The sequence below is a fragment of the Equus caballus genome, chromosome 12, assembly GCF_041296265.1.
Source record: "Equus caballus isolate H_3958 breed thoroughbred chromosome 12, TB-T2T, whole genome shotgun sequence".
Lineage (NCBI taxonomy): Eukaryota > Metazoa > Chordata > Mammalia > Perissodactyla > Equidae > Equus > Equus caballus.
Genome location: NC_091695.1, coordinates 38,188,875 through 38,258,570, shown reverse-complemented (window position 1 = coordinate 38,258,570; position 69,696 = coordinate 38,188,875). Strand labels below are relative to the sequence as shown.

At 45.0% G+C, this 69,696-nt stretch overlaps 1 protein-coding gene and 1 pseudogene across 1 annotated transcript in view; one reads left to right on the top strand and one right to left on the bottom strand.

Annotated features, from left to right (window-relative positions):
* Positions 1-31,119: 31,119 nt before the first annotated feature.
* LOC100059495 (pepsin A-like) lies at positions 31,120-40,181 on the top strand (annotated as a pseudogene).
* A 20,754-nt stretch (positions 40,182-60,935) lies between these two features.
* Positions 60,936-69,696, bottom strand: part of LOC100059452 (pepsin II-4-like) — a 9,527-nt gene continuing 766 nt past the window's right edge. The window contains exons 3-9 of the mRNA XM_001501936.5: positions 67,622-67,739; positions 66,621-66,739; positions 65,707-65,906; positions 63,777-63,893; positions 62,497-62,641; positions 62,305-62,403; positions 60,936-61,243 (exon numbers count right to left, since the gene is read on the bottom strand). Coding sequence (XP_001501986.2) covers positions 61,094-61,243; positions 62,305-62,403; positions 62,497-62,641; positions 63,777-63,893; positions 65,707-65,906; positions 66,621-66,739; positions 67,622-67,739 — 948 coding nt within the window. The 3' untranslated portion in view covers positions 60,936-61,093. The remainder of the gene's footprint in view (positions 61,244-62,304; positions 62,404-62,496; positions 62,642-63,776; positions 63,894-65,706; positions 65,907-66,620; positions 66,740-67,621; positions 67,740-69,696) is intronic.

The window sequence follows — 69,696 nt, the reverse complement described above, 5'->3', positions numbered from 1 at the left end:
TTTTATCCCTCACCCTATATATGTGCCCCCTATACCTCTTTTACCCACAGCCAACCTCCTTCCTCTCTGGCAACCACTAACCTGTTCTCTTTGTGTGTTTGTTTATCTTCCACATACAAGCGAAATCATGTGGTGTTTGTCTTTGTCTGCCTTATTTGGCTTAACATCATCCTGTCAAGGTCCACCCACATTGTTCCCAACGATAAGATTTTGCCTTTTTTATGACTGAGTAGTATTCCATTGTATATAGACCACACCTCTTTGCCCATTCATCAGTAGATGGACACTTGGGTTACTTCCACGTCTTGGCTATTGTGAATAATGCTGCAATGAACGTAGGGGTGCATAAGTCTCTTTGAACTGTGGATTTCAAGTTATTTGGATAAATACTCTGTAGTGGAACAGCTGGATCATATGGTATTACTCTTTTTAATTTTTTGAGAAATCTCCATGGTGTTTTCCATAGTGGCTGCACCAGTTTGCACTCCCACCAGCAGCGTAAGAGGGTTCCCTTTGCTTCACACCCTCTCCAACATTTCTTATCTTTTGTCTTGATAATTATAGCCATTCTAACAGATTTAAGGTGATCTCTTATTGTAGTTTGATTTGCATTTCCCTAATGATTAGTGATGTTCAATATCTTTTCATGTGCCTGTTAGCCATCTGTATATCTTCTTTGGAAAAATGTCTGTTCGTATCCTCTGCCCATTTTTTGATCAGATTGTCTTTTTGTTGTTAAGTTCTATGAGTTCTTTTGGAAATTAAGCCCTTGTCGGATGTATAATTTGCAAATATTTTCTCCCAGTTGATTGGTTGTCTTTCGTTTTGTTCCTGGTTTCCCTTGCCTTGTAGAAGCTTTTTAGTCTGATGTAGTCCCATTTGTTTATTTTTTCATTTGTTTCCCATGCCTGAGTAGACATGGTATTCGAAAAGATGCTGCTGAGACTGATGTCAAAGAGTGTACTGCCTATGTTTTCTTCTAGGAGTTTTATGGTTTCAGGCCTTACCTTCAAATCTTTAATACACTTTGGGTTACTTTTTCTGTATGATGTAAGATGATGGTCAACTTGTATTATTTTGCACATGATTCTCCAGTTTTCCCAGGATCATTTATTGAAGACATTTTCCTTTGTCCGTGGTATGTTCTTGGCTCCTTTGTCAAAGATCACTTGTCCATGGATGTGTGGTTTTATTTCTGGGCTTTTTTCTGTTCCATTGATCTGTGTGTCTGTTTTTGTGCCACTACCATGCTCTTTTGATTACTGAAGCTTTGTAGTATATTTTGAAGTCAGGGATTGCGATGCCTCAAGCTTTGTTCTTTTTTCTCAGGATTGCCTTGGCTATCTGGGGTCTTTCGTTGTACCATATAAATTTTAGGAGCCTTTGTTCTATTTCTGTGAAGAATGTCATTAGGATTCTGATTGGGGTTGCATTGAATCTGTAGATTTCTTTAGGAAATATGGATATTTTAACTATGTTTATTCTTCCAATCCATGAGCATGGAATATCTTTCCATTTCTTTATGTCATTGTTGATTTCTTACAATAAAGTCTTATAGTTTTCAGTGTATGGGTCTATCACCTCCTTGCTTAAGTTTATGCCTAAATATTTTATTCTTTTTTTTGAGATTGTAAGTGGGATTGTATTCTTGAGATCTCTTTCTGCTAGTTCATTATTAGAATATAGAAATGCAACTGACTTTTGTAAGTTTATTTTGTATCCTGCAATTTTGCTGTAGTTGATCATTTGTAATAGTTTTCTGATGAATTCTTTAGTGTTTTATGTATAGAGAGTCACATCATCTGCAAATAGCAAGAGTTTCACTTCATTTCCAATTTAGATATTTTATTTAGATATCTTTTTCTTGCCTAATTGCTCATGCCAAAACTTCTAGTACTATGTTGAGCAAGAGTGGCAAGAGTGGGCACCTTTGTCTTGTTCCTATTCTCAGAGGGATGACTCTCAGTTTTTCCACATTGAGTATGATGTTGGCTGTGGGCTTGTCATATATGGCCTTTATTATGTTGAGATACTTTCCTTCCATACTATTTTCTTGAGAGTTTTTTTCATAAATGATTATTTGATCTTGTCAAATGTTTTCTCTTTATCTATTGAGATGATCATATGATTTTTATTCCTTATTTTTTAATGTGGTGTACCACATTGATTGATTTGCGGATGTTGAACCATCCATGCATCTCTGGTATAAATCCCACTTGATGAAGGTATTTGATCCTTTTAACGTATTGCTGTATTCAGATTTCCAGTATTTTGTTGAGGATTTTTGTATCTATGTTTATCAGCAGTGTTAGCCTTTGATTGTACTTTTTGCATGCTGCTTGACTGGTTTTGGGATCAGGGTGATGTTGGCTTCCTAGAATGCTATAGGAAGCATTCCATCTGTCTCAATTTTTTGGAATAGCTTGAGAAGCATAGGTATTAAATCTTCATTGAAAGTTTTGCAGAATTCTCCAGATAAGCCATCTGGTCCTGGACTTTTGTTTTTTGTGAGGTTTTGATTACTGTTTCAATCTCTTTACTTGTCATTGGTCTATTCAGTTTCTCTATTTCCTCTTGATTCAGTTTTGGGAGGTTCTATGAGGCTAAGAATTTATCCGTTCCTTCTAGGTTATCCTATTTGTTGGCATATAGTTTTTCATAGTATTCTCTTATAATCCTCTGTATTTCTGTGGTATCCATTTTGATTTCTCCTCTTTCACTTCTAATTTTATTTATTTGAGACTTCTCTCTTTTTTTCTTAGTGAATTGAGCTAAGGATTTGTCAATTTTGTTTATCCTTTCAAAGAACCAGCTCTTAGTTTCATTGATCCTTTCTACTGTGCTTTTGATGTCCATTTCATTTATTTCTCCTCTAATGTTTATTATTTCCATCCTTCTGCTGACTTTGGGCTTTGTTTGCTCCTCTTTTTCTGGTTCTGTTAGGGGTAGTTTAAAATTACTTATTAGAGATTGTTCTTGCTTGTTGAGGTGGGCTTGTATCGCTATGAATTTCCCTCTTACAACCACTTTTGCTGCATCCCATGAGTTGGTGTGGTGTAGCTTCATTTTCCTTTGTCTCTAGTTATTTTTTGATTTGCCATTTGATTTCTTCATTGATCCAATGGTTGTTCAGTATCATGTTGTTTGGTTTCAACGTACTTGTTGATTTCCCAGCTTTTTTCTTCTACTTGATTTCTAGTTCCATAGCATTATGGTCAGAGAAGAAGCTTGATATGATTTCAATCTTCATAAATTTATTGAGGCTTGCCTTATTTCCCAACATATGGTCTGTCTTTGAGAATGTTCCATGTGCACTTGAGTAGAATGTGTATTCTGCTGGTTTTGGATGGAATGTTCTTTGTATATCTATTAAATCCATAAGATCTAGTTTTTCATGTAATTTAACTATTTCCTTGTTGACTTTCTGTCTGGAAGATCTATCTCTTGATATAAGTGCAGTGCTGAGGTCCTCTATTATTATTGTGTTGCTGTTAATTTCTCCATTTAGGTCTTTTAATAGTTGCTTTATGTACTTTGGTGCTCCTGTGATAGGTGCATATATATTCATAAATATTATGTCCTATTGGTGTAAAATCCCTTTTATCATTATATGCTGCTCCTCTTTGTCTCTCATTGTCTTTTTTATCTTGAAGTCAGCTTTGTCTGATAGGAGTATGGCAATATCTGCTTTCCATGTTTTCCATTAGCTTGGAGTATCACCTTCCATCCCTTCTCTCTGAGCCTGTGTCTGTCTTTAGAGCTGAGATGTGTTTCCTGGAGGCAGTATATTGGTGGGTCGTGTTTTTGAATCCATGAAGCCACACTGTGTCTTTTGATTGGAGAATTCAATCCATTGACATTTAGAGTGGTTATTCATATATCAGGGCTTAATACTGCCATTTTACCTATTGTTTTCTGGTTGTTCTATATTCCCTTGTTTCTCTTCCCATGTATTCCTGACTGCCATTTCACTTTCCTGATTTTCGGTAATGGTTTTCTCAGTTTCTCTTTATTTATCATTCGTGTCTCTCTTCTGATTTTTTGTTTAGTTGTTATCATGAAGTTTTTAAAAAAGGTCTCCTGAGATAGTTCATTTTCTGATAGTCTCTTATCTCCATTAGCCTAAGCAGGTTTCCACCCCTTTTCTCTGCCCTTTCGCAAATTATTCTGTTTTGTGTTGTGAATTTTGATTAAAATGAAGTGTTTATCATTATTTTTGATGCTTTCCTTCCCTTTATCTTTAATGTTTTAATTGAGTGTTTGCTAACTTGTTGTGATAGAGACCTGCTATTTTCTGATATTTGCCAACTTTTCTCCTTGTTCAAGGGTTTGTAAACCTTCTCCTTTTTGTTTCAGGTGTGAGGTCATTCTTGATCATTCCTTGTAGGGTGGTCTTGTGGCAATGAGCTCCTTCAGCTTTTGTTTATCTGGGAAAGTTTTTATTTCTCCATCATATCAGAAGGATAGTTTCACAGCGTAGAGTATTCTTGGATGAAAGTATTTGTCTTTCAGTATTTTGAATATATCATTCCACTCTCTCCTAACCTGTAAAAGTTTCTTCTGAGAAGTGCACCGAAAGTCTTTGTAGATTGTTCTGTTCTGCCTTGCTGCCCTTAATAGTTTTTCTTTGTCATTGACTTTTGCCAGTTTTACTAATATACGCCTTGGAGAAGGTCTTTTTGCACTGATGTGGTTAGGAGTTCTATTGACTTCATGTACTTCTAATTCCAGTTCCTTCCTCAGGTTTGGGAAGTTCTCAGCTATTATTTCTTTAAACAAGCTCTCTGCTCCTTTCTCCCCCTCTTCTCCCGCTGGAATACCTATATTCTTCATGTTGCATTTCCTAATTGAGTTGGATATTTCTTGAAGAATTTCTTCATTTGTTTTACGTCAGTTCTCTCTCCTCCTCCACCTGAAGCATTTCTATATTTCTGTCCTCTAAATTACTAATTCTATCCTCATAATGTCAGCTCTGTTTTTTAAGGCTTCTAGATTGTTTCTTATCTCATTCATTGTGTTCTCCATCTCCAGCATTTCTGTTTGGCTTTTTTTAGAGTTTCATTATCTTCTGTGAAGAATTCTTTCTCTCATTAATTTTATTTCTGAGTTCATTGATCTTTCTTTCTGAGTATTCTTATGACTCATTGAGTTTCTTTACGATAAATATTTTCAATTCTCTGTCATTTAGATTCTAAATTTCTGTGACTTTGGGATTGGTTTCTAGGGACTTGTCACTCTCCATCTGATCTGGAGTGCTGATGTATTTCTTCATGGAGTTTGATGATGTGCACCTTTGCCAGCATGAAGTGGTAGTATGTGGTCACAGATTCCAACTGCCATCACTGCAGTGGTCAGGAGCTGTGCTTTCTGAAAACTCCACGTTGGCTGGAAGTTGTCCCTATCCTCTGGAAGTTGTACCAACAGAGTCCGTCTGCATCTGCCCACCAGCCTCCACTGCTTGGCATGTCATGCATGCAAGTGCTGGTGCTCTGGTGCAGGTCCACTGCCCTGGCTGACCAGCCAAGCTGGTGCACCAGGCGAGAGGGGAGTGGAAGGATGCCCTCATTCACACACACAAGCCCACTCTGCACTCGCTGGTGGCCCCCTTGGGTTTCTGGGCTTTGTAGGGGCACCCAAGCCATGGTTGAACCACCATGCCATGGAGCACCACTGCAGCCTGTGATGCAACCCCAAAAGCAACAGCATTTGTATGGAGTCCCACCTGCTCCCACGCCTCCTCCCAGAGATGCATGCCACACACTGTGTGGACCAGCAACGCAGATCACTGCTGCTGAGGAGGGCATGGAGATCTACTCACATCCTTCCACTGCTCCCTGGGGATCCAGGACTCCCATCTTCAGACACATAGCTGCGGTGGATCTCTCAGATGTCCTATTGTGCTGTGTCTGTATCCTCTGTCGGTTAATTAATGTCCTTTTGGTCGTATCTTACGGGGTGGGGGGGAAGACTAAGGGCACAGCTCACTGCACCATGATGCTGACGTCACTCCAAAATCTATTTTTCTTGTGAGAACTTTTATGATCTACTCTCTTAGCAACTTTCAAATATACAATATTGACCACAATCACCAAGTTTTGCACTACATCCCCATATTCCCATGACTTCTTTATTTTATAATTGGAGATTTGTACCTTTTGACCCTCTTCACTCATTTCGCCCATGCCCAACCCTGCCAACTCTGGCAACCACCAATCTTTAATCTGCATCTATGAGCTCAGGGGTTTTTCCTTTTTCTCAGATTCTACATATAAGTGAGAAGATATGATATTTGTCTTTCTCTGTCTGACTTATTTTACTTTGCATGAGTCCCTCAAGGTCCATCCATGTTATCAAAAATGGCAAGATTGCATTATTTTTTGTGGCTGAGCAATATTCCATTGTGTGTGTACCCACACACGTGTGTGTGTGTGTGTATCACGTTGTCTTTATCCATTCATCCTTCAATGGGCACTTTGGTTGTTTCCATATCTTGGCTATTGTAAATAATGCTGCAATGAACATGGGAGTGCAGATGTCTTTGGAGTCAGTGTTTTCATTTTCTTCACATAAACACCCAGAAGTGGGATTGCTGGATCATGATAGTAACAGAAAAATTTGTAATTTTTTGAGGAAACTCCATAGTGTTTGCCCTAGTGACTGTACCAATTTACAACCCCACCAACAGTGCACAATGGTTCCCTTTTCTCCACCTCCTCACCAACACTTGTTATTTTTTCTCCTCTTGAAAATAGCCATTCTAACGAGTGAAAGGTCATATCTTATGGCTTTGATTTGCATTTCTCTGATGATTAGTGATGTTAAATCGCTTTCCATGTACCTCTCAGGCCTCTGTATGTCTTCATATGTCTTATTTCGTTCCCTTCTCACAGCAACTCTTTGAGATAGGTACTATTATCATCCACAATTTCCAGGTGACAAAACTGAGGCACAGAGAGGCGAAGATGGGTGCTCAAGGTCACACAGCTGATTGTCAGTAGATCCAGGGTTTGAGCCCAGAGTCAATGCTTTTTCCTGCTATGCTGCATTGACTCCTGAAAATTATTCTCAACTGTTGGTCTTTCTCTGTCGTGTTTGTCCATATGAACCTTTTGAAAGAGGTATAACGAGGACACAGACAACCAACTGTAACACGTGGTTTCAAAGTATTGAAGTGGCCAACTACTGGCCATTTGAAAGAGCTCTCAAATATTCTGGTCTGCTTACTCACAGCCTTTTTGGTGATATTTAAGTGGTTTCTTTATTTCTTTTTCTTTTCATAAGCATTGGAGCTACCGTGAAAAATCTTTGGTAAGACAAATTTTTTCAAATTTTGTGACTTGTGTCCAGACCCCGTGGTCAACAGGTGGAGTGAGTGAGTGGCTTGGTACCTCCTACAACATGATGGCACATTCTCAGACGGGGGTCCTGGAGAAAGAGAAAACTACAGTGATGCAGCTGGTCCCTCATATTCCCACCAACTCTACACTATATGTTTTAAATTTAATTTTTTCAATTTAACATGTCCATAAAGTACCTTGAATGGGGCTATTTTTGGTTTTGAAACTTCCAAGAAGGCAATTAATTTTTCCACTGATTTGTGGCCCGGATTTCCTCTTGTGTCAAATATCTGTTTAACTTCTTTGACCCTTTGAAGAGGTTGTTGTCTATTGAGGGCAGCTCCTCAGATCTGTGGATGGATCACTGCTGTCAGGACTGGTGGGCCTGAAACATCTTGAGCCTGTGTGGCCTCTGTCTTGGGAACTGCTGAGAGCTTTGCAGGTCTACTCCACTTTAACCTTCACAAACTCCTCTGCAAGCTGAGAGACAGTATTCCCCCTGCTGTCTCGACTCATCGTCAGCTCAGGTGCCAGGCAATGTCCGGAGCATTTTACCTGTATTACCGCATTTAAATGCTCCCTGGAATCTTCGAGTGTGCCTGCTGTTATCACCTCCATTTTGCAGATGGAGAAATGGAAGGCCACGCTCTAGTCGGTGATGATGGACTGAAGCCCAGGTCTCTCTGGTTCCTTACCCCTTGCTCTTCTCCCTCTGCTCTCCTGACTCCAGATGGGGAAACTGAGGCCCAAAGAGGTGAAGTACAGAGCCAGGCTCTTACTGGAACACACTACCTCAGCTGTGTTCATGCCTGAGTCTTCATAACGAGAGCTCCTTTTAAGGAGAAATCACTTTTTATTGCAATACAGTATGATTTCCTTTGGAGAATTTAACAGCTTTATTAAAATATAATACACATACCGTAGGATTCACACACTCCAAGTACACAATTCAATGGCTTTAGGTATATTCATAGAGTTGTGCAACTGTCCTTTTGCTGATTTTTAAAGTGTATTCATTCCAGTTTCTTTGTGTGTTGATGACATCCATCTCCTGCTGATCACGCCTGTTCTCTTTCCTGCCTTCTGCCTCCCTTTCCTGTTCTCCTCCACCTATTAAGGACTTAGGACATGCCATGCAGGGATTCAGGCTGAGACTTTTTTTAAAAAAAGTCTTATTTCAGTAGACTTTATTTTTTTGGAGCAGTTGTAGGTTCACAGTGAAATTGAATGGAAGATGCAGAGAGTGTCCATATACTTCCTTCCCCCACCAAAAGCACAGTCTCCCCCACTATCACCATCCGGCACTGGAGGATGCATTTGTCACAATTGACGAAACTACACTGACACACCATTATCACCTGAAGTCCACAGTTGACATTTGGGTTTAGGCTGAGGCTTCCCATGCCTGGCTTCATTCCATCCTCAGAGTGTCCCTGGGGGGTCATTATTAATAAGCCCATTTTACGGATGAGGAAACAGAGACCCAGGGGAGTTATGTGCCTCACTCAAGGTCACATAGCCAATGCCCAGCAGAGCCACTTTGCTGACTATCACCCTCTGCTGGTAGCTCCTTTTGGGTCATCTCTCCCTGGAGGCAGGAGCCCGTTGGTCCTCAACAGGTGTGCGAGGCCCCTCAAAGGATGAGCTTGGGCATGTGTCCCCAGTGCAACTCGTCCCAGAACTGCTGAGGCATCGGGGAGAATCACTGTGCATCTTGTTTCCCCCACATCTCTCTAGATTCCCTGGGAGAAAGACAGGGACTCCTCCCTCATGGAGTCGTGGAGTTCAGCAAAGTTGCTCCCAGACCCCATGGAAACACTGAGGCTCCTGTCAACCTTAGCTCCTGCCCAGGGCCCTCAGCAGTGTTGCCTCAGAGGCCAGCGCTCCACCTCCTCCGGCTCCTCTTAAGAAGGAACCTGTCTAACACACAGACTTTACCCATGAGCCCTTTGGGAGCCCAGGCCTCACTCTCCCTCACTTTGGGGCCAGGGGGCACGTTCCCAGGGGAGCCTGGGGGCCTCCCAGCCCCCTCGGCCCTCCCCAGGGCCTTTTATCCCTCCAGGAGCCTCCACTCTACCTCCAGCCTATCCTGGGGCTGCTGAGCCACCTCCTGTTACTCCAGAGCCTTCATCCTCAGCCTCTGGGGCTCACACAGTGTCCAGAGGGCATTCTCTGCAGGCCACTGTCCTGAGTGCAGCTTCAGCCTCTTCCATGATGGCACCAGAGCTCAGAGACCCCCAACACTCTCCTCAGGCCTTGCAGTCTCTCTCCCACCACCTCCAGACTCTCTGTAGCCCTTACAGACTCCACCAGCCCCGGCCCCCAGCAGCCCCAAATGGGGCCTTATAAGGACAAGGAGTCCACTGGGTGAGCAGGCCTCCACTTCAGGGCCATGCCTGAGAGACGGCAGACAGAGGACCCTCTGCCAGTGGCCCTGGGACTTCTATGGAGACTCCAGGGGCCAGTGAGGCTGATGATGCTGGAGGCTCACTCCTGCAGGGCTCCTGGAGGGGATGGAAGACCCCCAGAACCGGATGTAGCCTTGTTCCCAACAGTGATTTGGAATGTGCTGTGAGAATGGAGCAAATGCGTTCTCCGTGGGCAGCATCCTCCCTGGACGGCCTGGCCGACTTGTGTCTGGAGAATCGTGGGGCTGCTGAGCTCCTGCTCTGGAGCAGGAGAACAGGGAGGCCCTGGGATTCCAGCAGGATTGTGCCACCAGGTGTCATGTGTCCTTCCCTGAGCTTTCCTAATTAAAGGCTGTCTCCGTCCCCCAGGCTGCCTGCTCATTCACTCTCACCTTTGGAAAGGTTGGAGAACTTCACTCCTAGGCCACAGGTGGTAAACGGACATCCCACCTCAACACCCCAGCTTGGGAGCAAAGCCTGAACCAACAGGCTGGGTTGGGAGGGGTCTTGTGGAAGCACCTGGTGGCCTTTGATGCTGGGTGACTTCCCAGTGAGAAGGGAAAAAATCGACGGAGCGGGTTCTGCAGGTTGGGTTCTGAGCAGGGACCCTCTGAGCTGGAACAGCAGGCAGCGTCTAGGGATGTGCTCAGCATTAGCACCTGAGGGTGGGAGAGAGGGAAGCAGGAGGAAAAGTCAGGCTACCCTGCAGTCCCAAGGCCTCAGCCAACCCCCCTGTGGGAGCTCTGAGGCTGGGATGGCCTTTCAGAGTTGTCCTGAGTTGGGGCAAGGAGACGGGGCTTTGTGACCAGATGTAGACCAGTAATTCTGTCTGGGCTGCCCCAGGAAAGGGGCGTGACCTTGGGCAAGGGGCTCCCTTCAGCCAAGTCAATTCCTTCTGAGGGATGATGGCCAGGAGCTGTCAGCCAACAACCTTCCCAGCAGCTGGGAGAATACATACATCAGTCCTGAACGGGGATGTGATTGGGGCAGTCAGTTTGCATGACAGATGGAAAGAGCACAGTGCTGTCATTAAAGGGGGAAAGTGAGATGAGGATGGAAGACAGAGCTATGCTGTCACCAGGTCACCAACTTGTTACTACTGAAAACCAGTTCATGCTGCAGCCCCTACTGCACAGAACCCACCAACAATTGCTCAGGCCATGCTCCTCTTGACTCTTCTCTGAAATGCTGCTCACCACATATCCCTGGGTGAAGTGTCTGCAGTGGTTACTTGCTGCAAATGCCATCTGGAGAACCCAGCCCAGAGGTTAGTGCAGTAATGGGGTCCGAATCTGTGTATGGTGGCAGGAATAATGAATGTGGAGTAAGGAGCATGGAAACCAATGACTTCAGAGATCAAAAGGCTTGAACACCACTTTGTCCAGTAAGCCACAAAGTGAGGTGGGTAAATTGTGAGGTCTGGAGTGCTGTGAAACCCAGGTCTGAGCCCTACCCAGCTGTGACAAGCCGTGTGAACTGAGGTCTCAGTGACCTCATCTGAATAATGAGGTCATAAGGGTCCCATCTCAAGGAGTTGTGACAATGGCATGTGGTGATGCCTCCATCTGTCTCGGTGTTTTGTGCCTGTGACCCTGTGCAGCCTGCCCAGCTTCACGATCCACCTGGGATCTAGTTTCAGGATGAAAGTGCAGAACATTGGCTGCCTTCACATTGCAACTTCTCAACAAGCCAGCTGTCAACACGGTAGTGCCTGAAAGTCAGTGCCAATTTTCTCATCATTGTCCCTCTGTGCAGTGAGGACGCAATCCAAGTTGTAGCACTAGTCTCCCCTCTCCCTAGAACTTGAGTAAATGGCATTCGCTGTGAATATTTTAAAAAGCTGAGTGGAGAGAATGGGAGAATGGCTGTACACATTTTCCTCAAGTTGGACCAAGTTTAAAAACAGGCTTATTATCTTGGACCCACCCCACCATTTACAGCTGAGACCACAGAGGACAAAAGAGGTTTGGAGAGTGTCTTAAAGTTGCACAGATTATGAAGGGTGCGCTGGGAGGTGAGCCCCATTCTTCCAGTGGCCTCTCTGGCCTTTCTTCCTTCACAGCCCACCTAGTTGGGTTCTTCTGTTGGAGTTTCAGAGAGAGAGAGTTTTATGCCCACAGTTTATGGTGGACACTATGAACATCTTATCTTAGTTTGAGCTCCCCCAGGAGAAGACCCAGAGATAAACATCTGGGTGAGAGTCAATGACCTGAGAGGTGGTCCCAGGGAGCACAGTGAGGGACAGGGAAGTGAAACAGAGAAAGGAAGAAATTCAATCAAGGTGCATTTAAGAGTGGATGACCGCTGTGGGCTAATGGCACCCAGTTCTTTCGCAGACCCTCCGGGAAACCATGTAGCACATGCCTCAAAATTGTCCCCCCAAGGACCTGAGGATGTCTCTCTTGCTCCTCTCTTGCTCCTGGGCTGTTGGTTTTCCAGGATTAAGGATCTAGCCTATGTCCTGTCTGCTCGCTCCCTGGCACATGAAGGCCCAGGGGAAGAGGCACAGGAACTGTCTACAGAGGACCTCCTGCTGGACCAGGGCTCCCACTGCCTCACACTGTGGCCAACACAGTCCCTTCTCAGGACCCTGGGGGCTCGGAGCTGTCCTCCTTCCCCCTGTGGGCAGGCAAAGACATGTTGGGGGGCCCCAGTGGGATCCAACTTGGTAAGAACATGTTCTCCCCACAATAAGGCACATTGTGCACATCCCCTGCCCAGGGCTGGCTCCTGGAGGCTGGAGGACCACCTTCAAGACCCCAGATAGACACGTAGTGCTTTTAGCAAACAACATAAGCTGGTTTGATTCTAGGCAGCCTGGGCTCCGACAAGCGGTAGGTGTTTGTTCTTGAGTGAATACATCCTGCATTTTCCCAACCTAGGGCTCCACATTTAGGGTCTGAGAAGCAGTGGACGATGGGGAGGGTGTGGGGAAGCCATTCTATGGTGTCAATTTCCCTGGACCTGGGAAGTTGCCCAAGGGCCAAACCATCAGACCCGGCTCCAGAGACCTGATTTTGGGGGGTATTAGATGGACAGGACTGAAGACAAACCACAGTAAGTTTCTAATTAGGACGAACTTTCAGATGTTTAAAAGTACTTTTCAGTAACTTATTTGGAATGTGTAGTACATCTGTCCACATCATTAGAAATAAAAACATGTAAAATTGTATTCAGTGAGACATTTCCCCCATCCCACGTCTATCCAGTCTCCCTTCTTTCTCTACAATCTCTGGTTCTTGGGTGTCCTTTCTTAGCTCCTTTATGCGTATGCAGGCACATCTTATTTTCTTCCTTTCTAATCCAAAGATAGCATAGTATAGGCCCTGTTGTCACTTCTTTTTGTTTTTGTTTTCCTCCCCAAAGCCCAAGTGAATAGTTGTACATTCTAGTTGTAAGTCATTCTAGTTCTTCTATGTGAACCACCACCATGACATGGCAACTGACAGACAGGTGGTGTGGCTCTGGAACCAGGAAGTGAACCCAGACTGTGAAAATGGTGGGAGCCACATTTTAACCACTAGGTCATCAGGTCTGGCTCTTGTCACCTGTTTTTTGGCTTGTTTTTTGTTTTCGATGAACAATATCTTCCCAAGATCTTTCCATCTCAAGCAACTTGCAAGTATACTCATTTTTCCCCTTTTACAGCTCATAGTTCTTCCTCACATGCATGCACCATAAGCTGTTTAACCATTCCCTATGGGTGGACTTTTGGGTCATTTTAAATCTTGCTGTTATAAAAGACACTACAAAGAGTAACCTCATACTTACATCGCTTGCACCTGTCCAAGTGTATCTTTAGGACAAATTCCCAGAGGTGAAGTTATTGGGCCAAAAAGCATACATGTTTCTAATTTTGATAGATATTGCCAAATGGTGCTCCTGAGAGGTTGTACCAGTTTACAATCACACCAACAATGTGCAAGAATCTGCATTTAGGGAGAGTCTGGTTTCCATAGAGTGGAGCAGAGAACTGTGAGATGAAAATAACACTCCTAGACAAGTGTGAATGGAAAGTATAGGGGAGCTGAGCTTAGACCCTGAGGAATGAGGAAATAGAGAAAGATGGATGGAGAGGAGGCCTGAGACTGTAGAAGGGGAAAGTGAACCCATCTTACCTTGTGGAGCAAAGCAGGAAGCATCAGAGCAGATATATTAGCACAGGGTTTTGGAGTCCAAATGACCTGTTGAATGCAGAGCCTTTTTAGATTCTTTCTGGATCCAGGAATCCCAGGATGAGGGAACAGAACAGGGGCTGAGAGAGAGAGTCTGAGCTGCATCTGCAGTCCTGAGAAGGGGGAGGAAGGAAGGGTGTGGCCAGGACCAGGAGGACAAGAAGGGTTCGGGAAGAACTGTCTTCATCCCCAGGGCCTTTACACACTGCCTGGGGCCTAGGGGGTGCTCAGGAAATATCAGAATCACAAACCCAGCAGAGGAGCCAGGACACCATGAAATTCCACCCCAGAAATCTGAGAAGTCCAACTGGTTTTCCCAGGACCAGATATGACAAGAAGAGAATGTTGGTGGGGGTTGGAGTGGACCCATCTCTTGTCTTAAGCATGGCCTTAGTCAAATCAGATCCTCTCTCTCATCTTATCTTTGTTGTTTCATTTCAAAAAACATCTCAGAAGGGTGAAGTCAGCAACATGGTGGAGTAAGCTGTTCCCTTTGTCCCTTCCCCTTTGAACACAACTAAATGGACATTCATTGATCAATGAAGGATACCCACACAGCACATCAGGATGCCTTAGAGACCTGCACAGCTATTCATCTGAAGGTGGATGGAGTAGCCCTGGGGAGGTGGTGGAGATAGGTGAGCACTCTCTGGACCCAAGGCAGCCCGTTACATGCATGAGACTGCTTTCCTGGCCAGAGTGCTCATAGCACCACTGTAGCCCCAAGGGGGGTGCATGACTTGGCACAACTGTGAGAACAAGTGACAGTATCTCTGAATCCCCACATGACTGTTTTACCCTTTGGTAGGAGAGTCCACAGGGTCAGTAGGGAGCCAGCGAGTGGCACAGGCTCACACCAACACAGTTGACAGGGCTCACACCAGGCTCAGAATACAACGCTCCTGTCCCCCTCCAGTGGTGGCAGGTGGAACCTTCGATCAGACACTATCACTATGCAATGGGACAAATCCACTCCATCAAGTAGTATGAAGAAATATGTTAATACTCTAGCCCAGGAGGAAAAGACAAACACACAGAAATCTATCCTGAAGTCACAGAAATCTACAATCTAAATGAAAGAGAATTCAAAATAGCTGTCATGAAAAACCTCAACAGGGGTCCAGCCCCTTGGTGTAGTGGTTAAGTTTGCACACTCTGTGCCTGTGGCATGGAGTTTGCAGGTTCAGAGCCCGGACCTGCAAGAACCACCTGTCAAGTCACTCTATGGCAGCATCCCACATAAAATATAGAAAGATTGGCACAGATGTTAGCTCAGTGACTATCTTCCTCAAGCACAAAGAGGGAGATTAGCAACAGATGTTAGCACAGGGCCAATCAGCCTCACAGAAAAAACAAACTCAATGAGTTACAAAAGAACTCAGGAAGACAGTTCAATGAAATTAGGAACAAAATTAGTGAACAGAGGAAATTCCTCTCCACAAAAGAGATTCACACTATAAAGAAAAACCCATCAGGAATGTTGGAGATGAAAAACACAGTGGATGAGACTAAGAAAAAATACAGTCCTTAAATAACACTGCTGATATTATGGAGGATACAACTAGGAATCTAGAGGATAGGACTATAGAAATGCTTCAGATGTGGAAGGAAAGAGAACTAAGACTAAAAAGAAATGAAGAAATTCTCCAAGAAATATTCCACTCAATTAGGAAATCCAACATAAGGACTATAGGTATTCCATGGGGAGAAGGGAGGGAGAAAGGAGCAGAGTTGGTTCAAAGAAATAAAAGCTGAGAACTCCTCAAACCTTGGGAATGAAATGAAATTACAAGCACAAGAAGTCAGTAGAACTCCTAATTACATCAAAGCAAAAGACCTTCTCCAAGACATGTATTAGTAAAACTGGGAAAAGTCAATGACAAAGAAAAATATTAAGAGCAGCGAGATGGAAGAGAATAATCTACAAAGGAACCCCAACATGCTGCCAGCACACTTCTCAGCAGAAACTTTATAGGCTGGGAGAGAGTGGAATGATATATTCAAAACACTGAAAGACAAAAAACTTTCAGTCAAGAATACTCTGTCTGGTGAAACTACACTTCAGATACAATGGAGAAATAAAAACTTTCTCAGATAAACAAAAGCTGAGGGAGCTCATAGCCACAAGCCCCACCCCCAACAGGAAGTGATCAAGAATTTCCTCAAAACTGAAACAAAAAGGAAAAGGTTTACAAAGCCTTGAGCAAGGAGATAAATAGACAGACAAAATCAGAAAATTACATCTCTCTATCAGAACAAGTTAGCAAACACTCAATTATAACATTCGAGATAAAGGTAAAGAAAGTATCAAAAGTAACTATAAACACTTCATTTTAATCACAAACTCACAATGCAAAATGGAATAGTTTGAGACAGCAATAACATACACAGGGAAGAGAAAAGGGATGGAACCATCTTATGCTGATGGAGGTAAGAGGCTATCAGAAAATGGACTATCTCATCTATGAGATCTCTTATACAAACTTCACAGTAGCTACTATACAAAAAATCAGAGCAGTGACTCAAATGATAAATAAACAGAAAACCAAGAAAAACATAACAGAATATCATAAAACTGAAATGGCAGTCAGAAATGCACAGCGAGAGAAATAAGGGGAAAAAAGAACAACTGAAAATAAAAGATAAAATTTCAGTATTAAACCCTCATATATCAATCATCACACTAAATGTAAATGGATTGAAGTCTCCAGTCAAAAGACAGAGAGTGGCTGGATGGATTAAAAAACAAGGCCTAACAATATGCTGTCTCCAAGAAACACATCTCAGCTCTGAAGACAAACACAAGTTCAGAGTGAAGGGATGGAAGCCGATACTCCAAGCAAACGGAAAACAAAAGAAAGCAGGTGTTGCCATGCTTGTATCAACATATCAGGCTTCAAGATAAAAAAGGCATGAGAGACAAAGAGGGGCAGTATAATGATAAAAGAGACACTCCGTCAAGAAGACATAACAATTATAAATATATATGCACCCAAGAGAGGAGCACTGAAGTATATAAAGCAACTATTAACAGACTTAAGAGGAGAAATTAACAGCAATACATAATAGTAGTGGACCTCAACATCCCACTTACAACACTGATAGATCATCCAGACAGAAAGTCAACAAGGAAATAGTCGAATTAAATGAAAAACCAGACAAGATGGACTGAAGAGATATATATAGAACACGCCATACAAAATCAGCAGAGTACACATTCTTCTCAAGGGCACATGAAACATTCCAAAAGATAGACCATAGGTTGGGAAACAAGGCAAGACTCAATGAATTTAAGAAGATTGAAGTCATATCAAGCATCTTTGCTGATCATAATGCTATGAAACTAGAAAACAATTACAAGAAAAAAGCTGGGAAAACCACAAGTACGTGGAGACTAAACACATGGTACTGAACAATCATTGGATCAATGAAGAAATCAAAGGACAAATCAAAAAATATCTGAAGACAAATGAAAATGAAAATACATCGTACCAATTCATGGGATGCAGCAAAAGTGGTTCTAAGAGGGAAATTCATAGCAATACAGGTCCACCTCAACAAACAAGAACAATCTCAAATAAGTCATCTTAAACTACACCTAACAGAACTTGAGAAAGGAGAATAAGCAAAGCCCAAAGTCAGCAGAAGGAGGAAAATAATAAAAATTAGAGCAGAAATAAATGACATAGACACCAAAAGAGCAGTAGAAAGGATCAATGAAATTAACAGCTGGTTCTTTGAGAGGATAAACAAAATTGAAAAAACTAGACTCACTGAGAAAAAGAGAGAAGGCTCAAATAAATATAAGAAATGGAAGAAGAAATTACGAGGGATAGCACAGAAACACGAGTAGAAGAAAGTATTATGAGAGACTATATGCCAACAAATAGGATAAACTAGAAGAAATGGAAAAATTCTCAGATTCATACAACCTCCCAAAACTGAATCAAGAAGAAAGAGAGAATCAGAATAGATCAATCACAAGTAAAGTGATTGAAACAGTAATCAAAAACCTTCCCAAAAATACAAGTCCAGGACCAGATGGCTTCTCTGGAGAATTCTACCAAACGTTCAAAGAAGATTCAATACCTATCCTTCTCAAATGATTCCAAAAACTTGAGGAAGATGGAAGGCTTCCTAAGTCATTTTATGAGATCAACATCACCTTTACCCCCAAACCAGACAAGGACAACACAAAGAAGGAAAATTACAGCCCCATAGTGCTAATGAACATTGATGCAAAAATCCTCAAAAAACTATTGTCAAACCAAACACAACAATACATTAAAAGGATCATACACCACGATCATTGGGGTTTATACCAGGGACACAGAGATGGTTCAACATTTGAAAATAAATAAATGTGATACACAGCATTAACAAAATGAAGAATAAAATCACACAAACATCTCAATAGTTGCAGAGTAAGCATTTGACAAGATCCAATATCCATTTTTGATATAAAAAACCCTCTCAATAAAATGGGTACAGAAGGAAAGTACCTCAACATAATAAAGACTATTCATGACAAACCCAAAGCTAACATCATACTCAATGGAGAAAACCCAAAAGCCATCCCTCTGAGAACAGAAACAAGACAGGAGTGCCAACTCTTGCCACTCTTATTCAACATAGTACTGGAGGTTTTGGCCAGAGCAATTAGGCAAGAAAAAGAAATAAACAGTATCCAAATGAGAAATGAAGACGTGAAAGTCTTGCAGTTTGCACATGATGTGATTCTATATACAGAAAACCCTAAAGAATCCATCAGAAAAACTATTGTAATCAACAATTACAGCAAAGTTGCAGGGTACAAAATCAACTTACAAAAATCAGCTGCATTTCTAGACAGTAATAATGAACTAGCAGAAAGAGAACTCAAGAATACAACCCTTTTAGCAATCACAACAAAAAGAATAAAATATCTAGGAATAAATTTAACCAAGTAAGTGAAAAACCTATACAATGAAAACTATAAGACATTGTTGAAAGAAATCGAAGACAAGATTTTAAAAATAGAGAGATATTCCATGCATATGGATTGGAAGCATAGATGTAGTTAAAATGTCCATATTAAGTAAAGCAATCTACAGATTCTGTGCTATCGCAATCAGAATCCCGACGACGCTCTTCACGGAAATAGAATAAAGAATCCTAAAATTTATATAGACAAAAGACTCCAAATAACCAAAGCAATCCTGAGAAAAAGAACAAATATGGATGAATCACAATCCCTGTCTTCAAAATATACTGCAAAACTGTAGTAATGAAAACATCATTGTACAGGCACAAAAAGGGACACAAAGATCAATGGAACAGAACTGAGAGCCCAGAAATAAACCTACACGTCTATGGACAGCTCATCTTCAACAAATGAGCCAAGAACACAATGGAGAAAGGAAAGTCTCTTTAATAAATGGTGTTGGGAAAACTAGACAGCCACATGCAAAAGAATGAAAGTAGACCATGATCTTGCACCATACACAAAGATTAACTCCAAATGGATTAAAGACTGAATGTAAGATCAGTCCTTAAAGCTCTTAGAAGAAAATCAGGCAGTACACTCTTTGACATCGGTCTTAGCAGCATCTTTTTGAATGCCATGTCTACTCAGGCATAAGAAACAAAAGAAAAAATAAACTAATGGGAATATGTTAGACTAAAAAGCTTCTGCTAGGCAAAGGAAACCAGGAACAAAACGAAAAGACAACCCATGAACTGAGAGAAAACAGTTGCAAATCATATATCCAACAAAGGGTCAATCTCCAAAATATATAAAGAACTCATACAACTAAACAACAAACAACCCAATCAAACAATGGGCAGAGGATATGAACAGACAATTTTCCAAAGAAGATATACAGATGGCAGACAGGTACATGAAAAGATGTTCAACATCACTGATCATTAGGGAAATATAAATTAAACTACAATGAGATATCACCTTAAATCTGTTAGAATAGCTATAATTACCAAGACAAAAAATAAGAAATATTGTAGGGGATGTGGAAAAAAGGGAACTCTCTCACGCTGCTGGTGGGAGTGCAAACTAGTGCAGCCACAATGGAAAACAGTATGGAGATGTCTCAAAAACTTAAAAATAGAAATACCATATCACCCAGCTATCCCACTACTAGGGATTTATCCAATGAAATATAAACTAACAATTGAAAGAGAGTTGCAAAGCCCTATGTTTAGTGCAGCATTATTCACAGTAGCCAAGACATTGAAGCAACATTGATAGGCACTATCAACTGACAAATGGATAAAGAAGATGTGGTGTGTGTGTGTGCGTGTGTGTGCATGTGTGTGTGTGTGTGTGTGTGTGTGTGTGTGTATACATATATATACACATATACATACATATATATATATAATGGAATATTACTCTGCCATAAAAAGAGACAAAATTGTCCCCTTGGCAACAACATGGATGGACCTGTAGGATATGATGTTAAGCAAAATAAGCCAGACAGAGAAAGACAAACACCACATGATTTCACTCATATGTGGAAGATAGCAAACACACAGACAAAGAGAACAGATTAGTCGTTACCAGAGGGGAAGAAAGTTGCAGGGTAGGCGAAAGGGATAAAGAGGCACATATATATGGTGACAGATAAAAGTTAGACTATTGCTGGTGAGCACAATGCAGTCTATACAGAAACTGATAAATAATAATGTACACCTGAAACTTCACAATGTTATAAACCATTATGACATCACTAAAATAATTTAAAAAGAAAAAACAGGGATCCAGTGTCAAGATGGCGGCATAGGCAGACTCTGAACTCACCTCCTTCCATGGACAAACAAGTTTATTTTGGAACTCTTGGAACAATTACCCTGAGACAGAACTGAAAACTGGATACAAAGAACCCCACAACAAGGGACAGTGCTGACTGAGGTGGAAGAGGCAGAGATTCCTTTCTGAAGAGAAAAAAGCCACTTTCTAGCTACAGCACTTCAGAGCCAGCTGGGAGCAATCCTAAGGTATGAAGCCTTCACTGGAGAGGTCGGGGATCTGAGCGGGGGAGCATTACTGCAATAAGCAGATTTTGGATTCAGCACAACTGAGATAAGTGCCATAATACCTGGCTTTCCTGGCTATTAACAACAACGGGGAATACTCCCAGATAAGCTATTGAACATAAGGGGAAAAAAGCCAGATGCTGGCAGATGCCCTTGCAGTCATTCCCCTGGCTTGTTAGCACTAGAGCACAGATTTAATCCAGCTCAACCAGGGCAAGCAGCCCACCCTTGGGACTGGCCTCACCCAAAAGCAAGCCCTTGGGCAACTTGTAGGCCCACATAAGCGAGTTGCCTGGAACCTCTGCAGCCAGGTGAGTGGGTCCACCTCTGCAGGGCAGGACGTGAATAAGGTGTGGGCCTGCATTGATGGAGTGTATGGAACCTCTGCAGGAGGGTGACTAGGTCTGCTTCAGTGGATTGAGGTACATGCCCGGTGCAGGACTGTGTCAACGGGGTGTGTGTGTGGGGCTTGTCAGTTGAGGCAGACTTGTGTTTCTCAAACAGCTACATAGGAGATCTACCCCACCTTCCATAGCCTGAAATGATTGGGTGCTCCCATGCCAGGGGCGAGCAACAGAGAGCTGAAATACTGAGAGTGCTGACAACAGCCTTGCAGATGAGAGGTCTACAACAATTGTAAGTCCCTGAGCCTATCAACTAGCCACATTGGGGATCTACTCACTTAGAAAAACTGCAAGAGGAATATGCTATTATACCTTGCAGCCAACTGTGCTGGGGCTCCTCGGGCCCAATAAAGTGACTGAAGGGACAGTAGCCACACACAGCTGAGCATTACAACCAGCCGACCAGGGGGACAGCCTAGCCTCCCCGGGCACCTGAAGCAAGAGCAACCCTGCCAGAAGAGAAGTACATGTAGCCCACACAGGGGTCACTCCTGGAACATTTAGACCTGGTGCCCAGAGAGACGCACACTGCTGGGCCTCATGAGGCATCTCTTATACAAGGCCACCTCTCCAAGATCAGGAGACATAGCTGACTTACCTACAACATAGACATAAGCACAGAGAAAGAGGCAAAATGAGGCCACAAAGGAATACATTCCAAGTAAGGGAACAGGACAAAACCCCAAGAATGAAACAAAACAGAGATAAACAATCTACCTGACAAAGAATACAAACTAATAGTCATAAGGATGCTCACTGATCTTGGGAGAAGAATGGATGAACTCAGTGAGAACTTCAACAAAGAAGGGGAAAATATAATAAAGAACCAATCAGAAATGAAGAGTACAATACTGGAAATGAAGAATTCACTAGAGGGACTCAATAGCAGAGTAGATGATATGGAAGAACGGCTCAGTTAGCTGGATGAAAGACTAGAGGAAATCACCCAAGCTGAACAGATAAGAGAAAAAAGAATTAAAAAGAACAAGGACAGTCTAAGGGAACTCTGGGACAATATCAAGCACACTAATATCCATATTATAGGTGTCCTACAAGGAGAAAAGAGAGACAAAATGGCAGAGAATCTATTTGAAGAAATAATAGCTGAAAACTTTCTTAACCTAAAGAAGGAAACAAACATCCAAGTACAGGAAGCACAGAGACCACCAAACAAGATAAACCCAAAGAGGCCTACACCAAGACAGATTATAATTAAAATGTCAAGTATTCAAGATAAAGAGAGAATCCTAAAAACTGCAAAAGAAAGGCAAAAAGTTACATACAAAGGAACCCCATAAGGCTGTCAGCTGCCTTCTCAACAGAAACCTTACAAGCTAGAAGGGAGGGGAACAATATATTTAAAGTACTGAAAGGAAATCTACAGCCAAGAATACTCTACCCAGCAAGGTTGTCATTCAGAATAGAAGGAGAGAAAAAGAGTTTCCCAGACAAGCAAAAACTAAAGTAGTTTATCACCAAGAAACCAGCTTTACAAGAAATGCTAAAGGGACTTATTTAATTGGCAAAAGAGAAGATCACAAATAGGAATAAGGAAATTATCAAAACAAAACAAAACTGCGTGCCAACCCCATCCAAGTGGTTAAAATTCTGCGAACTCTGCAGTTTTAAAAAACCATTCTCCCGGGTTTAGCAGCCCGGGTTCACAGGTTTGGATCCTGAGTGTGGACCTACTCCACTCATTAGCCATACTGTGGAGGTATGCCACAAACAAAATGGAGGAAGGTTGGCACAGATGTTAGCTCAGGGCCAATCTTCCTCACATACACATAAAAAAAACCAATAGAAAAAAATCAATGAAACTAAGAGCTGGTTCTTTGAAAAGATAAATAAAGTTGACAAACCTTTAGCTAGACTCACCAAGAAAAAAAGAGAGAAGGCCCAAATAAATAAAATTATAAAGGAAAGAGGAGTCACAATAGACACTTCAGAAATACGAAAGAGTATACTACAAAAATCTGTACACCAACAAACTGGATAATCTAGGAAAATTGGATAAATTCTTAGAATCACACAGCCTTCCAAAACTCAATCAAGAAGAAATCGAGAATTTGAATAGACCAATCACCACTAAGGAGATTGAAACAGTAACCAAAAATATCCCAGAAAATAAAAGCCCAAGACCAGACAGCTTCCCTGGTGAATTCTAGCAAACATTCAAAGAAGACTTGATACCTACCCTTCTCAAACTCTTCCAAAAACTTGAAGAGGAGAGGAGGCTTCCTAAATCATTCTCTGATGCTAACATTACCCTGATACCAAAACCAGACAAGGACAACACACAAAAAAGAAAATTACAGGCCAATATCACTGATGAACGAATGCAAAAATCCTCAGCAAAAAACTAGCAAATCAAATACAACAATATATTAAAAAGATCATACGCCATGATCAAGTGGGATTTATTCCAGGAATGCAGGGATGGTTCAACATCAGCAAATCAAGCAACGTGATACACCACATTAACAAAATGAAGAATAAAAAACACATGATCACATCAATAGATGCAGAGTAAGCATTTGACAAGATAAGGTATCCCTTTAAGACAAAAACTCTGAATAAAATGGGTAGAGAAGGAAAATTCCTCAACATAATAAAAGCCGTATATGACAAACCCACAGCTAATATCATTCTCAATGGAGAAAAACTGAAAGCTATCCCTCTAAGAACAGGAACCAGACAAAGATGCCCACTGTCACCATTCTTATTAAACATAGTATTGGAAGTCCTAGCCAGAGATGTCAGGCAAGGAAAAGAAATAAAAGGGATCCAAACTGGACAGGAAGAAGTGAAACTGTCACTATTTGCAGTTGACATGGCTTAATATATAGAAAACCCTAAAGAATCCAGGATACAAAACCAACATATAAAAATCATTTGCACTTCTATACACTAACAACGAAGTAGCAGAAAGAGAAATTAAGAATACTATCCCATTTACAATTGCAACAAAAATATGAAAATACCTAGGAATAAATTTAACCAAAGAGGTGAAAGATCTGTACACTGAAAACTATAAATATTGTTTAATGAAATGGAAGAAGACACGAAGAAACGGAAAGATAGTCTGTGCTCTTGGATTGGAAGAATTAACTCAGTTAAAATGTTCATACTTCCTAAAGCAATCTACAGATTCAGTGCAATCCATATCAAAGTTCCAATGACATCTTTCACAGAAACAGAACAAAGAATCCTAAAATTCATATAGAGCAACAAAAGCTCCGAATAGCCAAAGAAATCGTGAGAGAAAAGAACAAAGCTGGAGGTATCACACTCCGTGATTTCAAAATATACTACAAAATTATAGTAATCAAAATAGCAAAGGATGGCACACAAACAACGTGCCAAATACACACAGATCAATGGAACAGAATCGATAGCCAGGAAATAAACCCATAACGTCTATGGACAACTAATTTTCGACAAGGGAGCCAAGAACATACAATGGATAAAGGAGTCTCTTCAATAAATGGTGTTGGGAAAACTGGACAGCCACATGCAAAAGAGTGAAAGTAGACTGTTATCTTATACCGTTTACAAAATTAACTCCACATGGATTAAAGACTTGAATGTAATACCATCAACAAAATGAAAAGACAACCCAACAATTGGGAGAAGATATTTGCAAACCTTACATATGAGAAGGGGTTAATATCCAAAATACACAAAGAACTCATACGTCTCAACAACAAAAAACTAACAATCCAATGAAAAAATGGGCAAAATATCTGAACAGACATTTCTCCAAAGAAGATACACAGAAGGCCAACAGATACAGGAGAAGATGCTCGACATCACTAATTATCAGGGAAAGCAAATCAAAAGTACAATGAGATATCACCTCGCACCCATCAGAATGGCTATAATTAACAACACTGGAAATAACAACCGTTGGAGAGGATCTCGAGAAAAGAGAACGGTCATACACTTCTGGTGGAGTGCAAACTGGTGCAGCCATAGGGAAACAGTATTGAGATTCCTCAAAAATTAACAATAGAACTACCATATGGTCCATCTATTCCACTGCTGAGTTTTTATCCAAAGAACATGAAAACGCAAATGCATAAATATATATGCATCCCTATGTTCATTGCAGCATTATTCACAATAGCCAAGACTTGGAAGCAACCTAAGTGCCCATCAAGGGATGAATGGATAAAGAAGGTATGATATATATACACAATGGAATACTACCCAGCCATAAAAATAGATGAAATCTTGACATTTGTGACAACATGGATGGACCTTGAGGGTATTATGCTAAGTGAAATAAGTCAGAGGGAGAAAGTCAAATACTATATGATCTCACTCATAAGTAGAAGATAAAAACAACAATAAATGAACACATGGAGACAGAGATTGGATTGGTAGTTACCAGAGGGGAAGAGGGAGGGAGGAAGACAAAAGGGGTGATTAGGCACATGTACGTGGTGATGGATTGTAAGTAGTCTTTTTGTGGTGAACATGATGTAACCTACACAGAAATCAAAATCTAGTATGTACACTTAAAATTTGTACAATGTTATAAACAAATATTACCACAATAAGAAAAAAGAAAAATAGATTTTGCAACTATGAATGGTGATGGATGTTAACTAGACATTATGGTGATCCCTTTGCAGTGTATAAATACTGAATCACGTTGTACACCTGAACTCGTATAATGCTATATCCAAATTATACCTTATTAAAAAAAGAAATCAACTATATGATGTTCCTAGGCATACAAGTTCTCAATACATAATAACAATTAGTCTTCTGCAAAGTTAATTCAGATCCTAAATTCCAATTTTTAAAAATGGAATAAAGCAGATGAAGAGATTCAGGAAGGAGGTAACGAACAAGAAAAAAGGAACGGAAAACACTCTCGTCTGATGGCACAGTGCAGTGTGGCATAAGGAGCACTGAGGAGGGTCAGCAAGCCACGCATGGGCTTGAGCTCGCCACATGCTGGCTCTTGAACGTAGGCAGCCATGTTCTTTCCCTCTCAGCCTGGGTTTCTCACATCCTGTCCTTCACGAGTTCTATGTTTCTGGGGAGAAGAGCAAAGTGGAAGAAGATGGTGGTGAAACTCCAGGACCCAGAGGCCGTCCCAAGGTCTCTCAGAACAGCTTGAGAACACTTATCGTGCTGAAGTGTTCTATCTTGATCTTGCCATGATTGGGTTCTTTAGGCTTCATTCCATTGCTTGACTTGATACGTTCATGGAACATTTCAGAACACCTGTGCTCTTGGCAGTGGGTGCCCTGCATTAGCGATTCTTTTCCTAGCGCCCCTCAAAGCCTGATGCCAGGCAAGGGTAATGGCAAAGTAAATGTTGTTGTCTAATCTTTCTGCCAGGCCAGTCAAGCACGATAAGATTACGTGGCTTCCCTGCTGGCAGTCATGGGTCGTCCCTGGCTGACTATCAGACCTCATGGAGAACACGTGGCCCTGGAGTCAGGACACCACTTTCCCTCCCGAGAGGTCCTCTGGGGACAGGGTAGAATGGCTTCTCTGAGTCCCTCTGTGATGGAGGCTGTGGCCATAATGAAATGTCTACCTCACACTCTAATCAATGGAGAGAAACCAGGTGGACATGTGTGAGAAGAGAGCCTGGCCCAGGACAAGAGCCTCCAAACCAGAGCCTTCTGGGACCCAGTTTCTAGTCCTTCCCGTGTCACTATGTAGTTATGTGAACCCGAGCTGACCACTTAACTCTTCTGAACTGTGTTAATGGAGTTAATGCAGGAATAATATGTTTTTAAGAGATCATATATCTCAAAGCACTCAGAAAAGCACGAAGAACCAGGGAAATGCAATCCTTGTGTGGAGGGAGGTTTGCAGAGAAGCAGTGAAGTCAACACCCTCCTTCTCAGATCACTCACATGGCCTGAACAGAAAGCTACCTTCAAGGGAACTGAAACAGGTCCCAAATGGAGGAGAGTGGGAGGCATCTAGGTGGATCTTTGTGGAGTTTTCTAGAAGTTTCTAGCCCTGTATTGGTTTTCTACTGCTGGTGACAAGATAACATACATTTAGCAACTTAAAACAACTCACATGTATTTTTTCAGGGTTTTGTGGGTCCGGACTCCACCTTGGCTGGGTTCTCTGTTTCAGGACCTCTCACAAGGCTGCTGTCGAGGTGTCATCCAGAGACATGGTCTCATCTGAGGCTCGACTGGAGGAGGGTCTGCTTCCAAGTTCACATGGCTGTTGGCAGCATTCAGTTCCTTGCAGATTGTGACGGTGGGGACCTCAGTTCCTTGCTGGCTATTGGTCAGAGATCATTCTCTGTTGCTTGCCATGTGGGCCTCTCTATGGGGTCGCTCGCTTCATCAGAGCCAGCGAGAGCGATAGTCCATACAAGGAGTCTGCTGTTAAGTCAGAAGTAGCAATCTCATGTAATTTAATCACAAAGGTGACATCCCATCTGCTTTGCCATATCCTATTAGTTAGAAACAGGTCGCAGGGAACACCTTCTAAGGCCTTCTGGGGTTAGAATCCTCACTCTGGCTCATAATAAACTCAGCCCAATTCTGAAAAGAGAAAAAAGAAGAAGCAAGTCACAGGTCCCGCACATGTTCAAGGGGAAGAAATTACAAGGGGCATGGATATTAGGAGTAAAGGATAGTTGGGGGCCATTCTAGAGTTGGCCATACACCTAGAATGGGTGCCACCATGCACATCGGTCTCTCCAAGTGTGTTAAAATCTCTATGGGGGAAGACTTAATTACGTCACCAATCTAAGAGGTTCCCTTTAGTGTGACCTGAAGAACCATTTGAGTGGGAAGGAGAGAGCCCTCCCCTCTCTGCCCCCTTTTGAGCTGACTGCAAACTCCTTGAAGGTGTGGCCTGTGTCCATCTTTCTCGTGGATGTGCTCCCAGCAACCAGAACACGCCTACTAACCAGCAGGTAGAAGGTGCATAATAAATATGTTGAATGAAGGTCCTAGTGGGTCCCGCAGGTTGCTGCCTGAGGAATATATTGATTCCCAAACATATTTCTCATCTATTCAATTTCCTATGTGGATCCCACAGACAAGCTGTCCCCCAAAATTGATGCCCATCCTTGGGCTCCAAGCCCTGCAAGCCAGCTCCAGGATGCACAGTGGAGTGTGGACACTACCTACCCGTCCTAGATGGTCTCTGCCCACCCCAGCCTCACCCTTAAGATGACATGCGGCACCCATCTGGAGGGCCCAGCACCCGGGGGACCTGAGAAATGTTCACAGTCCTCACTTGGCTCCTCGGAGCTTCGCTTCACCTACCAACTTCATTACTCCAACTACTCCATCTGGAAGAGAACAGCAGACCACAGACAGATTTTACTCCTGGATCCAAGGGACCAAAATGTTCCCTTCTTCTTCATTTCCTTTGATGCCATCACAGCATTTCACTTGAAATGAACCCATGTGTCCCCTCCAAGGAGCCTCCACAGGCAGAGCCTGGTATCCATTCCCTTCACCTCACTGTGTGGCCGTCACTGGTTGAGCCTGTCACCTGCTGTGAAGTCAGGGGCATCAGGTCTCTTGTCACAGAGTAAAATTTGCCTTTTCAAGTGTACATTCTAGAGATAGAATCTTTCCATCACCCAAAAAAGTTCCTCTGTAGACCTTGGCAGTCAGCATCTGCCCCTGGCCTCTGACCTGTTTTCCATTCTCACTATGTTCCTTTCCCAGATGCCATGTAAACAGACTCTTACAAGTGTCGCCTTTGGGGTTTGGTCTCCTTCACTCAGCACAACGCTCGTGAGATTCACCCGGCAGCTCCTCCGTCTCTACTGCTGACGGCTTGTCCCCCGTGTGGCTGCACCACCGCTTGTTCATCCAGGGACAAGCTGAAGGACAGTTGAGTTGTTTCGTGTTTTTGGCTATTATGAAAAAGCTGTTATAAACATTTGTGTGCAGGTCTCTGTGCAGACACGTTTATCATTTCTTTTCAGTAAATACCCAAATGGTAAGTGCATGTTTATAAGAAACTGCTCAGCTGTTTTCCAAAGTGACTGTGCCCTCTCCCCTCCCACCTGCACTGCAGCCACACGTGCTCAGCATCCTCGTCAGCACTTGGTGTTGACAGTTGTTTTCATTTTAGCTGCTTTGTGTATGGCTGGTTAACATTCTATATTTAATACTCAAGCATCCTGTGAAACTAGTGGTACTTTTACATCCATTTCACAGATGAGGAAACTGAGTCTCACAGAGGCTGGATCACTAGTCCCAGTTCTTACAGCTGTTCAGAGACAGGGCTGGGATTCAAACCCAGACTCGGGAGCCAGAGCTCTTTATAAGATTCTTCCTCGGCCCCCAGTAAACCCCAGGCGGTGGAGTAAGGGAGAAGGCATGGGGAATAATAGAGACCTGGATTCGAGCCCTCGCTCAGTCACTTCTTACCTGTGTCACCTCAGCCAAGTGGCACAATATCTCTGTGCCTCAGATTCCTCATGCTAAAATGGAGGTAATAATATTACTTACCAGAATGAGCTCAGAGTCAGAGGTCAATAAATCTAAGCTGTCTCCTGTAACTGCCAAGGAAGCGAAACAGACGAACGACGTTGCATTGCCCACCCCTCCATGCTTATCCAGAGACACTGGGGCAAATTTGGAAGTTTTATAGAATCTGTGTCTCCTGATGCTGGAAAAACCAGGGGTGACCCAGGGAATCTGATTTCACAGCAACACCCGCAGATACAGTTGGCTACCAACTGGTGACCTCCCTCCTACCTATCCTCCTCCTCCGGAATTCCTCAATCAGTTTTCATTCCACTGCATCCACTGAATAAATCCCACGATGTATAAAATCCATTGGCTTGGTAAGCATCTTCTTTTAAGAGGACAACCTTTCTAAGTCGTTCACCCACTCGTGTGAATTTGCCTAAATTGTTATGCTCGATTGTAGTTGATTCCACCAAGTTTTAAACATGGAGCACCTGGGACAGTCGTACCTAGGTGGGATCTCTAAGGTGAAGGCTTACAGCAACCTGAGAGCGTGGGAGAGGACCAGTAGGAAGAGAAGGGGTGCAAAAGTGAGGAGCATAGATTCCAAGGACAAACCCAGCCTCTTTCAAGTGTGCTTCCTCCGGGAAAGGAAGGCAGCATTCCTCCACTTGCTTCACTCCCTCCTCTTCCTCTGTACTGCACACATCACTGTCCCAAGACTCGGCCCCATTGCCATGAGAACAATATTATGCAAGAGCATAATAAGGCCCATAGGCTAGTTAGACACCCAACAACCCACAAAATGACATTTCTGTGGGGAAATGTGTCTTGAGCCCAAACCACCAACCTACAAATGTGCTATAGTTTGGCAGCTACATGAACGTGACCCATTGCTAAGTGGGGAGCTGCTCTCCAAGAACCCCAGCATCAGTCCCACTGAGACAGATTGGGGTACACTGAGCTCCTTTGACACCTTTCAATGTTAAGTGCATATTAGACGAAGTTTGTCAAAATATTCTGCTTGTCATATTTTGATGCAAGCCCTTTTCGCTTTTTGAGAAATAAGCTTCACTCCATGGCTTGTTCTCTACAGGTGCATCCTAATCGTGGGATGTGGTTACAATGGAAAGCTGCCCAACTGAAAACTTCTCAGAATATGGTGCAGGAGTGGCACAATCTTATCGTACACTTTCTGTTTGGGGTTAGGATAATAGGTGACATTTGGAGGCTGGTAAGGCAGGATCCTGAGGATTTGTGCTGTATATAAGGAGCAACTCCTGCCTCTGCCCTTCTTCCCTTCTCTGGAGACTTGGGATCCAGGAAGAACCATGAAGTGGCTGCTGCTGTTCAGCTTGGTGGCGCTCTCTAAGTGCCATATCTACAACTGAGTCTGGGGGACACGCAGCATGAAGAACAGCTTCCAAGGGGTTGCCTCCCTTCACTGCCTGTCACACGGTCTTTCTTTCACCCCTAACTTTTTCTTCTTCCCTTCTTCCTTCATACAACTCTCTTCCACCATCTTGAGTCTCCTTTCTTGTCTCTCTCGCTGTCCTTTTTTGGAGGCTGCACTGCAGACGTGGTTAACAGCCCTGGCCCTCAAGTCCAGCTCAGCTTTGGTTCCCAGCTCCATCACTGGGACAGGCGACTTTGGGCAACCAGTGAACTTCTTTTCAGTTGTGTAGAAAAAATGCGAGGATCTCCTCTCTTGACTTCCTTCCTTCTTCCTCTCTTGGACCAGCTTCCTTGACCTTCCCTGACTTCCACAGCACGCCATGAGCGGACTCCTTCCCCAATTACACTTCCTCCTCCAAACCATCCCATTTGCAAACGCTCTGCCACAGGGTTCCTCTTGTCAAAAAGAAGTCCTTGAGGCAGAACCTGCGTGAGAATGGCCTGCTGGCCGACTTCCTCAAGCAGCATCCCCGCAACCCAGCCAGCAAGTACTTCCCCAAGGAGGCTGCCACTTTGGCAGCCACAGAGGGCCTGGAGAACTACATGGATGTGAGTGCAGGGCCATGCAGGGCGGTGGGACCTGGCACTGAGGACTTCACCTGGAGGAAAGAGGGGTTTTCAGGGGTCTTGGAAGGTGGAGCAGGGTTCTGAGCCCTGAGGCAGTAACCCAGGTGTCTGCTCCTTGGATCTCAGAGGCACAGACAAAGCAGGAAAACTCACATCAGAGATGTTTCTCTCATTCATTAGTTCATTCATTCATTCATTCATTCAGTGTTTATATATGCAGAACATCTCCTTATGTGCCTGGCACTGTCTTGGGCCTGGGGGAGGCAGCAGGGAACAAAACCAGGCACATCCCCTGCCCTCATGGGGCTCAAGTCTAGTAGACAGAGACCATAATCATTGAGCTTCACCATCTATGAAAAGGACACCAGACTGAGGGCTATGCAATGTAGGTGACACTGTGAGATGGAGGCAGATGGCAGCCAGGGACACTTCTCTTGGGCAATGAAGGAGAAGCGTGAGTTGGGGAGTATAAGAGATGGTCCCAGAGAGCAGGGCAGCTTGTCCAAGACTCTGGGGCAGTAGGGAGCAGAGTGCAATTGAGGAAAGGAGGCCAGTGTTCAGGGAGAACAGAGAGGGAGGGAGGGAGGCACAGAGTGAGGACTGTGGGGTTGGTGGGTGCAGCCAGACCGGAGTCTCTGATGAGCATTGGTGTACTCATTGCCACAAATCATCTTAACCATTGGGTTGACATGATCATTGTGGAGCTTTAGGAAGATGCTTCAGTCTTCTATTTGGGACCCAATGGCCAAGCCCTGCCCATGAGTAGATACTGTGTGTCCGCTGTGTGAATGGCACAGGGTCAATGGTAGGAAGCAACGTTGCCTGTTGTTAAGAACTTAGCCTGTGAAATCTGCCAGACCTGGTGCATATCTGTTCTCTAATGGTTCTGAGCCACGTGACCTTGGGCAAGTCATTTAAATTCTCTGATCGAGCCTCAGTTTCCTTGTCTGTCAAACTGAATATGTACCACCAGAGGGTTATTACAAGTAATTAACACAATAATGATTTTTTGGAGGGCTTTTCACAAGGCCGGGCTCTTGGTAAGAGCTTGGTAAAGTCAGCCCATTTATTCACTTAGAAAATATTTATGAAGCATCTACTATGTGCCAGAGGCTCTGTGCACGGAGCTGAGGAAACTGTGATGAAGAAGCCAAGTTCCTGGAGCTTTTATTCCAGAGGAGAAGGCAAATAGGTGACAAATAAATAGTGCACAAGATAATGTCACATAGTAACAAGTGATGAAAGGAAAAATTAATTAATTAGAATAATGGGAAGAAGAAGAATGTGGGAAGGGCAAATTTAGATGAAGTGGTCAGGGAGGGCCTCTTGGTGGAGGTGATCTTTGACTAGAGTTCTGAATGTTTGAGAAGGAGCAGACCAAGGATAGGTCCAGAAGAAACATTTTCCTAGCACAGGAATAGCAAGTGCAAAGGCCCTGGGATGGGAACAATCTTGTCATCATCAAAGAAGAGCCAGAGCAGCGTGGCTAGAACTGTTGGCAAGGGAGACAGGGCTGCCACTAAGAATAAAAATCCTGACCACACCCTTCCTTAAAATCCACTGTGTACACCTCGATTTAGGAACAAGATATCTCCAGGGGTTCCCATCCTTATGTGACGTCTTTGTCTCCTGATCGACCATTTACTGAATGCAGCTTTGAGCATTTATTCTGCTGGCTGCTATCAGGTTACCCACTGTCCTCTGAGATGGTGTGTTCTCTAGGGTGGCACGACTAAGAGATACAGGAGAAGAGCTGAAGAGGGGACAGCAGATTCTTATTAGCTGTTGATGGTGCTTAGAAGAGACAGTCAGAGGGAAACAGGGATGCAGTCAGGGAAGACATCAAGGAGGAGGGGAGGCCAGGCAGGCCCTTGAAGGATGGATGCATTGGACAGGGAGAGAAAGGCAAGGAGAGCAGTGAGGGTGGGGAGCTGAGGAGAAGCCCCAGGAGACCCTGCTCCCTGGGGGGTCCCAGGATGGGGAGTGACCTGTACTGTCCCCACCCCACAGAAGGAGTACTTTGGCACCATCAGCATCGGAACTCCCCCTCAGGAGTTCACTGTCATCTTTGACACCTGCTCCTCCAACCTGTGAGTGCCCTCGATCTACTGCTCCAGTCTTGCCTGTTGTGAGTGCCTGGCCCTGCCTGGGGCCCCAGCGCCCACTGACCTGGGAGGGCTGAACGCTCAGGGGCTTCAAATAGGTCCAATTTCAAGCCTGCTAGAGTCCCCCCAGGATTCTCTCAACAGGGATTTCCTGAGCACCTATGTGTCCAGCAAGGGCTTAGGAGCCCTGGTGATAGAGGGTGAATCTCACATGGTCCCTGCCCCCAGGAATTCAGTTCAATAGCAGAGAGCACCTCTCCTGAACAACCACAGCCCTGGGGAGCAACGGGGGACCAAAGCAAGAGGGGGGTTAGGTAATAGTGGCTCAAAAGCATGACGAGCTGAGCTGTGATCTTACCTAAAAAATCATCTATTAACTAACGAAAGAGAGTTTGTCATTGGGAGTCATGGACAGTGTTTCAAGCTCCTTCTTCTTCCAGCATTTTCACCTGATTTTTAATTCAGAGGAGGAGCCTCTGGAATGCTCCCCTTCATAACTTGAGCTGTATTGTTGTAACGAGGTGACCGTGACATTGTAGCTGTGTCATGGGCTCTTCACAGTGCGCTGTGAAGAGGCTCATCGCCATGGGAAGCCATGGGCCTGCTCTGCTCAGTGTTTGCCTGGGGGTCCTTGGGAGGACCGTGGGGTAGGCTGGGGACCTTCCATCAGGCAGATGGTCCCACTTGGTCCAACCAGGTAGGAATGGAACCTGGGGATGTTTGGGCTCCAACGTCTGGAGAAAGGTCACCTCTCTCCTCCAAAGCCCCACCCCAACCAAAGCAACAACCCCCCAGAAGGAAATCCCCAGGCATGATTTGTGCTTGGGTTTCGAGGTTGATGATGTCACTTTTTGCACTTATAGCCGACCACAACCGCTTCAACCCTGAAGATTCCTGCACCTACGAGGCTACCAGTGAGTCGGTCTCCATCACCTATGGCACTGGCAGCATGACAGACGTCCTCAGATATGACACTGTCAGGGTGAGCACCTGCTTCGCCACTGCCTCATCCTACCCAGTCCTAGGGCCAGCTTCTGGGGACCCTGGGGGCCACAGGGTAGCCCCAGAATCAGCTCATTCAAGCAATGTGGGTCTCAGTGATCGCCCAAGTTACCAGATTTCGGGAGGGGGATGCAGAAGTGGCAGAGACGTCACAGACATTTCCAGGTGGGGCAGTAGTGGGTAAGGGGTGGGATGCCTGGAGCCATAAGGCAAGCTCAGACCATCCAAGCTGAGTGCTGTGGATTGTGGGAGAGAAGGTAGGAAAAGGGTCTGTTATCTTTTATCACCTCCTCCTCTTTCTCCACCCTCCACCTGCAGCCTCCACCTCTTGTCACGGAAGCTTCAAAAGCACCTTCACGTTCCAGGGTGTGGCAGGGGTCAAAGGCTCATATTTTCCTGGGGTCTGACTTGCATCCTATCATCAGAAACAGACACACAGGGCCTGTCTGTTATGCAGGAAATTCTCACACCAAGTTGCAGACTGTGTCCATCTGGAGATCAGCCACAATGGTTACTTACAGCAGAATAACCATCCCTCTCCCCTTCTTCCAGCCTGATGCCCTGGAAGCTGAGTCCTACATGAGATGAACCAGGGATGCTCTGGACCCAGGGCTGGCACCCTGCAGTGCTCAGACAACACAAGCTGATTGTGAATGTCTTGGCTCCCCCAACTCAGGTTGGAGGCATTGAGGACACCAACCAGATCTTCAGCCTGAACGAGTTGGAGCCCAGCTCCTTCCTGTACTACGCTCCCTTTGATGGCATCCTGGGTCTCGCCTACCCCAGCATCTCTGCCTCTGGGGCCACTCCCGTCTTTGACAACATATGGGACCAGGGTCTGATTTCCCAAGACCTCTTCTCCGTCTACCTGAGCTCGTAAGTCGGGCAGGGAGGTCACGGTCACGTGGCCCAGCAGAGGGCTGTACAGCACTGGGTCAGGAGAGAGGGTCTCAGCCAGCATGGGATTTGAAAGGTCAGTGTCTAAGTCTTGAGAGGTGTAGCTTTGGAGAGAATGGAGCCATATCTCTCTCTGATGAACTGTCTTCGTTCATCTCATTTACCAGCTGAGTCTTTGTCATCCTGACTTATAAAACTCAAATGTCATTAGCCATTTGCTCTCCAGCCCCAGTCCCCTCATTGTTTGCTCCCAAAAGACCACCATTTAAAATGAATCCACTAAAAACACGGGGGCAAAAATTAGATAGTGATGAAAAGAAGATTTGACGGGTATTTCTATCTTAAACAATGAAACATCCAAACGATGAAAGCAAGTTTATGTCATTTATTAATAAAATATATGTTCCAGTTGTAACTATCAGTGAATCCTAAGAATGAATAAAGAATAAACCAGTTTGGTTTTGGTTGAGTGGAGGTCATGCAGGAATAGCTGAGGGTGTCATCAGTTTCCCGAGACTCTCAGCTTTCCTCTGACGCTCTCATCCTTCTCTTTTGAAGCCATTGTCATTGTTGATATCTTTCTTTAGCTGTTCAGTCTTCTACCGTAAACTCCTTGTGTCACGTTGTACTTACCGTCAGATGTTTACAGGAAAGTTGATGTGGGGTGAGGTGAGTGAGGGCTGTCATATCTGTGGTCAGTTCTTTGGTGATTATTTCTTATCGTCACAAACATTTGCTCCTCTATCAAAGCTGAAACTGCAGAGATTCAGAAAATGAATATTCTGGTACTGAGGAGGAAACTTACAACAGGAGTAATCTACAACAGGAGGGCCCTATTATCCTGTTGGCCCCTTAACATTCAAGTCAGCTCCTAAACATCCTTTGCCTTTATGGGAACTTAGAGATTTGATGGGGGGCCATCTTATCACCACAACTAGATCAGGGTTTCTCAATCTCAGCACTATGGACATTTTGGACACACAATTCCTTGCTGTTGGGGGTTGTCCTATGCATTGTAGGATGTTGAGCAGGCTGCATGGCCTCTACGTACTAGACACCAGTGGCACTTCCTACTCCCATCTAATCATGACAACGAAAAACGTCCCCAGATATTGGCAAATGTCCCCTGGGGGCAAAAGTGCCCCTGGTTGAGAAACAGACATCTATACTATCAAGTCCTGAAGACCAAACACTGTCACACATTCACTTCTCTTGAGGTCCCCACAGCAGTGAGAGTGAGGATTTGGTGGAAACCACACACTCTGGAACCAGAAGAACCTGGGTTCTAATCTTGGTTCTGGCACTCCTGGGCTGTGGGACCTTGGGCAAGTCATCCGATTTCTCTGAGACTGAGTTTTCTCCCTGTAAAGCGGAAATACTGTTAAATGTGACCACTATGTGGGCCTTCGTGTGAGGATTGAGAGAAACCCTGTCTGTCACACACTCAGCACAGCTTCCGGCACAGGCAAGAGCCCAGTCAAGGGTAGCTCTTAGGATGCACACAGCAGATGTTCAGTTGAATGAGTGAATTCCTGTCTTTCTCCCACTTTCAACAGCGATGATGAGAGTGGCAGCGTGGTGATGTTCGGTGGCATCGATTCCTCTTACTTTCTGGAAGCCTGCACTGGGTGCCTGTTTCTCAAGAGGCTTACGCTGGCAGATCACTGTGGACAGGTGAGATCACATCGCCATGGATGGACACTAGCCTGATAGACCTCAGATCTCATTTCTCTATGGACTAATAGTTAACGAGCTTTCCAGAATCTCCCTGGAACAGCCAGCATAGGAAAATGTGCTCCAGGAGGAGAAAGTGGAAGTTGGCTAAGGCAGTGAGACCCTGAGAAAATCATCTCACTAGAAAAGCAGAGCTGTCTGGGACCCCAGATGCTCTGCAAAGATGAGGCAGCCACTTTCCTTCTGCTCACAGAGACAGGACATCAGCATCCCTGGGGAGAGCTGGAGGACCCACCAGTCCACACATCTTGGCATTTATGGGACCTGTGACCTGGCACATGCCCCTCCTACTCTAGGAAAAATGTCATTTTTAGTCTAGGGACAGGGCAAAATGCCTGAGAAGTTGTTTCAACGCTTTCCTTCCCCATTCCACTATGGGCCCGCCCATCCATCATGCAGCCTCAGTCCCAGCTGTTCTTCCCCCGACTGACCTGCTAGGGTGACTCCAGATTTTCCCAGATGGCAGCAGTTTCCCGGGACTCAAGACTTTCAGTTCTAAAACTAGGAGAGTCCTGGGCAAACTGGGACACTTTGTCCCATTAAGTCTGCCCCAACCGTGCTAAACCTTCATCAGTTCCTCCCACTCCTGCCCCTGCTCCTCTCATCTCCATCGCTGCCTGCATGCCTTCCCCTCTGCCCGGGATGTCCTCCTCCAGCTCTTCATCTCCTTGGCCACCTCGGGCTGTCTGCTTCCCTGGGAAACCCTCCATGGTTGCTCCATTCCCCACCAACCTCACCCTGGATTATGTTTCTGTTCCCCTGTCCTGTGCCCTATTCATCTGGCTCTTCCTTGGTCATAGCTTATCTTTCCAGCTAGAGTATAAGCTGCCTGCAGTCAGAAACTGTGAGGCTGCCTCATTTGGAATTTCATCTCCCAGGCCTAGTACAGAGTAGGCGCTCACTAAAGATTTGTTGAGTAAATGAATGCAAGAATGAATGAGGGCGTGAAGGAGAGAAGCTGGAATTTTGTGTATTGGCCAATGGTTGGGGAGTAGGGACCCTCTGGGGTGACTTGGCTCCTCCTTGGGAGATGCACCACCTAGGGACTCAACTGAAAGATGCTTACTGTACCTCACTTTCAGCATCACCATGAACGGAGAGTCCATCGCTTGCAGTGGGGGTTGCCAGGCCATTGTTGACACTGGCACCCCTCTGCTGGCTGGCCCAACCCCTGCCATTGACAATATCCAGAGCTACATTGGAGCCAGTGAGGACTCCTCTGGCGAGGAGGGCAGGACTTGACTGCCCCATTGTTGACTGAGGTGGTGGGTCTGCCGTGCAGAAGGAAGGCAATCCCTTCCAACCCTCGCTCTTTCCAGGCGGTGATCAGCTGCTCATCCATCTACAGCCTGCCTGACATCGTCTTCACTATCAATGGCGTTGAGTTCCCTCTGAGTCCCAGTGCCTACATCCTAGAGGTAAGGGGGCTCCGTGTCTCCCACCTACACGTGCCTCCATAGAATGTGGCCACATACTCCCCATTGGCACTGGAGAAAGTGCAGTTCTACGAGCTGAAGCTGACATCTGCTCTGGAAAGCCATTGCAGAAAAAGCATACATTCAAAATCAATGCGTGAATGAGAATTTGGAAACAGCATTCAAAGGGGAAAAGGGAGGCAAACACTGATGGCATGGAAAGAGGATTTCTAGTTCGACCCCTGAGTCCACACTCTGGATCTCAATTACTAGCCCATTGATTCTGAGTCACTTGCAGCCTCTCTCAGCTGCAGTTTCCTCGTCTGATCTACAGCTTTCCCCACACTCAGAATGTGGTTAGGGTGGTCAAGTGATATTGACCACATCAATGCTACAAAGGGTTGGGCAAATGACGGTAATAACTTCCATGGGGTCAGAGCTTATGATGCCCCCACTATCTCTACCAAGTGAAACATCTTTTGTCAAATGAGCCACAGGCCAACTCCTCCCTTCTATGATAACGCAGGTGGAACACTCATTTTGCCCAGTGGGTCCACGTTATTCAACAAGAAGTATTGATGCCCAGCCACAGCCCGAGGGATGCTGATTAATTAGTAGGGGGTCAGGTCTGAACAGTATGTCTGGTGGGGTGGGGTGCAAAGCTTCCCAAGGGCTTCTAATGTTCAGCCAAGGTTGTGGGCCAGTGACCTAGCGAATGAAAAGAACTGACAGCTCACCACTGGAAGGGATGAGAATAATCAGAAAAGCCTGTGTCACGGGCACTCCCAAAATCCTCCTGGCAGCTGAGTTCTCCTAAACCCTCTCATTCCAATGCTGGCGTCAGGGTTTGTGCATCTGCCAGAGACACTGGATAATGTCTACTCATCCCTGGAACCAAGTGCAGTGAACAGCTCACACAGGCAGACTCCAGGCTAAGAAGAGCCGAAGCCCCACACACGAGCCAGGAATCTCCTCCTGCACGTGCCATGCAGCAGACTAGGGTTATAGACGCTGATCCCCCAGCACCTGTCTGTGCCCCATCTCTGGTTTTATCCTCCTTTTCTCCAGGAGGATGACAGCTGCATCAGTGGCTTCGAGGGCATGGACCTGGACGCCAGCAGCGGAGAGCTCTGGATCCTGGGTGATGTCTTCATCCGCCAGTACTTTACCGTCTTCGACAGAGCCAACAACCAGGTCGGCCTGGCTCCCGTGGCCTAAGCCTGAGTCTTTCAGGCCACTTTGCAGGAAGATCTGGCCTCAGTTCTCCCTACCTAGATGTGCGTAATTCTCCTGAGCGTTCTTCCTGTGGGATCGTGGAGGTGGGATCTTGGCCCTGTTCCCTCTCATACCAATAAACAGAATAAAAGCATAGCCTTCTGAAATAGGTTTGTGGACTTGCTTCTCTTTGTCGATATTTTTCCTTCACATCACAGGGGTCAGAACACCAGGACGTGGGGGCAGAAATGACCACTTGGACAGCACCAAACACAGAGACAGTGGCAGCACACACTTCATAATACAGCCAGGAAGACATATGGGTCTCAGCAGGTCTGACTGAGCATCAAATGAAGATGTGGGGACTAGAAACGCCAGGCCTGTTGCCTCCTGATAGAATAGAGCCCATGAGTTCTCGGTTGAGGGAGGCGACTTATTATTACTCCCAAAACCAATAAGAGAAATGAGAAAAGGAAAGAGGTCAGGGCACGTGGCCACTGATGGTGACATTCCTAAGTAGGCCTGGCAGATGGAATTTTCTGGAAGACATGGGCCAGGGAGGTGACAGAAGCTGACACCCCAAAATCTACCCAATTGGTCTCTGGTTGCTTGGTTGATCCAGACTAACACCTGAGACTCTCATTGCTCTGGTGCAAAACCCTGAACTGACCCGTCTCCCCATCCGTAATTAAATAGGCTGATTTTCCAGTCCCTGAGCATTGTGAGGTGTGAGGAAGGAACTGAGGGTGCCCATTAGCAAACAGGAAGGATTTAGAGCAGAGTTTCTCAGAGTGAGTTTGGTAACATAATGTTCAATGGAAAACAAAGTTTCAAAATAAGCATGGAGCACGCTACATTCTAGACCCTTCTTCAAGGTTCACAAGGCTCCTTTCCAAGCAAAGCTCTGAGAAGTCCTGCCGCAAAGTGATCTGTTTCCCTCTAACTCAGCTTAGCTGGATCCCAGTTCCTCATTTGCTAGTAAATCTATCACAGTCCTGTGCTCCTCGACACCCTCAGTGGGACAATTCCCATAGCTCATGCCTCTGCAGACAGCTGGATCCCAGATTTCCCTCTGGAGACACGGGCCTGAGGGCTGCAGCTGGGCCCCCCTGCTGAGAGGGAGTGACTTTGGGGTGCTCAGAACAAGATGGCTTTGGAAACTCTTGTGACATCATCCCCCAATTTGTCATTTATCACTCACAAAATATAAGATTTTGGGGTTTATAAGGGTTGGGTGAGCTCCACCACCTCGTGACCCTGGTTGCCCAGTGTCACTCATATCCCCTATGGACCATTTTCCCCAGCTGAACAATCTTTTTGAAATATGAATTTGATCACATCCCTCCCTTGCTTAAAACCTTTAATTAATGCCTTCCCATGGCACTTGGAATAAGACAATCAACCTTTGGTGTGGCTTCCCTGCCCTGCATGTTCTGGTCCCTACCTGCCCTCCCTGCCTCACCTTGATCTCTCTTATCCTGAACTCCCACCACACTGGCCTTCTTCCACCTCCTCTAATACCCCAGTTCTCCACCTCCAGACATTTGCACATGGTGTTCCCTTTGGATTGCATTTCCCTTTTTCTTGACTTGCTAATGCCTAGCATCCTGTAGATCTCAGTTTAATTTTACCTCCCTGTAAAGACTTCCGTGACCACCCTCTCATAGACCCTGGCTCTCTTTTCCTTTATGGCGCTTGGTACGTTCGTAATCATGCATTCATGGGAACAGTTGTTTCAGATCCTCCAGGGCAGGGACTGTGATCATTTAACTGCTGGAGCCCCTGCAACAGAGCAAGGCCTGTCACATAGCAGTTGCATAATAAATATTTGATGATTGAGTGAGAATTGGGGATGACTTTTTAAAAGCCAAAAATGGGGATAAGATGAGAGAGTGGATCTGATTTGACTGAAGCAATGCTTAAGACAACAGATGGGTCTGTCCTGCCCCCACTGACATTTGTTCCAGTCATATCTGGCCCTGGGAGAAACAGGTGGACTTCTCAGGTTTCTGGAAAGGAATTTCATGGTGTCCTGGCTCCTTTTCTGGGTTTGTGTTCCTGACATTTCCTGAGTGCCTCTCGTGCCCCAGGCAGTGTGTGATGCCCTGGGGATGCAGACAGGCCTTCCTGGACCCTTCATGTCCTCCTGGTCTTGGCCACACTCTTCCTTCTTCCCCCTTCTCCACCTGAAGCTGCAGCTCAGACTCTCCTTCCCAGCCCCTCTTCTGCTCCCTCACCCTGGGATTCCCGGATCCAGACAGAACCTAAACAGCCTCCTCATGGAACAGGTCATTTAGATTAGAAAACTCTGTGCTAACATATCTGCTCTGACACTTTCTGCTTTGCTCCACAAGGTAAGATGGACTAATGTTCCTCCTTTATAGTCTCAGGCCTCTTCTCCATTCATCCTTCTCCATTTCCTCAATTCCTCAGTGTCTAAGCTCAGCTCCTCCATCCTTTCCATTCAAACTTGTCCAGGAGTGTTATTTTCATCTTGAAAGGCTCTCTAATTGCAGATTCTCACACATGGCTGGTGGGAGCATAAACCAGTACAATCCCTAGGGAGCATCATTTGGCAATAGCTATTAAAATTAGAAACGTGTGTACTTTTTGGCCCAATAACTTCACCTCTGGGAATTTCTCTTAAAGATAGACTTGCACATGTGCAAGTGATGTAAGCACAAGGTTATTCTTTGTAGCATCTTTTAGAAGAGCAAGATCTGAAATGGCCCAAGTATCTACCCACAGGGGATGGTTAAACAGCTTTTGGTATGTGCCTGTGAGGAGCTGCTACACAGCTGTAAAAGGGAAAAAATGAGTATGCTTGCCAGGTGCTTGGACTGGGAAGATCTTGAGAAGAGATTGTTAGGTTAAAAAAAGACAAAACAAGAGTCACATCAGCAACTTGGCATAGTGAGATGCTCTCTTTGTCTCTCCCCCTCAACCTCCAACTAAATGTACATCCGTTGATCAGCGGAGGACACCCACACAGCATATAAGGATACCTGAGTGACCACACAGCTATACATCTGAAGGTGAGTGAAGTACCCCTGGGGAGATGGTGGAGATGGCTGAGCCCTCTCCAGCCTTCCAGCAGCCCTCTGCATATTTACCACTGCTATCCTACCTGAAGTGCCCATACTACTGCTGTGGCCCTGAGGTTGCAAGCGTGCCTTGGAATGACTTCAGGTACAGGTGGTGGCAGGCTTGAGCCCCAAAATCATTGCCTTCCTGTCCAGGAGATCCCACAGAGCTCCCGTGGCCCCCAGAGAGCAGCCTAGGCTTGGACCCATGTGTAGATCTGTCCCACCAAACACATTGGCTGGTAGCACATAGGAAGAAATGGTGGCTGATCTGCATGACCAGGCAAATGAGTTCCTGACTGCCACTAATGCCCACTGAACCACTGCAGCCCCAAAGGGCAGAGTGGGTCTTGGTGGGACTGTGGGATCAAATGGCAACAGCACTGAATACCTGCATCATCACTTCTTGTCTGGTGGGAGAGCCCACAGTGCCGTCGCAGTCCCAGGGGGTGTCTCAGGCTTGGACAGACACAGCTGACAAGGATTGTGGTGGGCTCAAATACACAGCTCCTGACCCCCACAGTTGCAGAAGGTGGAATTTGTGACTAGATACTATCATTATGCAAAGGCACAAATCCACCCCATCAAATCATATGAAGAAGTACATTAATACTCCAGACCAGGAGGAAAAAGACAAAGACCAATATAGAGAAGCTGACAATCTAAATCACAGAGAATTCAAAATAACTATCATAAAAAAACTCAAAAAGTTATTAGAGAAATCAGAAAGACAGTTCAATAAAATCAGGAAAAAAATTAGTGAACAAAGGGAATTCTTCCCAAAAGAGATTGAAATTATAAAGAGAAACCGATCTGAATTGTTGGTGATGAAAAACACAGTGAATGGGGTAAAGAAAAATCTGTAGTGCTTAAATAACAGAGGTCATATTATGGAGGAAAGAATTAGTGATTTAGAGGATAGGAATGTTGAAACGATACTGATGCAGGAGGGGGGAGAACTAAGACTAAAAAGGAATGAAGAAATTCTCTGAGAAATATCCAAAAAAAAATAGGAAATGTAACATCAGGATTACAGTATTCCTGAGGGAGAAGTGAGGGAGAAAGGAGCAGAGAGCTTGTTCAAAGAAAAAATAACTGAGAACTTCCCAAACCTGGGGAAGGAGCTGGAATTACAAGTAAAAGAAGCTAATAGAATTCAAAATTACGTAAATGCAAAAAGACCTTCTCCAAGGCATATATTAGTAAAACTCACAAAAGTCAATGACAAAGAAAAAACATTAAGGGCAGCAAAGCAAAGGAAAATAAACTACAAAGGAATTCATATTAGGCTTTCAGCACACTTCTCAGCAGAAACCTTACAGGCTAGGAGAGAGTGGAATGATATATTTAAAATTCCGAAAGACAGAACTTTCTGCCAACAATACTCTATGAGACAAAACTGTCCTTTAGATATGAAGAAGAAATAAAAACTTTCCAAGATAAACAAAAGCTGAGGGAATTTATTGCCACAAGACCCACCTTACAAGAAATGATCAAGAAGGCCTTTATACCTGAAAAAACCCCCAAAGGGTTTACAAAGCCTCGAGCAAGGAGATAAATAGGCAGACAAAATCAGAAAATAGCAGCTGTCTAACAGAACAGATTAGCAAACAGTTAATTATAACATTAGAGATAAGGGGAAGGAAAACATGAAGAATAAATATAATCACTTGATTTTAACCACAAACTCATCTCACAAAATGGGATAAGTTGTGATGACAATAACTTAGATTGGGAAGAGGAAAGGGATGGAAACTCCTTAGACTAAGGGAATAAGAGGCTAACAGGAAATGGACTACCCCATCTACAAGATCCTTTACACAAACCTTCCGGTAACCACTAAACAAAAAATCAGAACAGAGACACAAATGACAAGGAAAGAGAAAACGGAGAAAACCATTATAGAGAGGCACCAAACTGAATTGGCAGTCGGAAATACATGGGATGAGAAACACAGGAAATATAGAAGAACAGGAGAACAAGTGATAAAATGGCAGCACTAAGCTTTGAAATATCAATAATCACTCTAAAAGTAAATATGTTGAATTACCCACTCCAAAGACACAGAGTGGTGGGATGGATTAAAAAACAAGACCTAACAATATGCTGCCTCCAGGAAACATCTCAGCTCTAAATGCAAACACAGGCTTAGAATGAAGGGGTGGAAGATGATACTCCAAGCTAATGGCAGACAAAAGAAAGCAAGTGTTGCCATACTTCTATCAGATGAAGTAGACTTCAAGATAAAAAAGGCAATAAGAGACAAAGAGGGGCAGTATACGATAAAAGGGAATTCCACTGAGGGAACATAACACTTATAAATACATATCTACCTACCACAGGAGCACAAAGTATATAGAGCAATTATTAATTGACCTAAAAGGAGGTATTAACAGCAACACAGTAAGAGCAGAAGACCTTAACACCCCACTTTCATCAAAATGTAGATCAACCAGACAGAAAGTCAACAAGGAAATAGTGGAATTAAATGAAAAACTAGGCCAGACAGACTTAATAGATATGCATAGAACCCTCCATTCAAAATCAGCAGAAATCACATTCTTCTCAAGTGACATAGAACATTCTCAAACATAGACCATATGTTGGGAAACAAGGCAAGTCTCAATAAATTTAAGAAGACTGAAATCTTATTAAGCATCTTTCAAAGCCTTAATGCTAGGAAATGACAAATCAACAGCAAGAAAAGAACTGGGAAAGTGGCAAAAATGTGGAGAATAAACAACAGGTTACTGAACAACCAATGGATCATTGAAGTGATTGAAGGATGAATTTAAAAATATCTGGAGACAATTGAAAATGAGAATACACCACACCAACTCATACTGGATGCAGCAAAAGCAGTCCTAAGAGGGAAATTCATAGCAATTCAGGCCCACTTTAACAAATAAGAAAAATCTCAAATAAGCAATCTTAAATGACACCTAACAGAACTCGGGAAAGAAAAACAAACAAAGCCTATAGTTAGCAGAAGGAGGGAAATAATAAAAATTAGGGCAGAAATAAATGAAATGGAAACCAAAATAAAAAGTAGAAAGGATCAAAGAAACTAAGAGCTAGTTCAGTGAGAAGATGAACACAATTCACAAACCCTTAGCTAGACTCACTATGAAAAACGAGAAGCCTCAATAAACCAGAAATGAAAGATGAGAAATTACAACAGATACCACAGAAATACAAAGGATTATAAGAGAATACTATGAAAAGCTATATGCCAGAAATTGGACAATCTAGAACGAATGGATAAATTCTTAGATGTATACACTCTTCCAAAACCAAACCAAGAAAAAATAGAGAATCTGAATATACCAATCACAAGTAAAGAGATTGAAACAGTAATAAAAAATCTCCCCCAAAATAAAAGTACAGGACCAGATTGCTTCTCAGGAGAATTCTACCAAACACTCAAATAAGATTTAGTATCCATCCAGGGGCTGGCCCTGTGGCCGAGTGGTTAAGTTCGCGCGCTCTGCTACTGGTGGCTCAGTGTTTCGTTGGTTCGAATCCTGGGCACGGACATGGCACTGCTCATCAAACCACGCTGAGGCAGCGTCCCACATGCCACAACTAGATGGACCCACAACGGAGAATATGCAACTATGTACCTGGGGGCTTTGGGGAGAAAAAGGAAAAAAAAACTTAAAAAAAAAAAAGATTTAGTATCCATTCTTCTCAAATGACTCCAAAAAATTGAAGAAGACGGAACATTTCCTAACACATTTTATGAGGCTAGTATCACTCTGATGCCAAAGCCAGACAAGGACAACAAAAAGAAAGAAAATTGAAAATCAATATTGATGATGAACATAGATGTAAAAATCCTCAACAAAATATTGACCAATCAAATAAAGCAATACATTAAATGGATCATACACCATGACCAAGTGGGATTCATACCAGCGATGCAGGGATGGTTCAACATCTGCAAATCAATGAATATGATACACCACTTTAAAAAATGAACAAAAAGAAAAAAATCACATGATCATCTCCACAGATGCAGAGACAACATTTCACAAGATCCAACCTCCATTCATGATAAAAACTCTCAAGAAAATGGGCATAGTAGGAAAGTACTTCAACAGAATAAAAGCCATATATGCAGACTCACAATGAACATCATAATCAAAGGGGAAAAACTGAAAGCCACCCCTCTGAAAACAAGAACGGGACAAGGGTGCTCACTCTCACCACTTTTATTCGACATAGTATTGGAGGTTTTGGCCAGAGCAATTAGACAAGAAAAAGAAATATAAAGTATCAAAATTTGAAAGGAAGAAGTGAAACTCTCACTGTTTGCAGGTGACATGATTCCTTGTATAGTAAATCCTAAAGAATCCACCAGAAAACTGTTAGAAATAATCAACAACTACAACAAAGTTGCAGGGAACAAAATTAACTTACAAAAAATCAGTTACATTTCTATACTCTGACAACGAACTAGCAGAAAGTCATCTCAAGAATACAATCCCTTTTACAATCCCAACAAGAAGAGTAAAATGTCTAGGAATAAATTTAACCAAGGAGGTGAAAGACCGATACAGGGAAAACTGTAAGACATTATTGAAAGAAATCTATGATGACATACAGAAATGGAAAGATATCCCTGCACATGGATTGGAAGAATAAATAGAGTTAACATGTCCATACTACCTAAAGTAATCTACAGATTCACTGCAATGTCAATGAGAATCCCAACAATGTTCTTCATGGAAATATAAGAAAGAATTCTAAAATTTGTATGGAACAACAAAAGACTCCGAATAGACAAAGCTATCCTGAGAAAAAAAGAACAAGGCTGGTCATATCACAACCTCTGACTTGAAAATATACTACAAAGCTATAGTATTCAAAACAGCAATTTACTGGCACAAAAACAGACACACAGATCAGAGGAATAGAGGAAAGCCCCGAAAAAACCCCACACATCCATGGACAGCTAATTTTTGACAAAGGAGCCAAGAACAAACAATGGAGCAAGGAAAGTCTCTTCAATAAATGGTGCTGGGAAAACTGGGCAGCCATGTGCAAAAGAAAGAAAGTAGACCATTGTCTTGCACCATACACAAAAATTAACTCAGAATGGATTAAAGACTTGAAGGTGAGACCTGAAACCATAAAATTCCTAGAAGAAAATATAGACAGTACACTCTGTGACATCAGTCTTAGAAGAACCTTTTTGAATAGCATGTCTCCTCGGGCATGGGAAATAAAAGAATAAATAAACAAATGAACTACATGAGAATAAAACACTTCCCCAAGGCAAAGGAAACCATGAATGAAATGAAAAGACAACTCACCAACTGGGAGAAAATATTTGCAAATCCTAAATCCAACAAGAGGCTAATCTCCAAAAGAACTTGTACAACTCAACACGAAAAAGTCAAAGAACCCGATCACAAATTGGGCAGAGAATGCGAGCAGAAATTTTTCCGACAAAGATTTACAGATGGCCAACAGGCACATGAAGAGATGTTCAACATTGCTAGTCATTATGGAAATACAAATCAACTACAATGCGACCTCACCTTACACATGTTAGGATGGCTGTAATTACCAACACAAAAAATAAGAAATGTTCGAGAGGGTGTGGAGTAAAGGAAACCCTCTTATGCTGCTGGTGGGAGTGCAAACTGGTGCAGCCACTATGGAAAACATCATGGAGACTTCTCAAAAATTTTAAAATAGAAATACCATATGACCAGCTATTCTACTATAGGGTATTTATCCAGTAAACTTGGAATCAACAATTCAAAGAGACTTATTGCAGTCCTATGTTCATTGCAGCATTATTCACCACAGCTAAGACATGGAAGTAACCCAAGTGCCCATCAACTGATGAATGGATAAAGAAGTATGGTGTTTATATATATATATATATATACAATGGAATGCTACTTAGCTATAAAAAGGCAAATTCTTTTAGTTTTCAGTGTACAGGTCTTTTGCCTCCTTGGTTAAATTTATTCCTCGATATTTTCTTTTTTTTGCCATTGTAAAATGGACTGTATTCTCTTTCTGCTAATTTGTTATTACAGTATAGAAATGTAAACGATTTTTGTAAGTTGATTTTGAACACTTCAACTTTGCTGTAGTTTTTGATTTTTTCTAATAGATTTCTGATGGATTCTTTAGGGTTTTCTATATAATGAATCATTTCATTGGCAAACAGCAAGAGTTTCACTTCTTCCTTTCCAATTTGGATACTTTTTATTACTTTTTCTGGCCTAATTGCTCTAGCCAAAACCTCCAATACTATATCAAATAAGAGCGGTGAGAGTATGCACTCTTGTCTTGTTCCTGTTCTCAGAGGGATGGCTTCCAGGTTTTCCCCATTGAGTATGATGTTGGCTAAGGCGTGGGTTGTATACAGCCTTTGTTTTGTTGAGTTGCTTTCCTTCCATAGCCATTTTCTTGAGAGTTTTTAATCAAATATGGATGTTGGATCTTGTCAAATGCTTTCTCTCCATCTATTGAGATAATCAAGTGATTTTTATTTCTCATTTTGTTATTGTGGTGTATCACGTTGACTGATTTGCAGATGTTGAACCATCCTTGCATCCCCAGTGTAAATCCCACTTCATCATGGTGTATGATACTCTTAATGTGTTGCTGTATTTGGTTGGCTAATATTTTATTGAGGATTTTGCGTCTATGTTCATCAGCAATGTTGGCCTGTAATTGTTGTTCTTTGTGTTATCCTTGTCTGATTTTGGGATCAGGGTCATGTTGCCCTCACAGAATGAGTTAGGAAGTGTTCAGTCTGCCTCAATTTTTTGGAATAGTTTGAGAGGAAGAGGTATTAAATCTTCTTAGAATGTTTGGTAGAATTCTCCAGAGAAGCCCTCTCATTCTGGACTTTTGTTTTTTGGGAGGTTTTTGATTACTGTTTCAATCTCTTTACTTTTGATTGGTCTATTTGGATTCTCTATTTCTTATTGATCCAGTTTTGGGAGGTTGTATGAGTCTAAGAATTTACCCATTTCTTTTAGGTTATCCAATTTGTTGGCAGATAGTTTTTCATAGTATTCTCTTTTTATCCTTTGTACTTCTGTGCTGTCCATTTGAATTTCTCCTCTTTCATTTCTAATTTTATCTCTTTGAGTCTTCTCTATTTTTTTTCTTAGTGAATCTTGGGTTTGTCAGATTTTGTCAGAAGGGTTTGTCAATTTTGTTTATCTTCTCAGAGAACCAGCTCTTAGTTTTGTTGATCTTTTCTACCGTTTTTTGGTTTCTAATTCATTTAATTTCACTCTAATTTTTAGTTTTTCCATCCTTCTCTGATTTGCGACATTGTTCTTTTTCTAGTTCTGTTAGGTGTAGTTTAAGATTACTTATTTGAGATTTTTCTTGTTTGTTGAGGTGGGCCTGTATTGCTATTAATTTTCCTCTTAGAATTGCTTTTGCTGCATCTCATAAGAGTTGGTATGATGTATTTTCATTTCTATTTGTCTCGATTTTTTTGATTTGTCCTTTGACTTCATTGATCCAATAGTTGTTCATTAGCACGTTGGTTAGTCTGCACATACTTGTGACTTTCCCAGCTTTTTTCTTGTAGTTGATTTCTAATTTGAAAGCATTATGTTGAAGAAAGATGCTTGATATGACTTCTACCTTCTTACACTCATTGAGACTTGCCTTGTTTCCCAACCTACGGTCTATCTTTGAGAATGATCCATGTGCACTTGAGAAGAATGTATATTCTGCTGTTTTCGGATGGGATGTTCTATATACATCTCTTAAGTCCATCAGATCAAGTGTTTCATTTAGATCTACTCTTTCCTTGTTGACTTTTTCTCTGGATGATCTGTCCATTGACGTGAGTGTTGTGTTAAAGTTCCCTGCTATTATTGTGTTGCTGCTAATTTTTCCCTTTAGGTCTGTTAACAATTGCTTTATGTACTTTGGTGCCCCTGTGTTAGGTGCATATATATTAATAAGTGTTCTGTCCTCTTTGTGGAATGTCCTCTTTATCATTGTATATTGCTCCTCTTTGTTTCTCATTGTCTTTTTAAACTTGAAGTCTGCTTTATCTGAAAAAAGTATGGCAAGACTTGCTTTTTTTTCTTTTTTAAAAGATTTTATTTTTCCATTTTCTCCCCAAAGCCCCTGGTACATAGTTGTATATTTTTGGTTGTGGGTCCTTCTAGTTGTGGCATGTGGGATGCCGCCTCAGCATGGCTTGATGAGTAACACCTGCTTTCTTTTGTTGGCCATTAGCTCCCTCAAGGCCTGGGGAGTGCTTGCCCCAGTATGTAGATCTGCTGTGGTCTCTGTTTATGGACTGTGGTTCTGCTGTGCTTGGTGCGTGGGGCTTCCTCACTGGGACCCAGGCTAGGGCCACTCCTAGGTGCCACAGGGGCATGGTGGGCTCCCGATCCTCACCAGAAGAGTGAGAACCATCACGAGTGCAGGTAAGGGTTACCACTGCCTCCTCCTGTGGTCACCCTAGTGTGTGTTCTCACTTTCAAGGCACTTGTACACCTGGCTGGAAAGCATTTGTGTGGGTGCACAGGGCTACCAGTAGAGAGCAGGGCATGCTCACCTATCTTTGCCACTTCCCAGGGTGCAAGGCCATCCACCCTCAGCTGTATAGCTGCATGTATTTCTCAGGCATCCTCTTGTGCTGTGTGGGCTTCCTCCATTGGTCAGTGAATGTCCATTTAGTTGTAGTTCAAAAGGGGGAGAGACAAAGGGAACAGATCTCTGCCATGTTGCTGATGTCTCTCCTAGAGTGATTATTGATATATGAGGGTTTAATACTGCCATTTTATCTCTTGCTTTCCTGGTTGTTCTTTATTTCACTTGTTTCTCTTCCCATGTATTTCTGACTGCCATTTCAGCTTGGTGATTTTCTATGATTGTTTTCTGAATTTTCTCTTTATTTTATCATTTGTGTCTCTGTTCTGATCTTTGGTTCAGTGGTTATCATGAGACTTGTATGAAAGATCTTGTAGATGAGATAGCCCATTTTCTGATTGTGTCTTATCTCCATTCGTCTAAGCAGGTTCCATCCCTTTCCTTTTCTCTATCTAAGTTACTGCTGTTACAAATTATTCCATTTTGTGTCATGAATTTGTGATTAAAATGAAGTGTTTATCATTATTTTTGATAGTTTCCTTCCCTTTATCTTTAATTATATTTAAATTGTAATTGTTTTATTTGCTAACCCATTTTGCTAGATTTATTATAATTGAGTGTTTGCTAACCTATTTTGCTAGAAAGGTGTAATTTCCTGATTTTGTCTGTCCATTTATCTTGTTGCTCAAGGTTTTGGAAACACTTTCCTTGTTTCAGGTGTGAGGTCATTCTTGATCATTACTTGTAAGGGGGCCTTATGGTGATGAGCTCCTTCAGCTTTTGTTTATCTGGTAAAATTTTAATTTCATTATCGTATCTGAAGGACTTTTTTCACTGGATAGACTATGCTAGGATGAAAATCTTTGACTTTCAGTATTTTAAGTATATCATTCCACTCTCTCCTAGCTTGTAAGTTTTCTGCTGAGAAGTCCGCTGAATGCCTGATCAGGTTCTTTTGTAGATTATTCTCTTCTGGTTTTCTGTTACTAATATTTTTTCTTTGTCATTGACTTTTACCAGTTTTAGTAATATGTGCCTTGGAGAAAGTCTTTTTGCATTGTTGTAATTAGGAGTTCTACTGGCTTCGAGTTCTATTATCCTTGTAATTGCAGCACCTCACCCAGGTTTGGGAAGTTCTCAGCTATTATTTCTTTGAACAAGCTCTCTGCTCTTTTCTCCTTCCCTTCTCCCTCTGGAATACCTATAACCTTTATGTTGCATTTCCTACTTGAGTCACATATTTTTTGAAGAATTTGTTCATGTTTTTTAAGTTGTAGTTCTCTCTCCTCCTCCATCTGAAGCATTTCTATATTTCTGTCATCTAAATTACTAATTCTTTCCTCCCTAAATTCAGCTCTGTTTCTTAAGGCTTCTAATTTGTTCTTTATCTCACTCATTGTATTCTTCATCTCCAGTATTTCTTTTACTGTGTTTTTAGAATTTCAATCTCTTTTGTGAAGAATTCCTTTTGTTCATTAATATTATTCCTGAGTTCATTTAACTGTCTTTCTGAGTTTTCTTGTAACTCGTTGAGTGTCTTCATAATAACTATTTTGAATTTGCTGTCATTTAGATGTAAATTTCTGAGGCTTCAGGATTCGTTTCTGGAGACTTGTCGTTTTCCATCTGATCTGGGTGTTCATGTATTTCTTCATGGAGTTAAATGAGGCGGACCTTTGCTAGTGCATATTCATAGTATCTGGTCACTGATTCCACCTGTGACCACTGGTGTGGGCAGGAGCTGTGTTTTCTCAACACACCACATCCGCTGAAAGTTGTGCCTGTCTGTTGGAAGCTGTGTGGAGATGGTCTGTCTGTGTCCCTCTGCTGCTCACCACTCCTTGGCAGGTCATTCACACAGGCGCAAGTGTTCTGGTGCACATCTACTGCCTTGGCCAACTGGCCCAGCTGGTGTGCCAGGTGTGAGGGGATGGGAGGGGTACTCTCATTTGCACATGCAAGCCACCTCTGCACTCACCAGAGCCCACCTGGGCTTCTGGGCTTTGTGGTGTTGTCCATGAGGTGACCAAGTTGCCTCAGTATTGAACATCCCCACAGGCTGTGCCACAACCCCAAAAGCAAAAGCATTTGCATGGAGCCCCTTCCCTCTCTCCTGCCTCATCCCAGTGTTGCATGCTGGCTACTGAATATGGACCCATGACCTAGATCACTGCTGCTGGTGTGAGGGAGGAAATCTGATCACCTCCTTCTACTCCTCCCTGGGGATCCAGTACCCCCATCTTCAGACATATGGCCTCGTGGATCTCTCAGATGTCCTCTTGTGCTGTGTGGGTACCCTCCTTTGGTTAGTCAATGTCCTTTTTGTTGTATCTTAAGAGCAAGTGTCTAAAGGAACAGCTCACTCCACCATGATGCTGACATCACTCCAAGATCTATTTTTCTTGTGAAGAGAACTTTTAAGATCCACTCTCTTAGCAACTTTCCAATATACAATACAGTATTATTAACTCCAATCACCAAGCTGTGCTCTACCTCCCTGTATCCCCACGACTTCTTTATTATATAGTTGGAGGTTTGTAACTTTTGACCCTCTTCACAATTTTCACCCACCCCCACCCCTGCCACCTCTGGCAACCTCCAATCTGTAATCTGTATCTATGAGCTCAGTGTTTTTTGGTTCTTGTGTTTTTTTGAGATTCCACATATAAGTGAGAGCATATGGTATTTGTATTTCTCTCTCTGATTTATTTCACTTAGCATAAGACCCTCAAGGTCCATCCATGTTGTTGAAAATGGCAAGAGTTCATTCTTTTTCGTGGCTGAATAATATTCCTGTGTGTGTGTGTGTGTGTGTGTGTGTGTATGTGTATCACATTTTCTTTATCCATTCATCCTTCAATGGACACTTAGGTTGTTTCCATTTCTTAGCTATTGTAAATAATACTGTAATGAACACGGAGTGCAGATGCCTTTTGAGTTAGTGTTTTCATTTTCTTCAGAGAAACTCCTAGAAGTGGGATTGCTGGATCTTATGGTAGTTACAAAAAAAAATTTGTAATGTTTTGAGGAACCTCCATAGTGCCATTTTCTCCATCTCCTCACCAACAATTCTTATTTCTTGTCTTTTTGATAATAGCCATTCTAACGCGTGTGAGGTGATGTCTTATCATGGTTTTAATTTGCATTTCCCTGATGATGAGTGATGTTAAGCACCTTTTCATGGACCTGTCATGCATCTGTGTGTCTTCATATGTCTTATTTCATTCCCTTTTCACTGTAACTCTTTGAGATAGGTACTATTATCATCTCCATTTTCCAGGTGAGCTAACTAGGCACAGAGAGGTACTCAAGGTCACACAGCTGATGGGCAGTAGGGCTAGGATTTGAGCCCAGACTCCATGCTTTTAGCTGTTATGCTGCATTGACTCCTGAAAATTATTCTCACCTGTTGGTCTTTCTCTGTCATGTTTGTCCATATGGACCTTTTTGCTGAGGTATAAAGAAGGCATGGACAACCTACTGTAACACACATTTTCAAAGTATTGAAGTGGCCCACTGCCAGCCATGTTAAAAAGCTCCCGAATATTCTGGTTTGCTTAATCCCTGTTTTTGGGTGATATTTTAAGTGATTTCTTTCTTTTTTTTCCTGTCCGTAATGGACCTACTATGAAAAGTCTTTGGTCAGATAACTTTTTTCAAATTTTGTGACTTGTGTTCAGAACTTGCAGTCAATAGGTGGAGTGAATGAGTGGTTTGGTAACTCTTGTTTGGTAACAACATGACAGCACTTTACCAGAGGGGGTCCTGTTCTCATCAACTCTACACTATATGTTTTAAATTTAACTAATTAATTAATTAAAATTAATAAAAATTAATTAATTAAATTAAATTAAATTTAATTTTTCCAACTTAACAAATGTTCATAAAGTACCTTAAATGTGGCTATTTTTGGTTTTTTAAAATTCCAGCAAGATGATGAACGTTTCCACTTATTTGTGGCCTGGATTTCCTCTTGTGTCAAATATCTATTAACCCATTTGACCCTTTGAAGAGGTTGTTGTCTATTGAGGGCAGCTCCTCAGATCTGTGGATGGATCACTGCTGTCAGGACTGGTGGGGCTGAAACATCCTGAGCCTATGTGGCTGCTGTGTTGGAAACTGCTGAGAGCTTTGCAGATCTACTCCACTTTAATCTCCACAAACTCCTCTGCAAGCTGAGAGACAGTACTCACACAGCCAATGCCAAGCAGAGCCACTTTGGTGACTATTACCCTCTGTTCATGGTTCCTTTGGGTCTTCTCTCCCTGGAGGCAGGAGCCACCTTGTCCTCGCCAGGTGTGCGAGGCCCCTCAGAGGACGAGCTTGGGCAGGTGTCCCCAGTGCAACTCGTCCCAGAGCTGCTGAGCCATCGGGGAGAACCGCTGTGCATCTTGTTTCCCCACCTCTCTCTAGATTTCCTAGGAGAAAGGTGGGCGCTCTCCCCTCATGGAGACGTGGAGTTCAGCAAAGCAGCTCGCAGTCCCCGTGGAGGCACCAAGGCCCCTGTCAACTGTAGCTCCTGCCCGGGGCTTCCATCAGTGTTTCCTCAGAAGCCAGTGCTCCATTTCCTGCAGCTCATCTTAAGAATGAATGTGTTTAACACACAGACTTTACCCATGAGTCCCTTGGGAGCCCAGGCCACACCTTCACTCTCTTTGGGGCCAGGGGGCAATTTCCCAGGGGAGCCTCGGCCTCCCCAGGGCCTTCGATGCCTCCAGGAGCCTCCACTCTACTTCCAGCCTCTCCTGGGGCTCCTGGGCCACCTCCTGTTACTCCAGAGCCCTCGTCCTCAGCTTCTGAGGCTCACACCACATCCAGACAGTCTTCTCTGCTGCTTGCCATCCAGACCAAAGCTCCAGCTTTTTCCATGATGGGGCCCAGTGCCTCACAGACCCCCATCACCCTCCTGAGGCCTCTCAAACTCTCTCCAATCACCTCTAGATTCTCTGCAGCCCTTGAGACTCCACCAACCCCGGCCCCCAGTAGCCCACAATGAGGACTTCTAGATAGGAGGAGTCCACTGGGTGAGCAGACCTGCTCTTCAGGGTCGTGCCCGAGAGACGGCGGACAGAGGACCTTCTGCCAGTGGTCCTGGGAGCTGGAGGGAGGCTCTGAGAGCCAGTGAGGCTGCTGACGCTGGAGGCTCACTCCTGCAGGGCTCCTGGAGGGGGGAACGGATACCCCCAGGGCCAAATCTAGCCTTATTCCCAAGAGCGATTTGGAATGTGCTGTGAGAATGCAGCAAATGCTTTCTCCAAGGGCAGCATCCTCCCTGGACTGCCTAGCTGGTTTGTCTCTGGGGAAACGTGGGGCTACTGAGCTCCTGCTCTGGAGGAGGAGAGCAGGGAGGCCCTGGGATTCCATCAGGATTGTGACACCAGCTGTCATGTGTCCTCCCCTGAGGTTTCCTGATTGAAGGCTGTCTCAGTGTCTCCAGGCTGCCTGCTCATTCACTCTCACCTTTGCAAAGGTGGGAGAACTTCACTCTGAGCTCACAGGTGGTAAACTGGCGTCCCACTTCAACCTTCCATCTTGGGTGCAAAGCCTGCATGAACAGTCTGGGTTGGGAGGGGTCTTGTGGAAGCCACTGGTGGCCTTTGACGCTGGGAGACTCCAAGAGAGAAGGGAAAAGACTGATTTGGTAGGCTGTGCAGGTTGGGTTCTGGGGAACGAACCTCTGAGCTGGAACAGCAGGCAGGCAGCGTCTAGGGATGCGCTCAGCATTAGTGCCTGAGGACGAGAGAGAGGGAAGGAAGCAGGAGGAGACGTCAGGCTGCCCTGCAGTCCCAGGGCCTCAGGAATCCCCATGGGAGCTCTGAGGCTGGGATGGCCTTTTGGCGTCGTCCTGAGTTGGCCAAGGGGATGGGGCTTTGTGCCTCCATGTTGACCAGTCATTGTCTCTGGGCTGCCCCAGGAAAGGGATGTGTGACCTTGGGCAAAGCAGCTCCCTTCAGCCAAGGCAATTCCTTCTGAGGGCTGATGGCCAAGAGTTGTCAGTCAACAATCTTGCCAGATGCTGGGAGAATAAATTCATCAGTCCTGAAGCAGGTGTCTGAGTGTGCAGCCCAGTTTGCATGACAGATGGAAAGAGGTCGGTGCTGTCATTAATGGGGGGAAGTGAGATGGGGATGGAAGATAGAGCTTTGCTGTCACCAGGTCACCAACTTGCTGCCACTGAAACCCAGTTCATTCTGCAGTCCCCACTGCACAGACTCACTCACATTTGACTAGGCCATGCTCTTCTTGGCTCTTCTCTGAACTGCTGCTCACCCCATATCCCAGGGCGAAGTGTCTGCAGTGGTTCCTGGCTGCAAAGGCAATCTGGGGTACCCAGCCAAGATTAGTGTAGTAATTGGATAGTAATCCAAGAATGCTGGCAAGGAATAATGACTGTGGAGTGTGGAGCATGGAAACCAAAGGCCTCAGAGACGCAACGGACTTCGAGACCATTTTGTCCAGTAAGTCACAAAGGGAGGCGGTGCAGTGTGAGGTCTGGGGTGCGGTGAAATGCAGGTTTGAGCCCTACTCAGCTGTGATGAGCCATGCGACCTTCAGTTTCAGCTCCCTCATCAGTATAATGGGATCATAACAGTCCTACCTCACGGAGTTGTGACGATGGCATGTGGTCATGCCTCCATCCGTCTCAGTGGTTTGTGCCTGTGACCCTGTGCTGCCCACCCAGCTTCACGATCCACCTGGGATCTAGTTTCAGGATGAAAGTGCAGAACATTGGCTGCCTCCACATTGCAACTTCTCAACAAGCCAGCTGTCAACACATTAGGGCCTGAAAGTCAGTGCCAATTTTCTCATCACTGTCCCTCTATGTCGTAAAGGATGTGATTTGAGTTTTAATACTAGTCTCCCCCTCTGCACAGAACTGAGTGAATGGCATTCACTGTGAACATTAAAAGAAGCTGGGTGGGGATGATGTGAGGACAGCTGTAAATACTTTCAAGGAGTTTGTTCAAGGATAAAAATAGGCTTATCTTGGAGACATTCCCCCATTTACACCTGAGTCCACAGAGGCCTAGAGAGGTTAGGAGAGTGTCTTCAGGCTGCACAGACTCTGAGGACTGAGCTGGGAGGTGAGCCCCATTTTCTGACTCCCACTCTGGCCTTTTTCCTTCACATCCCACCTGGCTGGGTTCTTCTTGTTGGAGTTTCAGAGAGACAGTTGACAACCACAGTTGATGGTGGGCGCTGTGACCACTTTATCTTCGTTTGGGCTCCCCCAAGAGGAGACCCGGAGATCAATACCTAGGTGGGAGTCACTGGCCTGGGAGGTGGTCCCTGGGAGCTTGAGGGAGGGGGAAGTGAGACAGAGAAGTGAAGAAAACCAATGGAGCTGCTTTTTGGAACGGGTCACTGCTGGGGGAAATTGGCACCCAGTCAATCTGTGGACCCTCTGGGAGACCACATAGCACACGCCTCAGGATTGTCCCCCTGAGGGCCTGAGGACGTCACTCTTGCTCCTTTCTTGCTCCTGGGCTGGGGTTTTTCCAGGATTAAGGTTCCAACCTGCGTCCTGTCTGCTCGCTCCCTGGCACAGGAGGCCTGGGGAAGAGGGGCAGGAGCTGTCTACAGAGGACCTCCTGCTGGACCAGGGCTCCCACTGCCTAACACTGTGGCCAACACAGTCACTTCTCAGGTCCCCTGGGGGCTGGGAGCTGTCCTCCTTCCCGCTGTGCGCATGCTGTGTTGTTGTGACACGTTGGGAGGCCTCGGTGGGATCTGACTTGGTAGGAACATGTTCTCACAATAAGGCACATTGTGCACAACCCCTGCCCAGGGCCGCCTCCAGGAGGCTGGAGGACCACCTTCGAGACCCCAGATGGGCACATAGTGCTGTTAACAAACAAGATGAGCTGGTCTGGGTCTAGGAAACCTGGGCTCCAACAATTGGTAGGGTGTTTGTTCTTGAGTGAATACACCCTGCATTTTCCCTACTTAGGACTCCACATTTAGGGTCTAAGAAGCAGTGGAGGATGGGGAGTGTGTGGGGAAGCCTCCTCCACTGTGTCAGTTTCTCTGGACCTCTGATAAATTGGGGGATGCCGTCACAGGGTTTCCAAAGCCATCTTGTTCTGCAGACCCCAAATTCACTCCCTCTCAGCTGGGGGACCCAGCTGCAGCCCTCAGGCCAGTGTCTCCAGAGGGCAGGCTGGGGTCCAGCTGTCGGCAGAGGCAGGAGCTATGGGAATTCTCTCACTGTGGGTGTCGAGGAGCGCAGGACTGTGACGGGTTTACTAGCAAGTGAGGAACTGGGATCCAGCTAAGCTGAGTTACAGTGAACCAGAGCACTTTGCGGCAGGACTTCTCAGAGCTTTGCTTGGAAAGGAGCCTTGTGAACCTTGAAGAAGGGCCTAGAATACAGCGTGCTCCATGCTTATTTTGAAACGCTACTTTCCATTGACCATTTTGCTACCAAATTCACTCTGAGGAACGCTGCTCTAAATAGTTCCTGTTTGCTAATGGGCACACTCAGCTCGTTCCTCACATCTCACAATGCTCAGGAAGTGGACAACCATCCTCTCTAATTACTGATGGGGAAACGGGTCAGTTCAGTGTCTTGCACCAGAGCACTGAGGGGTCTCAGGTGTTACTCTGGATCAGCCAGGTAATGACAGAGAGCAGCCAGGTAGATTTTGGGGTGTCAGATTCTGTCACCTCCCTGGCCTACATCTTCCAGGAAATTCTGCCTGCCTGGCCTGCTTAGGAATGTCACCATCAGTGGCCACGTCCCCTGAATCTCTTTTGTTTTCTCATTTTCTCTTGTTGGCTTTGGGAGAAATGTGAAATGGACTCCCTGAACCAAGACCTTAGGGGCCGTATTCTTTCAGGAGGCAACGTGCCTGGCATTTCTGGTCCACAGGTCTTCACATGATGCTCACAGTCAGACCTGCTGAGGAACATTTGTCTTGCTGGCTCTACTATGAAGTGTGTGCTGCAACTGTCTCTGTGTTTGGTGCTGTCCAAGTGGTCATTTTGCTCCCCCCGCCCCCTGCTCTTGTGTTCTGACCCTGGTATGGGAAGAAGTAGCAACAAAGAGAAGCAACTCCACAAACGTGTTTCAGAAGATTATGCTTTTAGTCTACGTTATTGGTATGAGAGGGAACAGGGCCAGGATCCCACCTCCACAGTCCCACAGGAAGAACCATCAGGAGAATTACACACATCTACAAGGGGGAGAACTGAGGCCAGATCTTCCTGCGAAGTGGCAGGAAAGACTCAGGCTTAGGCCACGGGAGCCAGGCCGACCTGGTTGTTGGCTCTGTCGAAGACGGTAAAGTACTGGCGGATGAAGACGTCACCCAGGATCCAGAGCTCTCCGCTGCTGGTGTCGAGGTCCACGCCCTCAAAGCCACTGATGCAGCTGTCATCCTCCTGGAGAAAAGGAGGATAAAACCGGAGATGTGACATAGACTCAGAGGTGACAGGCGCTGGGGATCAGGGTCAAGAATCATAGTCTGCTACAAGGTACGTGCAAGGAGGAGCTTCCTGGCTTGTGTGTGGGGCCTCAGCTCTTCTTAGCCTGGGGTCTGCCTGTGTGAGCTGATCACTGCACTTGGTTCCAGGGACCACTGGACATTGTCCACTGTTTCTGGTGGATGCTTAAACCCTGGCGACAGCATCAGAGCTAAGAGGTTTAGGGGAACTCAGCCTCTGGGAGGACTTTGGAAGCCCCAGTGACACAGCCTTTTCTCATTATTCTGATCCCTTCCGGTGGCGAGCTGTCAGTTTTTTTCATTCACTAGGTCACTGGCCCACAACATTGGCTGCATGTTAGAATCTCCTGGGGAGCTTTGCACCCACCCACACTAGTTGGGCCTGACCCCCTACTAATTAATCTGCATCATTGGGGGAGTGGCTGGGTGTCAGTACCACTTGCTGACTAGCACTGGGCAAAACGAGTTTTCCACCTGAAGTTATCATAGAAGGAAGGAGCTAGCCTGTAGCTCGTTTAACTTGTTTGTAAAGATTCGTCCCTTGGTAGAGACGGTGGGGGTGTCATAAGCCTTGACCCTGTGGAAATTAGGGTCACCATTTACCCAAATCTTTGTAGCATTGATGTGGTCAATATCACATGACTACCCTAACCACATGCTGAGCTTGGGGAAAGCCGTAGATCACATGAGAAAACTGAGGCTGAGAGGTTGCAATTGGCACAGAATCAATGAGCCGGTAATTGAGACCCAGAGTGTGGACTCAGGGGTCCAACTGGAAATCCTCTTCCCATGCCATCAGTGTTTGCCTCCCTTCTCCCCTTTGTATGCTGTTTCCAAATTCTCATTCACGCGTTTATTTTGAATGCATTGTTTTCCCTGGCAGCTGTCCAGAGCAGATGTCAGCTTCAGCTTTTGGAAGTGCTCTTTTCTTAGTGAAAGAAGGAGGGTTGGCCACATTCTATGGGACACATGTAGGTGGGAGGCCCAGAGACCCCTTACCTTTAGGATGTAGGCACTAGGAGGCAGAGGGAACTCGACGCCATTCATGGTGAAGACAATGTCGGGCAGGCTGTCGATGGCTGAGCAGCTGATCACCTCCTAGAAAGAGTGAGGGTTGGAAGGGGTTGCCTTCCTTCTGCATGGCGGACCCACCACCTCCGTCTAGGACGGGGCAGTCAAGGCTGGACTTACCTCACCGAGCAAGTCCTTTCTGGCTCCAATGTAGCTCTGGATATTGTCGATGCCAGAGGTTGGGCCAGCTAGCAGAGAGGTGCCAGTGTCAACAATGGCCTGGCAGCCCCCGCTGCAAGCGATGGACTCTCCGTTTATTGTGATGCTGGAAGTGAGATGCGTGTAAGGGTCCCAGGAGCCCCCAGGGGGTACATTTCCCCAAGAAGGAACCAAGTGACCTCAGAGGGTCCCTCCTCCCCATCCATTGGCCAATCCATAAAATTTCAGCTTCTCTCCTTCATGCACTCATTCATTCATGCATTCATTTACTCAACAAATCTTTACTGAGTGACAACTCTGTGCTAGGCCTGAGATGAAATGCCAAACGAGGCAGCCTCACAGTTTCTGAGTGCAGGCAGCTCACACTCTAGCTGGAAAGATAAGTTATGACCAAGGAAGAGCCGCATGAATAGGGCACAGGACAGGGGAACAGAAAGAATCCAGGGTGAGGGTGGTGGTGGTGAGGAGCAACCAGGGTGGGCTTCCCGGGGAAGCAGACAGCGCAAGGTGGCCAAGGAGGTGAAGAGCTGGAAGGGGACGTCCAAGGCAGAGGGGAAGGCATGCAAGGAAGGATGGACATGGGAGGAGCAGGGGTGAGAGTGGGAGGAACTGATGAAGTTTTAGCATGGCTGTGGCAGACTTGAGCGGATTGAGTGTCCTGCTTTGCCCAGGACTGTCCTGGTTTTAGAACTGAAAGTCTTGAATGCCAGGAAATTGCTCACTCTTGGGCAAACCTGGAGTCACCCTAGCAGGTCGGCCGGGGGAGGAACAGCGAGGGAACGAGGCTGCATGGAGGAGGGGTATCCCAGAAGGCGAAGTGGGGAATGAAGGTGCTGTAACAACTTCTCAGGCATTTTGCCCTTTCTCTAGACTGAAAGTGACTTTTTTCCTGGAGTGGGAGGAGCGTGTGCCCGTTCTTAGTTCCCCTAACTGCCAAGATGTGTGGATTGGTGGGTCCCCAGCTCTCCCCAGGGATGCTGGTGTCCCGTCTCCATGAGCAGAAGGAAAGTGGCTGTCTCATCCTTGCAGAGCATCTGGGGTCCCAGGAAGCTCTCCTCCTCCAGGGAGGGGCCTTTCTTGGGGTCTCTCTGGGTTGGCCAACTCCCACCTTCTCCTCCTGGGGTGCATTTCCCTGTCTGGTTGTTCTAGGGGGATTCTGGGAAGCTTATTTAAATAGCAGTTTATAAAGAAATGAGATCTGGGGCCCATGCCAGGACAGTGCCCATCCATGGAGATCCCACCTGTCCACGGCGATCTGCCAGTAACCCTCGGTGGTAACAGGGACCCAGTGCAGGCTTCCAGTGTAGTAGGAAGAATCGATGCCACCGAACATCACCACACTGCCACTCTCGTCATCGCTGTTGAAAGTGAGGGGAAAAGACAGGAAGTCATTCATTCAGCTGAACATCTGCTATGTGCATCCTAAGAGCTCCCCTTGACTGGGCTCTTGCCAGTGCCAGGAGCCGTGCTGAGTGTGGTGGACAGGGTATCTTTTAATCCTCACATCAACACCCAAACAGTGGACGCTATTATTCTTATTTCCACTAGGCAGTGAGGAATCTCAGGCTCATAGAAGTGAGGTGACATGCCCAAGGTCACACAGACACGGGGTGCCAGAACCAAGATTAGAACCCAGGTCTTTCTGGTTCCAGAGTTGTGGTTCCACCACATCCTCATTCTTATTGATGTGGGGACCTCAAGAGAAGTGAATGTGGGACAGTGTTTGCTCTTAAGGACATGATAATATAGATGCCTGGTTCTCAGCCAGGGGCAGTTTTACCCCCAGGGGACATTTGCCAAGGTCTGGGGACATTTTTCGTTGTCATGATTGGGTTGGGGTAGGAAGTGCCACTGGTGTCTAGTACGTAGAGGCCATGCAGTCTGCTCAACATCCTACAATGCACAGGACAGCCTCCCACAGCAAGGCATTGTGTGTCCAAAATGTCCATAGTGCTGAGATTGAGAAACCATGATCTAATTGGGGAGAGAAGATGGTCCCAAGAAGTCTCTAAGTCCTATAAAGACAGAGGATGTTTAGGAGCCAACTTGAATATTAAGTGGCCAGGAAGAGAAATAGGCCCTCTTTTTGTAAATTACTTCTGTTGGAAGTTTCCTCCTCATTACCAAAATATTCATTTTCTGAATCTCTGAAGTTTCAGGTTTGATAGGGAAGCAAATTTTTGTGATGATAAGAAATTAATCACCAAAGAACAGGCCAGAGAATGATAGTCCCCACTCACCTCCCCCCACATCAACTTTCCTGTAAACATCTGATGGTAAGTACAACGTGACACAACGAGTTTACAGTAGAAGACTGAACAGCTAAAGAAACATATCAACAGTGACAATGGCTTCAAAAGAGAAGGACGAGGTGGCTGGCCCCGTGGCTGAGTGGTTAAGTTCGCATGCTCCGCTGCAGGCGGCCCAGTGTTTCGTTGGTTCGAGTCCTGGGCACGGACATGGCACTGCTCATCAAACCACACTGAGGCAGCGTCCCACATGCCACCACTAGAAGGACCCACAACGAAGAATATACAACTGTGTACTGGGGGGCTTTGGGGAGAAAAAAGGAAAAAAGTAAAATCTTTAAAAAAAAAAAAAAGAGAAGGATGAGAGCCTCAGAGAAAAGCTGAGAGTCTCGGGAAACTGACGACACCCTCAGATATTCCTGTATAAACTCGACTCAACCAATACCAAACTGGTATATTCTTTATCCATTCTTAGGGTTAACTCATAGTCACAACTGGAACCTAGATTTTTTTAACGAATGACATAAACTTGCTTTCTTTGTTTGGATGTTTCATTGTTTAAGATATAAGTCCCGTCAAATATTCTATTCATTGCTATGGAAGTTTGGGCTCTGTCTATATTGTACTCATTTTAAATGGTGGTCTTTTGGGGCCAACGATAAGGGGACTAGGGTTCGAAAGCAAACGGCTAATGACATCTGAGTTGTATAAGTCAAGGTGACAAAGACTCACTCTGGTAAAACAAGGTGAATGAACACAGTTCATCAGAGAGAGATTTGGCCCAATTCTCTCCCAAACTACACCTCTCAAGCCTTATACACTGACCTTTCAAATCCCTTGCTGGCTGAGACCCTCTTTCCCCACCCAGCACCGTATAGCCCTCCTCTGGGCCAGGTGACCATGACCTCCCTGCCCGACTTACGAGCTCAGGTAGACAGAGAAGAGGTCTTGGGAAACCAGACCCTGGTCCCATATGTTGTCAAAGACGGGTGTGGCCCCAGAGGCGGAGATGCTGGGGTAGCCGAGACCCAGGATGCCATCAAAGGGAGCCAAGAAAAGGAAGAAGCCAGGTTCCTTCTCGCTCAGGCCGAAGATCTGGTTGGTGTCCTCGATGCCTCCGACCTGAGTGGGGGAACCAAGATGTTCACAACCAGCTTGTGTTGAGTGAGCACTGCGGGACACCAGCCCTGGGCACAGAGTATCCCTGGTTCATCTCATGTAGGATTTGGCTTCTGGGGTATCAGGCTGGAAGAAGGGGAGAGGGATGGTCTCTGGGAATGTTTGTTATTCTGCTGGATTAACCATTGCAGCTGATCTCCAGATGGCCACAGTCTGCAAGTTGGTGTGACAATTTGCTGCAGAACAGCCGGGCCCTGTGTGTTCCTGTTTCTGATGATTGGATGCAAATCAGACCCCAGGCAAATCAGAGCCCTTGACCCCTGCCACACCCTGGATCTGGGGGACGAAAGTGGAGATTCTGTGACTTGATGGGGGCTGCAGGTGAAGGGAAGAGAAAGAGGAGGAGGCACTAAAAGAGAAATAGGCCTTTCCCAACCTTCTCCCCCCAGCTCCATAGCACTCAGCTTGGGTGGGGCTGAGGTTGGCTGATGGCACCAAGGCATCCCACCCCTTACCCACTACTGCCCCACTTAGAAATGTCTGTGACATCTCTGCCACTTCTGCATCCCTCTCCCCCAAATCAGGTTACTTTGGTGATCACTGAGACCTGTATTGCCTGAATGAGCTCATTATGGGGGGTACACTTTGACTCCCACAGTCCCCAGAAGCTGGCCCTAGGAATGGGCAGAAGGAGGTGGTGAGTCAGCAGGTGCTCACCCTGACAGTGTCGTATCCGAGGATGCCTGTCATGCTGCCGGTGCCGTAGGTGATGGAGATCGACTCGCTGGTGGCCTGGTAGGTGGAGGACTTCTCAGGGTTGAAGCGCTTGTGGTCATCTGTGATGGTAAGAAGTGACATCGTCAACCTCCGAAACTCAAGCAAGAATCATGGCTGGAGATGTCTTTCTAGGGTGGGCTGCCTTGGTTCTGGGTGGGGCTTTGGAGGAGAATGGTGCCCTTTTCCCTAGATGTTGGAGCCCAAGCATCTGCACGTTCCATTCCTGCCTGGTTGGACCAAGAGGGACCATCTGCCTGAAGGAAGGTCCCCAGCCAATCCCACTGTCCTCCCAAGTTCCCCAGGCAAACACTGAGCAGAGCAGGCCCATGGCTGCCCATGGCGATGAGACCCTGCACAGAGCACTGTAAACAGCCCACAACACAGCTACACTGTCACGGTCACAGCCTTACAATGTTACAATTCAGGTTATGAAGAGGAGCATTCCAGTGGCTCTTCCTCTGAATCAAAAGTCAGGCGAAAATGCTGGAAGAGGAGGGAGCTGGAAACGCTGTCCATGACTCCCAATGACAAACTCTTCCTTAGCAAACCAATGATTTTTTGAATAAGCGAGATCATAGCTAAGCTCAGTCATTCTTTTGAGTCACTTTCTCATGTCAAGCTCTTGTCCCAGATGGCTATCTCTTAGCCCTTTAACTCCATCTCCCTTTGGTCCCCCCTTGCTCTCCTTGGCTGTGGTTGTTCAGGAGACCTGCTCCCTGCCATTGGACTGAACGCCTTGGGGGCAGGGACCATGTGTGATTCACCCTCTGTCCCCAGGGCTCCTAAGCCCTTGCTGGGCACATGGGTGCTTGGGAAATGCCTGTTGAGAGAATCCCAGAGGGACTCCAGCAGGCTTGAAATTGGACCTATTTGAAGCCCCTGAGCGTTCAGGGCTCCCAGGTCAGTGGGCGCTGGGGTCCTGGGCAGGGCCAGGCACTCACAGCAGGCAAGACTGGAGCAGTAGGTCGAGGGCACCCACAGGTTGGAGGAGCCGGTGTCAAAGATGACGGTGAACTCCTGAGGGGGAGTTCCGATGCTGATGGTGCCGAAGTACTCCTCCTGCGGGGTGGGGACAGCACAGATCACTCCTCATCCTGGGACTCCCCCAGGGAGCAGGGCCTCGTGGGGCTTCCCCTCAGCTCCCCACCCTCACTGCTCTCCCTGCCTTCCTCTCCCTGTCCAATGCATCCATCCTTCGAGGCCCAGCCTGGCCTCCCCTCCTCTGTGATGTCTTGCCTGATTGCATCCTTGTTTCCCTCTGACTGTCTCTTCTAAGCACCATCAACAGCTAATAAGAATCTGCTGTCTCCTCTTCAGCTCTCCTCCTGAGTGTCTTAGTTGTGCCATCTTAGAGGATACACCGTCTCAGAGGACAGTAGGTAACCTGATAGCAGCCAGCAGAGTAAATGCTCAAAGGCTCATTCAGTAAATTGCTGATTGGGAGATGAAGTCACCTAAAGATGGAAACCCCTGGATGTATCCTGTGCCTAAATCGAGGTGTGTATAGCGGGTTTTGGGAAAGGGCATTGTCAGGATTTTTATTCTTAGTGGCAGCACTGTCTCCCTTGCCAGAAGTTCTAGCCATACTGGTCTGGCTCTTCTTTGATGATGACAAGCTTGTTCCCATCTCAGGGCCTTTGCACTTGCTATTCCTGTGCTAGGAAAATGTTTCTTCTGCATCTTTTCTTGATCTGCTCCTTCTCAAACATTCAGAGCTCTAGTCAAAGATCACCTCTACCAAGAGGCCCTCCCTGACCACTTCATCGAATTTCCTCCATTCTTCTTCTTCCTGTTACCCTATTTAATTAAGTTCCCTTTTCATCACTTTTCATTACATGGAATTATCTTGCATGCTTATTTATTTGTGTATTATTTGCCTTCTCCTCTAGAATAAAAGCTCCAGGAACTTTGTTTCTTCATCACTGTTTCCTCAGCTCCGTGCACAGAGCCTCTGGCATGTAGGAGATGCTTCATAGATATTTGTTAAGTGAATAAATGGACTGACTTTACCAAGCTCTTACCAAGAGCCAGGCCCTGTCCTAAGCCTCCAAAAAAAGTTATTGCACTAATTACTTGCAACAACCCTCTGATGGTAGATATTCGTGGTCCTGCTTGACAGACAAGGAAACTGAGGCTCGCTCTGAGAGTTGAAATGACTTGCCGAAGGTCACGTGGCTCGGAGCCATTAAAGAACAGATTTGCACTAGGTCAGGCAGATTTCACAGGCTAAGCTCTTAACAACAGGCCACGTTGCTTCCTATCATTGGCTCTGTGCCCTCACACAGGGGACACACAATATCTACCGAAGGGCAGGGCATTGCCATTGGGTCCCAAGTGTAACAGTGAGCCATCTTCCTGAAACTCCATACTGATCCTGTCAACTCCCCTGGTTAAGATGATTCAGTGACAATGAGGACAAAGACCCTCATCAGAGACTCTGATCTGGCTCCACCCACCAACCCCACAGTCCTCACTCTGCACCTCCCTTCCTCCCTCTCTGCTCTCTCTGAACGCTGGCCTCCTTTCCTCAAATGCACTCTGCTCCCTGCTGTCCCAGGGTCTGACACAAGCAGTTCTGCTCTCTGGGACTCTTTCCTGTCCTCTCCAACCCCCACTTCTCCTCCTTTGACCCTGCGGGTTGTCCCTGTCTGCCATCTACGTCCCTCTCACATTGTTATCTATACTGCATAGCGCTCGGTCTGTCTGTACTTTTCATTGTTGGTGAGGCTCAATGATGATTGTCTCTGTCTACTAGACTGTGAGCCCCATGAGGGCAGGGGCTGTGCCTGGTTTTGTTCCCTGCTGCTTCCCTGGGTGAAGCACAGTGCCTGGCACATAAGGAGGTGCTCTTCATATATAAACCCTGAATGAATCAATGAATGAGAGCAGCATCTCTGACTGTGAGTCTTCCTGCCTTTCCTGTGCCTCTGAGATCCAGGGAGCAGACCCCTGGGTTACTTCCTGGGGGCTCAGAGCCCTGGTTCATCCTCCAAGAATCCTTGGGACCCCTCTCTCC